Raw genomic sequence first — 72,089 nt, 5'->3', positions numbered from 1 at the left:
TGCCCGAAGAGCTTCCGGTCGAGCTTCCGGGACTAGGCTCAGTGACAAACAGGAAAGACACCGATCAAGTCATTAGTGACTTAATAAGTAAAGCATCGCTGTCGCCTGAGCAGAAAACCGAACTACACCAGCTCTTACAAGAGTTTCAAGGTCTGTTCTCTGAGAGGCCTGGTAGGACTTCTGTCCTTACTCATGACATAGAACTTACCTCCCCAGAGCCAGTACGATCCAAGGCGTACCGGGTGTCACCCCGCCAGAGCGATATTATGGAGGCTGAGGTAAAGAAAATGCTACAGCTCGGTGTTATTGAAGCGGGTGAGAGTGATTATACCTCCCCTTTGATTTTAGTTGAGGTACCGGGCAAGGAACCTCGTCCTTGCGTCGACTACCGCAGGCTTAATTCCATCACTAAGGATCAAATTTATCCGATCCCTAACATCGAGGAGCGCCTTGAGAGAGTGAGTAGCGCTCAGTTTATTTCCACCCTAGATCTTGTCAGGGGTTATTGGCAGGTTCCACTTACAGAAGAGGCTAGTGGGTATGCGGCGTTCATTTCACCAATAGGGACATTCCGTCCTAAAGTTTTGAGTTTTGGTTTGAAGAACGCGCCATACTGCTTTTCAAGCCTCATGGATAAAGTGTTGCGGGGACAGCAAGAATTCGCTTTACCGTATCTAGACGACGTAGCGATATTCTCCGCATCCTGGCCTGAGCATATGGCGCACTTGCGGGCAGTGCTAACCCGCCTGCGCGATGCGGGCTTGACAGTCAAGGCTCCCAAGTGCCAGTTAGCACAGGCCGAGGTTGTCTACCTCGGACACGTGATTGGTCGGGGTCGACGCCGCCCCTCTGAAATAAAGGTGGCCGCTGTGCGAGACTTCCCGCAACCGCGCACGAAGACCGATATTCGGTCGTTCTTAGGTGTCGCCGGCTACTATCAGAGGTACAGTCGCGGTCAAAAATACGCGGCCCACGGCTCCAGTCGGCGGAGCGGCCGCGAGCCGCACCGCGGCGCTCGCGTCGGCGCTGCGAGAGTTTGCGCTCTGACGACAGGTATCTCCCTCGCTCTCGGGCGGATACGTAACGGACGATACGTAACGGGCGGATACGTAACGGATACGGACGATACGTAGGGAGATACCTGTCGTCAGAGCGCAAACTCTCGCAGCGCCGACGCGAGCGCCGCGGTGCGGCTCGCGGCCGCTCCGCCGACTGGAGCCGTGGGCCGCGTATTTTTGACCGCGACTGTACATCCCCAGGTACTCTGATATCGCGGCTCCCTTGACGGATGCTCTAAGAAAGACAGAGCCGCAAACAGTCGTCTGGGATGAGACGAAGGAAAGAGCTTTTAGCGCCCTAAAGAGCGCCCTAACAAGCCAGCCTGTGCTACGATCGCCCGACTACACAAAAGGGTTCGTTGTTCAGTGTGATGCTAGTGAGCGAGGCATGGGCGTTGTACTGTGCCAACGGGAAAATGGAGAAGTAGAACACCCCGTCCTGTATGCTAGTCGTAAGCTGACCAGTCGTGAGCAGGCGTATAGCGCCACCGAGAAAGAGTGTGCGTGTATCGTGTGGGCCGTTCAGAAATTGTCATGTTACCTAGCCGGCTCGAGGTTTATCATTGAAACGGATCACTGCCCTCTCCAATGGCTGCAGACCATCTCTCCCAAAAATGGCCGCCTCCTGCGCTGGAGCCTCGCTTTGCAACAATATTCCTTTGAGGTGCGTTACAAAAAGGGGAGTCTCAACGGTAACGCCGATGGCTTAAGTCGAAGCCCCTAACGTGGGAATCAGCCTCAAAATTGCTTGTTACTGATGTTTTTCTTCCTGAGGCAGGATTTTTTTTAACTTATTGCTTTTGTGTAGTGTTTCAAAGTGATGATGTGCTTTCTAGTGCAATTTTCCGATTTGTGGACGCGTTCTGAGTGCTGCTAAACTACTGTAAGGAACTAGGCAGCAGTATAAAAGGGGAAAGAGCCTGGCAGGGCTTAGTGAGGGTTGTGCCGTGCTTGCTGACTGAGCGGTTGACTTTCGGCGTAGTTCTAACGCTTGCCGGAAACGAGAACAAAAATGTCAACTCTCCCGAAGTCACTTTGCAGTGTCCTGTGTGCACCTGAACGTGAGAACGAGGCCTTCTCTGTGCGCTGCGCTCAAGAAACGCCAAAGGACGCCCGACTTCGGTTATGAGCATCATCGAGCGACATCCCTCCGGACAGCGGATGCAGTCCCCTGACCATCGGGATCTCCTTCCCCCGGCGGGGCGGTCTGTTACGTTTCGCCTACAACGCGCGGTAATGCCGGCGCGGATGCAACGGACGCCGGGGCTTCGTTCAAAGCGGCGGACATTTTGGCCCGCGCGACGCCGCCGCAACGCTTCCCCGCCAAGCGTGTCCAGGCGTGTTTCAGTGCCACGTGTCTTCGTGTGTGCGTGTGTGTGTGTGTGCCCTCGCTTGTCAAAGCGCGGCAGCCGGGGAGCGGAGTTCCCCAAATTAGGAGCCAGGAGGTCTCTCGGCTCGACCGTGCGCGCCGTCGTGTGGGCGGGTTGGCGATGCGTCACTACACTCGGTTCACCATGTCTCTCGGCTCAACATGTCTCTCGGCTCGACCGTGCGCGCCGTCGCGTGGGCTCTTCCCGTGACCTTCCCTTTTGGACCGCGACGCCGAGAGTATAAGAGCAGCTGCCCCCGGACGCCAGGAGAGAGGCTCCGATTTGTACTGTTGAGTTACGTGCTCTCCCGTCTCTCCACTTCGGTCGACCTGACCGGCCGCTCTTTTGCTATGTTAGAATAAACAAGTTGTTCTGTTACCAGTCTTCTCTTGCTTTGCCGGGACCTTCGGATGCTTCCAGTGCCCCAGGCCGCCAGGCCAACGTTACCCTTGGGGCTTGCGACCCATTGGCAATAACGGGCGTCAGCACCGAGACCCCAACAACTCGTGCCAGCGGTGCGATTCTAACACCACCAACCAACATATCGTTAAATGAAAACACGTATAGGGCTCCGCTGGAATTTCGTATTAGGGAGTATCATAATTGTCGGTCAGTTTTTTTCTGTGGGTTTAGAGGTGGTGTCTGGCTGAGTTGACGTAGCGATGGGTTGGGGGCAGAAAGAGAAGGCATGATGTACAGCTGCGACGTTAACGTGGATGATCTGGAAAAGGAAGCGCTTGTGTGGTGGGCCTGATTTGCACGTCATAACATGTGTTCAACTAGTTCAATGCAACCACCTTGTGGATCAAGGGTTGCAATTGATCAGGGCAAGAAATCAAGGTGCGAAAATAAATGAGCGTGTAAATAAATAGGCAATTAAATGAATAAAAAAATTAACTGTGCCATTTTACTATATTTGCCCATGTAAAGCACGCACATCTAATTTCCGAGATTTTACTCGAGTTTTTACACGAGGCAGGCGCATAGCTACAGAATGAAGCCTCGAACGGTGGTCAGACCGCTATGTAAAATTACGCATCCACTAGCGGCGGAGTATCAGCAAATTTACAGTCGCGGATAAGTGTTACGTCACCGATGGCGGCACGGGCAGCGGCGGAGGCACCGCCGTAGAACAACGGGTGTCGCACTGCAGGTCGTCCGCCAATTACGTGGAAGGAAAGCCAACAGTCGAAGAACCCCCCGTACAATTCCCCTTTAATCATTGTGACACAAGTACAAACACGCACGGCGCCAGGTGACGCCAACGGTACTTGCGTAACTGCAGCCCTGGAGCATCCTTTTCGGTAGATATCGCATCATCTGCCCCTTGAAAAGAACACAACATGCATAAGCGTAAGCGGTAACTGCAGACAAGACTCACAGCAGTAATGTACACACTAGAAGAAAGTACGCACCACACAGAAGGTGCACACCGCCAAAAAAGACCCAAAAAACTGAGGTCATGTAACGTGGTGTCAAAACAAATTCCAAGCCTTCCAGCGACTGTTTGCCCTTTGATTCAAGTCGTCTGTACAAGCCGCAGGTGCATCACGCACTCGTAAGTTGGAGCCCCTACGCCCACTGGTTCTTCGACTTCTTCCTGATGCTCGAAGTAGTTAAGAGGTAGTAGTAACGCCCTGTTCACGTTGCAATTTGGACACTGTGGACCGATATCCATCGGCAGAAGCATGGGTATGATTTCATAGGCCCGTCGTCGCAGAAGGCTTCGTCGCACGCGACCGCATGGCGTCTGTAGAAGTCTGCCGCAGTAGAAGTCCACCGGAGCGACATCTCGCTCGGTTTATCTGTAGCCTGGCAAGTCCGGCCGCAAAGTGAACTGTGTAAGCTCTTGTCCCTCCCCCCCCCCCCCCCCCCCCCCCCGAGAGAACATGGTTGGGGTATTGGAGGAGTACGCATTAAAGAAGTATTCTTCGTAGAAGGAGGCGTCGAAGCAGTAGGCTTTATGGACGTAAGCATCGGGAACAAGGGCTAGGAGGAGTAAGCATTGGAGTAGGCCTCATAGATACAAGACTGAAGAGAAGGCATCGGAAGAGACGGTGTTGGAGGAGTAGACGTAGTCGAGTGGACTGCCGGCTGTAGGCGTCTCTCGAGCGTCGGTGCCTTGCTTTTAGACTGTGGTCTTTCTGATGACATTCCAGTGGAATTGCTCACTGATTCTATGCGCACCTATTTTCCACGTCTGAAACAAAGTGCATCTCGAGCTACACAGGATGAGGAATTTGCGAGGTGATACGTGGACCCGCAGCGGTAGCATGTTTTCTATGGTCGAGCCATGTGGGCGCCTTGTGGGCTTCTACCAGGTTCCAGCCGGGGATACCGCTCGTGCCGTTGACCACAGTCTTATTCTACTCGGCAGTGGTATCCGATCAAATTCGCCTTTCTGGTTGTGGATTGTCCCAAGTTCTAACAACTGTGCTTCTTCTTAATCGCTGATGATTCATTCAATTTAGTTACGAAGTGTTGCTCGAACATCTGCAGCTTTTCCTCGTACACGTCCGTTGACTCCCCGCTTGGGTCCGGGCCTCTTGGTGCTAGAAATATGTATGCAGGTCGTCAACCTCCAAGGCGGCCAGAAGAACACTCTTTTTGAAACCAGGAATGGTGACTCAGGCCAGTTACACACAGGCTAGAAAAACGCGATGCCACTTCGCCCACGGTATGGGCGACGGACCCGGTGTTTGCAAAAAAATTGGCAGCGGCTTAGCTCGGCTATGCCAGGATATACGTAGTGAAAGCTAAGGCATAGCATAGTTAGCCTTGGTTAATCTTGATTGCAAGTCCAGGTTAGTCTGGTTGTCTAGCTATGTTGCGGCGTTTAGCCAGTCGTTCGGCGCGCTGTTCGTCTGTTTCCTGGGCGATTCGCTTCCTCTTCATCTCGTTCCGATTACGATTCCAGGGGTGCTATGCAGGATGCGCCGAGTTTGGCGAAACTCGGGATCTTCACGAGCTCTGGCGACACCCCAAGATGAAAGCACAAATGGTACCGAGACACAGTTTATCTTTCGAGAAGTCTCCAGTTTCATTGGTTTATCTAGATTCACTCTGGGTGGCTATCATTCCTTGGGCGTTGCCTTCTGGGCGGTCGACAAACTGGGGCTCACGTGATCATACCGTCGGTGCATGGTCGCGCCTTCTTTCACTTGTTTGTCGTTCCACCGAGTGCATTACACGCACAAGCGAGTTATAAAACAAATGCATTTATTACAATATTATTAGTTAGTTTAACGTGGTCTAAAAGCATTTTAAAGCTTACAAGATGTACACTGAATGTGTATTCGACTAATTTGTAATTTAGTACGCTTCGCATTATACCACGAGGGAACGCTGTGGTGGCGTCATCACATACATTCATCGGGCGAGCATGGCGGCTAAACACCGAAGAGGCCCAGTGTAAACAAACTCGTACAACGAGCTTGCAGTGCGCGACGTAGTGATCAGGCTCGACGATGACCACTATTTCTTGGATAGTTCTGTTCCTCCGTGAGCAACCTTTCCGTGCACCCCGAAAGACTGCGAATAGCTTAGGCGATTTTACAGATCGCAACGCGTACTTACTGTTCACGGCACAATCCTGAACAAACAACTTATCCGGTGCTGCTTCTGTGAGTGCGCTGAGTTCCTCCACTCTGCGTGACTGCGAGCGTCACGAATATTGCATAGTGTGTGCAAAAGGAAGACAGCCGATATAGTTACGATGCGACAAGGAGGTGGTGCCGACGATGGATCTCGCAACCAACACAGTGACGGAGGCATCGACAAACTGCAGATAAGTATATTTCTACTGTTTCATATTTAGCATAATAATAGTGCACGGATTAAGTCGCTTTCGTAGTAACGAACTGAATGTCCTGCAGTCTAAAAAAGGCATTGAGAGCCAATGAGTGTTCGTGCTTTTACATGTACGTGGGCCCGCGAAAATATGGAAAAGATAAAGGTAACCTTCACTAACTTAGTGATATAACAGAAGTTAATCAGTGACATTCAGCCCGCAGAATCTATGGAAGAGTATCTTTATCCAGGTGAAATATCAATAGCAGGTACTGATATAAAGCAGGAAACTAATACAAAAATTTGATGGATTGAACAGCACATGGGAGGCATTACCGAATCGTGATCGCCACGTTACCGATATCCTTGAAAAATGTTTAGAATCGTTGCATTCTACCGGTTATGCAATATGGGACATAAACCTGGAGGTTAACAAAGAAACTTGAGAAGTCGAGGACTGTGCAGAAAGCGAAGTAACAAAAATTGTTGGAGATAGCATTAAGGCAGGAAGACAGTGGCGTAGTAAACCGTAGCAACTGATATGCTAGTTGAGATTAAGAAAAAAAAATGGAATCGGTGGGCAGGCCATGCACATCTTCAATTACTTGTTGCCAATTTATAACAGGTGATTACATAAGCGTGACAGAATGGATGTCAAGGAGAGAGAACTGCAGCCGAGGATTGTAGAAAATTGCGTAATGGGACAAAAATATGATGTTTGTAGGCATAGGATGCAATCAGCTCGCATAAGACGGCATTGTAGGGAGCACCATTGATTTTGCAGTGAAGAAAAATAGGTTTGTGGTGCTGACAGTAGAGACTCGTAAAGGTTCGAGGACACGTGAGCTGTTGGCACACTAATAAACATTACAATTGGCTCTGAAAAATACAACCCGTTATGAAAAATAAAGCAATGTTGTCCCGACAAATTGTTTTATTATGCATACACTAAAGGCTTCCACAGTCAAGGGCAGTTAGTACCAATAGTGCAATGAGCATTTTTATTTGTAAATAATGGTTTGTATGCGGTTGATTCATTCCAACAATCCACTTTTTTTGCAGCAACACATTCCGCTGCTGGAGGCACTCAACCGCCTGGTGGCAGTAGGCGAGCGCCAGGCACATGCTCTTGAGAGTGTGGCAAGGTCCAGAGGGCTGCTCTGCAACAGTAGGATCAGTGCACTCACTGCTTTCCAGTCGAGCCCCCAGAACACACCTTATAAAGGAGCTTTCAGTTTATTATTTTGTTTATTATTCAAGAGCATGAATAAAATTATAGCAGTAAACATTGTGCTGTGCATATTGGGACACTTGTAACATGCACTTGATGTCTCTTCAAAATGGGCAAACACATAAGACAACCTGGACCGTATAAATGAAAAAGACACTAATGCAGCATATACGTCATTGTGCTGTTTGTTCTATGTGCAAAAATACAGTGGGTGTTGATTAGCCACAAGATGAACGGTGTGTGTATTTCACAATGAAAAGACAGGAAACGGCATGACCTTAATAATGCTACCACCTATAGACTGTGCACATGAATGCAACACTCCCCGATTTAAACGTGCCATTACATGCATGTTCGATGCCACATATTCTTTAACAATGTCATATATTTGCATGTACTAATTTTCACACAGCTTAAGCGCATGCATAGCTCACTTGTGATGTATTCATTTCATAGGCCAAATAATTGTACACTTTGTCCTTTTGTGTTGTATGAAAAGCGGCATCCTCTAGTCGGATACAACTTCACAAGACAGGAGAGGCCCCGCCCAGATGACCAAAGCGCAGCAGCCGATTGCCTCCACGTCTAAAGAAATAGTCTCTCTCCACGAGCGGGTATTAGTGCGTCCAGCGGCACGACGTCAGTGTAGAGTGTGTGCCCATTGGTGCAGGCTTGTGTTCACCTGCCGTTGAAGTGCAGATTCTGCGGCCTCCTAAAGTTGTACCCGACTATAGAATCACGTAATGCCTTGCACTGGTTGCATAGACTTTAGCAACTTGATAGCACACAATGATCAGGAACAGAAATCTATAAAGGCACCCAAGCAAAGCTGGCTGGCCACACATCCATTATGAGGGGCTGTAAACAGTTCTCGCCAAATATTCCCATGACATCCTTGAAAAAGAGGTGGTGTTTGGCACTTTACAATCAAAAACAGATTACAGTGAATGTTGTGTACCACGTTAAAACAAACTGAGCTTGGTTATCTGCACAGTATGTAATCAAAGCTTGTGCTTCACATAGGAAACAAAGTGCTCTGTCCAGTACAACTATCGAGTTTGCTGTGGCACCTATTATGTCATTAGTGTCAACATACAAATTTTCAAAGGCCATTCATTTCACCATTATTTCTGTATGATGGTTCTTTCGATCAGTGCTTGTATTACATGAGCAGGTGGATTTGAAAGCAAAGCTTTGTTTGCAAACCTTCAGACTTCCATAATTGTGCGGCAAGGCACTGGCATGGTGTCGAATAGCTCACTTCCTCGGTCCTGCACCAAAGAGGCCCAATGCTCTATTGGAAGTTGGATCGCACAACAATTCGACGGCACACAAAGAAGAGTAACACACACAGCAGTGCGTTCTGCTGTGTGTATTTCTCTTCCTCAGTCCTGCACAAAAGAGGCCCAATGCTCTACTTGAAGTTGGACCGCGCAACAATTCGACGGCACACAAAGAAGAGTAACACACACAGCAGAGCATTCTGCTGTGTGTATTTCTCTTCTTTGTGTCCTGTCGAATTGTGGTGCAATTCAGCTTCAAGCTTCTATACCGATACAACGAGTCTTCAACCTCACCAATGATCTAGTTATTAAGCCACAATGGCGCACATCTTTGAAATGTCCCAACACGAATTAGCTCTCCAACAAATCACTGCAAGCATAAAATTTTGCTGCACAGGTGTATGCACGTGCATATTCTGTACCACTAAACTCGCAGGAATCAAAGGGGCAAGCATTAACCAGCCTTACTGCTGCCGTTACCATCATAATCATGACACCAATAGAGAGACAGTGCTGTGTTTCAGTAAAGGGAGTGCCGGAGGGAAAGGCGTGACAGCGAGGCTTGAGGCTTACAATAAAAATAGCATTTACAAGACATGTTCAATGCCAAAATATGCTGCATATCGCTCATCCTACTTTGGCACTGCAGCAAGCTTTTACACGTTTGAGCATGTCACAGTTTGTGTAATCATTGCTCTAAAGCTGTACAAAAGGTCTATTCGCTCTGCAATCTTTATTTTTATCATGGCGGGTTAAAGACCCACTTTTCATTGGCATCTGCACCACATTTCTCCCGATCTGTAATTTTGCCTTGGTGGTTCACGACATGTTCACGCACACCGAGTTCTGCAGAGCATTGGATCTGCAATGTTCTACTGCTGAAGAATTAGAGCCCTATTATGAGACGAAAATATACGATTTGTCCATACAGAATAATGCTGCCCCCCCCCCCCCCCCCCCAAAAGAAATACACTGAACCACTGGCACATGCACCAACAGTGAAAACAGCAAACACTCTGAAGTATTTTCTTCATGCAAGCCAGCACACTAAGATTCTCAATGCATTTTCATTTTGCCATAAATGCATAGGCACAACCGGCTTGGTGCGACATCCGCATCTCGCACTGCAACAAATTGTGTAATGCCTTGCTGTTTCATAGTGTGGCCGATAAATGACGCATGACCAAAATTCAGCATTATGCATACTAAGTAAGTTGTACTAAGTACTAAGTAATCTCATAAAAAAGAACAAGTTCTTTATGAGATTAGCATTCACAGGGTACTTCACACAATTTGTGATATCCATTTATCTATTTATACTTCATTAACCTCTTTCCCCCCAAAAGTGAGCCATTTGGAAGGCACCCTGAAAGACAAGTAGAACTATCGGTAAAAAGTCAGCAACCAGTGAAAAAGTCAGTATCATAGGCTGCCGCATGTGTGACGTCGGAAACACAAAATTTAAGTCGGCTACAGAGAAGTGACAAATTTGGCAATATGGTGCGTCTAGACATTGCTTCAATGCTAATCACAGTAACGCTGACACTGAAGGCACCTTAATTCCTACGTACGTTGCGTCGACACACCCGACTACGTTCGTAATGTTTCCGCGAAGTAAGAAGCGCTTTTTATAAATGCCCGCTCAGCCGCAGTCTTCGGGAAAGCCAGCCACCGCTTCCGCACTGCCGCATCAATAAGCGCATCAGACATCTCTGACACTGCGGCTCACAGTAGTTTGATGACATTCAATGTAACGCTCGGCGCCGACGCTTCCCTGAAAACTCCCAGTCCCGTAGAAACGGAGGGCGCAGAGGACTTGCTCTTCAACGGTGAGCGAATGAAGCCCGCCACGCTGTCTCCACAAACGAGAGTCTTCGCCTAGCTCGTCACACAGCCAGCGCACTGATGTCTTCGACAGGCCAAAATGACGCTGAAACTCCACGGCGGTCATGTACGCGAACGGGTCCAGACGGTCATACTGACGCTTGCTGCCGCTGGCTGCAATAACACAGGCTGCCGCCGCCATGTTCCCGAGTTGAACTCGGAGGGGGTTTCGCGATGTACGAGTTTAGTACGAGTTCGCCTGTCAATCAAAGCCAGAGGTCACGCCCCGCGCGAGGCATGTAACTGGTGTGCGCGCACCCACCACGGTTGGGCCACGCCCAACTTATCTTTCGGCAACAGCGACGCGGTGCCGAGCCGAGAAGCATCAACAATATTCACCACCGACATAAAACGCACAACACACTGTCATCGGTGATGTATACTGCGCACTACTATCAAAAACAAAGCGTTGACTGTCGCTGGCTTCTCGGGCTGAGATGGCTACACAGAACGGTTTCATTGCCTGCATTGTGGCGACGTAGCGCACAGTAAATAATTATCGGCACGTCACTGTAGCTGCTTGCAAGGCGTCGATGCGCCGAGGGTGACGACGATGCTGAGGAGTGCGTATCGCAGCAGTCGTTTGAGATGGCTGCTCTGTCATCGGTGATGTATCGGAGCCACAGCGTCGTAAACACGATCGGCGTCCGAGAATCGCTCGCTTTTCTAGACCCAGTGCAATGGCATTTCTTCATCACAAGCACTGCGCACTCGACAGGTCCAACACATTCCTCCGCTCGAAGACTCATTTCATAACTGCACACAAGAGCCCTCACCTGCCAAAATGCGATTGCTGCGGTGTCGTTACGATATCCATCTGTGATCGCTGCTGGCTCCAGCAGAGGTAATCCGCAAACACCTTGGAGTGCACAAAACACTCAAATACTGCGTACATGCGCTCAGAGGCACTTTCACTGGGCAAGCGATGATAAGCGATGAATTGTGTCGCTGGGAAGCACGCAATTCTTCGCAATGCATCGCAGAGGCTTCGCGCACAAAGATAAACAGTACACTTTCCCTGAACTGCGTCTCTACGGAGCCGACGGACTGCCATTTTGCACCGACAGCCGTTCCTCCCGTATCAGTGACTAGTGCATAGTGTTTAGTTGCTAAAGCGGAACCCTTAAAGCGCCTGCGATGAACAGTCGTACCGCGGCGCTGCGTTTCTATTCCCCTAATAGAGAAAGAGTGACTGACCTTATTGAATGACTGACTTTATTGAGAATAGCACTGTAGCGCCCCTAGGCGACTTCTCACCGCATGAACTGCCTCGTGCGTGCGACCCGCTTCAATGTATCCGCTTCTAAGCTTTCGCCTCACTGTTGCCACTCGCGGCAAGAAGTGCAAAATTTAATAATTTGCTCGATCTCCGTTTGTCATCCGAAATTTCTAGCATTCAAAACGAAAAACAGACACTTAAAGAAATAAAAATGTTCGTTATTTTATTTGTTGTATTTTAACGTATTCGTTTGAGCGAAAGCGTAGGTGCAAGGATGCGCGGCATGTACCCTGTTCGCATTCGATCGAGGATATAAAGATAGTTGCCGAAAGAGGAGGCACGCCCTTGACGCGCCCGGGAAAGGCGTGGCAAGCGGCTCACGGCAAGTCTGCAGACAGACAGCGGGACAGTCACGGTATTCCTAAGTTGCGATAATCCGTTGATAACAATACGCGGCGCTGGCGCGTTTCGTTGTGCAGCCGTCTGCGCTTGAAACGTGGAAACAGCGTGCCGCGCAGAGTGCGCTCATGTTGTCATACGCGGCTTTTTGTCTACATATTTTTTTGCCTGCAGCCTTTGCGCGTTTCACGCTATCTCCGTTCACTGACTGCCGTCAAGCAAACTCGGGTAAAACTCGGGTGAACGAGAAACTCGGCGCATCCTGCATAGCACCCCAGGCCTCCTCCTGCTTACCAGAATTGTCGCCGTCCAAACTGGTGCCTCAACTGTGGTTGCGGCGCACGCGAGCTCTCTTTTTCAATCCTCCGACATGTTATCACGCATGCGACGCAGCTGGCGAAACGAGCGGAGGCGAGCGCAACGACGAGGAACGCGGTTAACGTCATACCTAACGGCGGCGGCGGAGAGGCGCGGCGCTGCGCAGCGGCGGAGCAACTGTGGCTCGGTGCTACTAGTGGCGCATGCGCAGTAGTGGCTATGGAGCGAGAGAGAGAGAAATATCCGTGGCGAGGCGGGCGTTGTGACGTCATGTGCCTCCTCGGAGCACCGCCAGGACGAAATGGCGAGTTCGCGGCCAGTAAAGCTTTCGCTTTAAGATGGAGGTGGCGGAATTTCACAAAGCATGGTTGTAGGTCGAACACCATCGTCGTCTGAGTAGGAATGCTCTGGCCCGCAGTTAATATTGCAATGTCCTAGGCCTCCGTAGTTAGAGCGGTCTTTACCTTGGCAGCGTCTAAGTTCACGTCAGCATTGATGAAATGCGCTGTAGCTTTCAGCGTCCATGGTCCGAAGCAGTAGTCGAAGAAACAAAGCCGGGTGTTAGCGGTAGCACCGCAGCAGTGGGGCAATTCCGCGGTGCACCGACGTGGTGGACGCATCGCAGCAGCAGCTTTCGGAGTAGGGTTAGCTCCCAAATAGCGTCTGAGCCATTCTAAGTCGGAATGATTGGCCGCAGGAAGTAAAGATGCGTTGTCGTAGTAGCGCCTGAAGTCCATAGTTTAATTCGTCGCAGTCGTATATAGCAGGGGGTTCTCCATGGAGAGCACGGACAGCAACTTGGACGCGTCGTAGCAGCACTAGTAGACATACAACAGGAATGCGTCTCACGTGCAGCAAACAGCCTGGCGTCCGTCGCAGAAGCATAATCCGAAGCACCAGTATCGTAGCAGTGCTAAGGCTCGGAAGGAGGGCCCGCATAAGTAGAAGTCCTTGATACCACGTCGCCAATTGTTTTGTCGTCGACGGCGGCCCTGGTGATGGCGCCCCCATAGAGGAAGGGAGATCGCGCCGCAGGCTTTCGGCCGACGACACCGAAGGAATGACAAGTGAACAGTCGAAGAACCGAAGTCTAAGTGTACAATACCCTTTTATTCACGGTGACACAATTATAAATAGGCATGAAGCCAGGTGAAGCTATGGCACTTGGTCACTGCCGCTCTGGGCCGTCCCAGTCGCTGACGGCATGGACATCACAGATAGATTTTGTGGACGCGTACAACGCCACGAAATCAATGGTCGTACGTTGCGCAATCAGTGACTCTTCCAAACCGTGTTTATAATCTGTGGGGCCAAACCTAATGCAAGCTAGCACCTTATTTTTGTTTGTTACGCACCGTGTAACTGAGTGGCATGTTTAAGGACGTGTAGAAAGGCTTTGAAACACTGGATAACTGTATATACCTTTGACGTTTTAGCCGTAGTAACCGGGTCTCATGGACAACGGCAAATAACGTTCGTACCAATGTTTAAAGTGCGCGTAGCTTTATATGAACGTCTAAGTTCCATTTGTGCGCCGCTAATGGTGGTCTGGCATGACGCACGCTTTGCTTTCGTGTTGTTGGTGCCAGACGGGGGAACAGCAGATCAAGTAGAAGGAGATGGCGTTTTATCTAACATTATGATACGACTAACGCTCACATCTTCGATATTGATTGCCAGAAAACGAGCTCGCAAGCGCTGCTTTAGATCTGACCCATTGCAAGCCTTTGGCATGGGGACTCGCTTAACCATACTGCTTCTTTTCTTACGCTTTCGTGAAAAGTTGTAAAAATGCAAAACAAATGTTGGAAACTGTCGAAAAAGTTCACCGACGATTACAACACTCCGTAAAGCGAATTTTGAGCGCTGCTGTTTAGGTGTTTTCAATTCACGATATACTGTGGCAAATAATTTGATTGTGAACGTCAGGGTCCTCTCGGCTCTGACCCTCTAATTGGGCAACTCATTTAGCAGTAACGGCACACGAACCATTTCAACCCGTTTCGACGCTAGTTGTTCAGAAAGAAATTGTGAACACTGGAATGCGTGGCTCCTGAGCGGCTCATTCTCTAGCGACAGCGGAGCAGGCGAAATAGCGCATGCGAGTCCCAGTCCATCGCTTTCTTTTCATATACGGTATCGGTCATCGAGGAAGGAAAAAGTTAGGAGGGAGCATCGCGCAACGCGATTGAAGCCAAACCTGGTGGCCAAACATGTGATCGCACGTCAAAGTGCGCGATTAGTTTTAGTGTTCGCGCTCTGCAGACAGAACCACGGCAGGGCAGCTAAACAAGGGGGCACCGAATAAAAACTGCTGGCGTAGCTACTAGGAAGCAAACGTCTTAGGAAATATCGATTTCTGCTCCGTGATCCCGACGCAAGAGCTCACGTGTTGCGCCACCACTGAGCAAATGTATGCGCTTCACGGAGCGTTCGCTTGCCGAGGCTGGATGCGTGACGTAATGCTCTCTCTTTTGCTCCTCCATAGTATTGTGGACGCGCTGACCGCGTGACTGGTTACCGCCGTTTCGCACGGCTCGCGCGGCACTGCGCTTTCCTCTTCACCTTACCGCCATACTCTCCTCCGCTATCCTCCTCGCACTCTCATCGTTCTCGTCATCTTTCATCTGTCGCTGTTCTGCGCGTTCCCTCTTTCATCTTTGTCTGTGCTCATTTGCTCGGCTACTCCGAGGGACACCGATCACGCAGAAACTGAACGCAGGAACAGGTACCTAAGAGCTGCGCTCTAAAACGGTGATTCAAATTGTAGGAAATGAGCCTGAAAAATACGCGGTAAGTTTATAATGTCAACAAAGTGGTTAGAGTAACAACGTAATGGTTAGTTTATTAAAACAATAAAATGTCATCTACAAATCTAAAGATCGTCACAATGGGTGCTTTTGGAAGGCTGGTCAGGAGCCACGGAGGGATAAACAATACATTGGACAGACGCAAAACATCGCAAACCAACAACGGAAGTAGGCAGCACATCAAATAAGGAATAAAAAAAAGAAATCCTTCATAGTAATTATAAGCGCTTTGTACCAAGAATTATCATGCAATTTCCTCGTCTGATGGTGTATCTTCACGCCGTTTGATACTCTTATGCCGCAGGCTCTCCTAGCAGAGCACTGATGCATTACATTCGTACTAAAATAAAAGCAGACAGTAAACGGAGATTATTAGAAGCTACACCAGTACATGTGTTTGACGACAAGGGCGGGCTTACCCGCACGGAAGAGGTTTTCTTGAATAAGGTTATGGCCAACGCTGCATACACACCACACATACTTGAGAAATAGCACCAACCTAGACAAGCTATGATTGCGAAGACTTACACCCGATGTACACATTGCCAGGAGTCATGCAGAGCAGACTTGCAACACCTCATTTGGAGCTGTGCAGCATTTTCACAAGGGAGATCCAACATTCAGCATCTACTACACGGAGACATTAGAACACTAGGAATTGCAATACAAACTAACCCGGAAACACAGAAAGCCATTGCGACATATGGCAGACAAAGTGGCCTGTTTCGAGTAGTGTAGAAGGGGTCGATCAGCCCATGTGAGAGCGGCGGTCCTGAACACGCACCTGAGCCTGCATAAAGCGGAAGATCCCAGACTGAGATGAAGTGTTTCAGCCAACAGTCTGAGTACCCACATTCCCTTCCCTCCTAATCCCCATCAGCGGCCTAGAGCCGTCCCCTTCCTTAAAATAAAGGCTTTATTCATTCATTATCCGCCGCCATTAAAAGCTACCGTTGGCCGTACTCAACTTGAGAGCCGCTGCGTCCGTATTCAGTGGTCCAATACCATCCGCCTTGCCATTTACTTTATTAACTCGGAGTGCTTGGACCGGACCGAGCCACTTGCCTCGCTAATAGCAATGATAGACATGTTCGACAACACTTACTATACTGCCCTACGCCTCGCCGCCTTCGATGCAACGCCACATCCGCCATTGTTGCGTCTGCTTAAACTTTCTATTGCCCTTTTCTATTGCACCGACGCAGCGGGGGCAGCATCTTTCATTCATTCATTCATTCTTTATTTACAACATATTTTAGAAAATACGGAAGCATTACTGGACCCATAGCCATTGGCTAGTCCCGGGTCCATGGTGAACTTAAGATATAAAACGCAGCACGCGAGCACACAAAAGCTGCGGACATAATACATAATAGTAATATTAACATAGATAATTCAGACACGAAGGTGAATATAACTTAGTGTTCTTTTATCCTTAACGTGCGCGAGCAACAAAAGAGACATAATACTTAACAATGACATTGACATGCACTACTTGAGCAATTGACATGTACAACTTAGACAGGAATGTAAATATAAAGAAGTGGTCCTTTTACCGACAGTATTTTTCAAAAAAAGTATTTTCTCAGAGCAGACCTAAAGTTACGGGCTTCTTTTATATGGATTGGCAGAGAATTCCAAATAAGTACACCGTTAAATTCAACGAGCCTTTTCCCGTACAGATTATGACATGGGGGCAAATTATAGCACAGATTACTTGCAGCTCTTGTATTTCGTAATGGGATTTTAAACAAGGTAATTGAAAGTGGAATATTGTTTTCGATAATACTATGAATTACCTCAGCAATTTTCAATTTTTTTGTATAGCTCATTGCATGTGTTGCCCACTACACAAGTACGTACTGGATTGTGTACACCTAGAAGAGTTGATAATTCCTAATGCGCGTTTTTGCAGGCGGAATACAGGCTCAAGGTAAGTTATAAAAGTGTTTCTCCATGAGTCAATACAATAGGATATGTGACTCTGAATGAAGGAGAAGTACAGAATACGTAGGACAGGATATCCGAAACATTCACGAGCCTTAAGAAGAATATGACATCCGTAAGCAAGCTTGGAACAAAGGTGTTTAATGTGAGTTTTCCAGTGCATGCCAGAATCTAAGAAAATGCCTAAATATGTGTAGGAGACAACTTGTTGTAGTTTTATGCCTCGTAATGATATGTCCAGTATTTCAGTATTGAGCTTTTTCTTCCTGGAATGAAAAACTGTATTCTTAGTCTTACTAAGATTACGGGTCAGTTCATTGGACGTGAACCACTTAAAAACATTATCTAACTCTGCATTTATATTATTCTGTATATCGAGCTGACTGTCTCCAGTAAATAGAACAGCGGTGTCGTCAGCATACATCAAAGCCTGTGAATGCCTAAGCGTTGCAGGGAAATCATTTATGTAAAGTGAGAAAAGCATCGGCCTAAGAACGGAACCCTGTGGCACACCAGTTAGTACAGTCTGTAAAGTAGACATAATTTTTAAGTATTACTTGCTGCTTGCGGTTACTGAGGTAGCTTCGAAGCAGGTTCCGAATTTTGCCCCAAAACCCTAGATTGTTAATCTTGTTCAGTAATATTTGATGGTCAACTGTATCGAAGGCCTTTTTTATGTCGAGATAGACAACGACCGCAATTTTATTCTGCTGGAGAGCCGTATTAAGTAGGTGCGTCAGGGTGAAAACAGTGAAAGAAGTAGATTTCTGAGGTCTGAAACCATGTTGGTGGGGCTCAGTATATTGTATTTGGATATGAATTTGTTTATATGCACAGAGAGTATCTTTTCAAACACTGTGTTGATAACGCTATTAATTGAAATCGGCCGATAACTTGAAGGATTAGGGCGATCTCCGTCCTTATAAATCGGAATTACTTTTGCTATTTTTAATTATGAAGGATACTTTTCGGAATCAAGGGAATGATTAAATAGGTGAAGAAGGGGACCCGCTAATATGTCAATGTTGTCCTTAATTAGCTTAATAGGTATTTGGTCAAGCCCAGCTGCCTTATTTCGTAGCCCATTAACAACTGCTATTATTTCATCCACTGCGATATCCTCAATTACCATAATATTCACCACTGATTGGATAGACTGCGTACATTTGGTGACTTGAGGAAGTTGGTTTGCTAGTTGCGGTTCTGTATTTACAAAATACTCGTTAAATTCTTCAACTGTTTCCTGGTTAAGTACATCAGGCAATATACGCTGCTCTGAACGAAGCCCTACTGCACCTGTTACAACATTCCAAATTCCAAATGTTACAATATTCCAAGTCAGGCAACGTATTTTTTGTGATAGCAGTTAGGTGGACACTTCAGGCGTAGTTCTACCGTCGTTGGCGTCGCTGTTAGGTGCTGTATAAAGTCCAAGGGCGATAAAACGGCCGCTGCTCGCCGTATGCTGTATGTGTGAGTGAAAGCGTGTGAGGGTGAGCCGGCGAACGCGTTTCAATCTCGCGTGCGCGAGCGAGGAACGCGGTCCGGAAGCGTGCCCTCTCCTATCGAGCACGAGGAGGGGGGTCTGGCGAGGGAGGAGCGGCGTTCTTCTCCGGCGGCTGCTACGGTGTCTAGATGTCCTCCTCACCCACTGCTTCGTCAAGAATGAAGACAACCGCGGCAACTGCTACGTACTACTACGGCGTTGGGCACGCGATTGGCAGACGTCGTAATAAACGGCTCTGGTGGACGCCATAGGGACGCGTTGCCGGCGCTCGTGTGTCTTGAAAGTGATCTGTGACGTGGGCAAGGTGCACGCCCGCGCGGGCCTCGTCTTCAACGTCATCTGCTATGTTTGCAGAGCGGACGTAGTTCTGGTAGCTTCGCATGCGCTGTACGTTAGACGTTTTGTTAGCGTTGAAGCGAGATATGCACGAAGGTAAATTCGCTTGCTGCTGCCACGATTCCTCGCCCCGGCATATTGACAGCGAGTCTCCGCGCTCAACGAGCGAGATGTGTTCATGTTCACCTGTACGTGCTTGGCACCGTGCTTGTCAATTTAGTTAAAACACGTTCGCGGGCTAGTTTGAATCCATGATAGAATCTGTAAGCGCTATTGAACAAGGACGTAGAAAGAAGCAGACACACAAAGACAGCGCTGCCTCTGCATGTTTGCTTCTTAACACGACCTCGTTCAGTGACGCTTACAGAATCTATCATTGAAAATGGAGTTAGTAAGCGAATGTTTACCAGTTTATCATACGGCTGCTAAATCTACTATCTTTACACAGCTATCCACTAATTTGTTATCGCAAACGGTGCTTCGCCTTTCGGGCGGAACCGCAACTTTTTTTTTTTTTTTTTGCTTGACCGGTGTTTGCATTCTCTGGTTCAGCAATGATGAAGCGGATATTACTAGAGCTGTAGCAGAGCATTTACGGTCCGCTTCGCTCAGACCGGCCTATCATAACAATTTGCACACAGCCGCTCGGCAGAATGCTACCGCGAACACTGATGCGCGTGCACACAACCAACGCCTCCTCTTTTTTTCAATGCTACGGCAATCGCTCCCTTCCCAATAGGAGCCGTTGGTGCGCCTTAGTTCAGTGAGTTTCTGCGATACCACGCTACCCACTTGGTACGACTAGGCTGCCTCGATGTAGCGCGCCGCCGTAGAGGGTCGTGACACCTTTTGGCCTGCGCCGCGCTGCCGTTTTTCTCCGTGGTCGCCATATTGGGACGAGTCGCTTGTGGCGCCCGTTCCTTCCAGCGTTAGCAAAGCAGCATTGCTGGAGAGTTTGCGAAGCTGCTGTGTTCTGCGCCAGCTGCTGGGCAATTGAACTGTGTTCAGTCGCAAAAACCAGCATGCCAGGGTGTTGTGTACCGCTGTGTGCCGGCTCGACAACGAAAGGCTTGCGCTGTTTTCGCTTCCCACGGGATAAGGAACGGAGAAAAGTATGGGAGGCGAAAGTGAGGCGTCAAGACTGGAATGCGAATGATAACTCTAGGATCTGCGAGGTAAGCCATAATGCCTTTGCTGCTTCTTATAAGAGTATTTCACCTGTCCGCTTTTAGGTACCAGCATTGTGTGGTTAGAATAATGCCGCGAAGCTTGCTTTTGTTTGTTCGATCACTCAAAGTGGACGGCACGCCGCATTATCAGTTTTTCTGTGACGCGATATGCGACAAGATTTATCTCGATTGACCCGAGCCACGCGCGACTGCGTCGGGTTCCAAAATTTTGTCATTGTCTTTAGCATGTTATTTCGAAGTTTCCTTACCGGTTTTAAATTGAGCTCAGCCGATAGCGGCCGGCATCCTTTTCATCGATGACAGCAGAGCACTTTTGCTGCTCTCGCCACCACGAAGTTATGCGGTTATTGGTAGGCGCAAGTCAGCCTAATAAAGTGTTTCTTTTCAATGATGCTTCAATAATATTTTTCTTATCTTATTTTTTTTTGCGTACGCGCGACATTAGGTGCAACGTGACACTTTTCTTGCCTCTCATATTAGCGACACTTCGAAGAAGATCAGTTCGAGGGAAAAAGGAAGGATGAACGGCGGCTGCTCAAGTCAACGGCTGTCCCGACATTGTTTGATTTTGGGCGTAAGTGTGTGCCAACCTTTGATTGTACAGCCTGATATCCGCACGAGACAGTCTGTGACGCATGAAGGTCTCCCTTTGGTTGAAGATACTAACGAATTTACTTCTTCTTTGCACGGACAGCCCAGCCGAAGCGAAGAGAGCCGCTTGCACCGAGACCTTTTCCTTCCAGTACTGCACATGGTGCCGCAGTAGACTCATCGCCAGCCCCTAAGGCACCACCTGACCTAGAACAGACTCCACCACTGCCGGAGAACACTCATGAGGGTACGGGAGAACAAGTGGACATTTTCTGGCTCTCTGTGAACGAACTGCGGAAAGAGCTGCAAGATGCAAGAAGAAAACGCAACGAGTTAGAAGAAAGCTTATCGCAGGCAAAGAGAAAGGTAAAAAAACACTTAAAGTAGAAAACAGTTTGAAAAAAACATTCAACATTGACTGCAAATTTGACATCCGTAAAACAGGACCAAAAGACTCCTTTGGGAAAGAAAACACAGGAAAGGTTGCTTGTAGGGTGCTAGCAAAATCAAGAAGGCACTACAGCTGAGTGCGCATGTGGCTCTGCCGGATGCGACCTTTTACTGGAGCAAGGACAGGCGCTTTCTTCAAGGAGGACACTATGCCGGAGACTGCAACACTAAGCTTTCTTGCCTGGTGTGCTAACAGAAATTTTCGTCTTAATGGAAGCCAAAGCGGCTGCAATGTCAAACACCGAAAAGTATCCTCTTCTTGGACGAACTAGAAATTCGCAGAGGTATGGAGCTGAACGGCAGCAGTCACTTTTCTTGGCAGGTTAACGCTGCCCGAGGATGACCAGCCTGCCAACCATGCCCTTGTTTCATGGTAGGTGGTTTGAATTCCAGGTGGAAGCAAGTAATTGCATACCACTACATAGGTGCCTTTGTCAATGGAGGCAAGCTCAGAGATATTGTCTTTCATTTAACACATTTATGCACCCAGATATTACTGCGCGTGATTTGCGTCACATGCGACATGGGCAGCTCAAATCGTGCCATGTGGAGGTCATTGAACTTATCAAGTTCCCGTTGCTCTGCAAGTATGTGTTGTGTGCCGCATCCATCCGACGGTAGAAAGGGCGTGTTTTTTATGCCAGACCCCGCGCATTTCTTAAAAACTTTGATAAGGCCCTTAGTGCGAAAAGACGTAATGGGAATTATTGGTGACAGTGTTGCAAAAGTTCAATTTACCCAGCAGTGAAGTGTCAATCGAGCATGTGGAAGCTGTTTTAAAACTCAACACAGATCAGTTGCGGGTCGCATCGAGCTTGAGCGGCATCCATACATCCAATCGTCATTTCACAAAAATGAAGGTTAGGATAGCGGTCCAGTTGTTCCGCGAATCCCCAGCAGCAATTATATATTATATACAAATTGAGAAGCTGCCCATTGAGGCCGAAACAACAGCGTGGTCTTTTGAACTCATTTTCAAATGCTTAACAGTAATGACTGCTCTCCATGCCACGGTTGCACTGAGTTTGAGGAATAAGAGCAAGTATGAGGAGGCTATTGCAAACATCAACCTGACAATGGAAGTAATCGAAGGCTTGGGAACAGGAGTAAAAAAAAAGCGTGGAATCTGTCAGGCACGGGCACTCATCTCGACAACTGTAGTCTTGCAGCTGCATATAATCTTGCTGAAAGAACGCGACTACAGTTTTGTGTTTATTGGAAGGATGGTGCAAGATTGGCTGGAAAAATTTTTTTCGGTCATCAGAATGGTTTCGCCTGCACCAAGCTCTTATGACCTCAAAATGCTCTCAAGATTGCATTTGTCAGCCAGTTTCTCAAGGTTCCTAAGAATTCAGGCTACGACACTGACAACAGCACTTATCTGGTTGATTTCTTTTCCGCAGAAATCAAGGAAGTTCTGATCAATATAGAAGAGCATGAAGAGCCGTCAGTAAGTGACGAAATTGTATAAATAGAGTCACTGACAAGAGCTGAAGCTGACATCGTCGCTTACTTGGCTGGATTTTTAGTAACACCTCTTCTACTTGCTGGAAGGTCACGCACTCTGTGTACACGAAGGCTTCTTTCCGAAAAGGCACGAGAGAAGCATATCCTAGTGCAGTTGAAAGAATGTAACTCTGGAGCCCGCAACCTTGCTTATGCGAGCGAAGAAGTTCTAAGCTTTCTTTCTTCTTGCGAAAGCGTCTTCAAAGATGTCTCGGAAGAAGAGGACATTTGCCGCTTGGGGATTCCAATGAAAGTTGTAAAGCGCTTCATCGAACTAGCCGTTCCCAATCCAGCGGTTGATTGCTCGGTGCACATAATTAAGTGTACTGACAAGATTGCTAGAGGGATTCGTGACGATGCGCCTGCGCATTTACTTGAGGTGGCCAAGTGAGTCAGAAGAACTGGATGAAAGATACGGCAGCGAAACTGTGGCTGACACCAATCTTGAGTGAAATGTCTTCTCCTAAACGTGCAGCCAAAGTCGTCTTCAAGAGGTTCCTAACAAGTATTATTTTTAAATAAAGGGCTGTGTGCATTAGTGTGCGACACATATGAAAGTTTGGCCTAATCATTGTGACTCATCTTTTTCTGCTATATATAATTTATGGTTTACAGTAGACTACAGCAAGGCAAATATTGTTTGACATACGCGGATAACTCAACGTCAGCTGGTTGCTGATTTGTTGCAAGACACACAATTGAAGCCTGGTGCCTGTTATGCGCCTTATAAACTCTCATGCCGACAGCACCGAAACTCGTTCCTTTATAAAGCAGTGAATCTAGTCAATTAATTCATCGGTTTGGGCATATAAATTGGCCAATGCGGACCTATAGCTGCACAGTAGTCCCTCCGAGAACTATGCACGCAAGCATATGCTATTTTATTAGTGTGTGCAATACGCGCTTAGGATTGCGGGTAAATGTGCAAGACTTATATACACCTGGATTTGCAGGCGCAAGCGCATGCTAAACAAGAATATCGGCCGACGCTCCATTGTCCGCCGTATCTGCGCTCGCCCGAATAAAGCGTTCACGAAGGCAGTGCCTCCACCCTGTACGGCGGCGCACTACATCGAAGCACCCTAGGTACAGGTCGTGTCCCTGTTGTCCCTGTATATATTCCCGCAGGGAGCAGAGTTGCGCATAGGTCTCCCAGTTTGTTTCAGCATCGCAGTGAAGCCACTCCTCGCGCGCGCAGGAGGCAAATGCCGCGCGGTATTTCATTTCCGTTTTTGTGTTTGCTGGGTCGCAAACTAAGTGCTCTAAAAGTTCTTAAGCACTGAGCAAGGTGGCACTTTTTAATGCAGGCTACGCTCGAACCATTGGCGTAGCCGGAGGGGCGTATGGTTCCAACCCCACAAAATGTTTATTTTATATGTACATATATACACGCACATATACAAAGACACGCACGAACGTAAATATAGGGCGTAGGACCTTTCTTGATGCCCCGAAATAAGATCCTGACTGGGACCGTGGCCCAAACAGCTCAAAAGTTCGCGTGCAAACGTGCTGTACCTTGCGACAAAAAGCGGTGGAAGGTTTTCCAGCATGCATGTGAAGTTTTCTCACCGAGGCCAGATGGCAAGAAATATGTGTTGAAATAAAGCATCCCACAGATAAGGTGGACAATTATGTGAGCCCATTTTGGCTGCAGAGACCAGCCGATTATTGATCGTTGGCAAGAGAACTATCGTGCCTGCAGGTATGTCAGGGACCGTTAACAGAGGGTCATTTATCACTGACCGTCGTTCATAGCAGGTACACGTTTTCGATGTATGCGGTGCCGACACGTAGATTTAAACGCATCTGAAATGTTCACTTGTGCACACTCTATGCAAGGCCTATTTTTACGACTAATTTATACCGCATATTAACCAGATGATTCATAGGAGCAAATCTTAAAGCGGAAAAAAGATTCAAGATGGACGAGCGTCTACATCAAATTCATTTCGTACAAGGGAATGAATGAGCAATGGTTGCTGGCAGCAGGGCAATAGTGCTAGTTTTCGGAGCCTTGGGGGCAGAAATTGAAGCAAGTGCGAAAGCAACGAGCTATTAAGAATAACAACAGGTTATTTTTATTGCACTAATCACGTCAAGATGGCAAACTTGCAAAGTAATTATTCCCACATTGATGATTGTAATATGGCAACACATGTTTCGGGATCTTTATATGTCACTCAGGTCAATTTACTTAAAACAGAGCTCATTAAACATAGAAGCAGAGGTTTACATTCCTCATGTGGACTAAGGCTGATCGAACAAGCAAGGTATTGCGGGCGGTAAATGCTGAAGCCATTAGAGCTGTCTCGTAAGCGGGAGCGCGCGACGTTTTCGCTTACTACAAAACAATGAACACTAGCACATCAATTAACATTACACAAAAAAAATCAATGCCGTCAAAAAAGAAAAAAAAAAGAAAACAGGAGAGAAAAATCGGTTCAGCGGGCAAAATGTATCCACTAGTATTTAACTCTGTTTTGAAACTGTTCTAGAGCCGCATAGTCAGAACAATCGTACAAGCAACGCAGCGAATCGGGCGAGTTGGCTAAGTTAATATTCTTAGCGTATATGCGCAGTGCGACACAGACGCGTCGTTGATTGTTTGTCTCGTGTCTGAGTCGCGCTTCACATATACGGCAAATATCGTGCAAGTGAACAACCTCTCATGCCACCTGTACGCATATCAGCGTTAACAGGGGTGTTACTCGATATAAATGCTGCTTTAGTGTAAACAAGGCAAACTCACCTCTGTAAACAAGGCGAACGCATCTCACATATCCTGGTCCCTTTCGGAGCCGGTCGGTCTTGGCTGATGGCCAGTAGCCATACCAGTCGCCAGCGCACGTCTGTCCGTCCGCGTGGCATCGCGCAAAACGCTTTGCCACCTTCCGTGTGGTTTGTGGAGTTTGGCGCGCTGTGCTCCGTCATATGGGAATACAAGCGTCAATATGATCTACTTCGTATCATTTCACCACGGTCCTTGAATTATTATTGTCGAATATCGTACCCACAGCCCGGAGCCGACAAATGCAAAGCTCGCTCGACCGTCCGCTGATTGCAATGTCGATGGCACTGACGGAAACGACGAGTCGGGATCGCGCTCGTAAAGCCGGCTTCGCAGAGGCGTAGTTGAACTTTGACGTCATTTTGCGCCACGTGATAACGCTCAGCGAAAAGCTGTGCTAGCGGCGCCGGAACATGTATGCGCAACTCTGCGGGTGCATATACAGGAACCCTAGGTACGACTGCTTGCGTCATGAGTGTCTGAGCTCGCGCATAGCCGTTCCGTTGGAGGAGGGGTAGACGCTCTGTCCCTGCGTCTTTCAGTATTTCACGCGTCAGGCAGTCTTCAACTACCGTCGTGAGGCGCCACTCAGATGGCACTCTACCCCACAATCGCAAAACAGGTGCAAACGCCCGCCGACGGAGGAATTAAGACGATAGGAGAGGGTGGTGAACGTTCGGATCGGCCGCATCTGGCTGGCATTGAAAAAAACGTAGGAGTCGGTGACACAACACCTATAGCGGCGGCGGAGCGTAGAACGCTGCCCACGTTCCGCTTGGAAACCGATTTAACGGGCGCTCAGGGTGCGTCTGGTTGCTATCTTTGTCGTTTTATAGCCATGCGCAGAGTCTCGCAACCCTGGGATACGCGCTTGTTAGATAACCAAAATCAATGCATTCTATTCAACCAATGGTGCACGTGAGACGTGTGCGGAGCGAAGCGTAAGTATGGTGTACTGGAATAGGACAGTATGTCATCCGGCGGCGAAACATAACTCCTTGTGGGATGACAGGCGGGGGTGCTGGAGCACGCCGGTCTACTGCAGCGCAATCTGTCGCTGCAGCGAAGAGTCATTGCTGGCAAGACGAAGTTAAAGGTGCTATACAGGGCCTCCGTGATTAGCAGTTATGGTTGTCATGGAGGTCATGCACGTACGTGTAGATTTTACCTGATTGCTTGCTTGCTCTCGTTTTTCTTTCCGCGTTGACACATTATTTATGTGCATGGCAAGCGGTGGATTCGTGGATGTCTACTGTGTGTGTCTGTGCGCTGAGGTTCCTGCGTAACGATCAGAACAACTCCAGACTGCTTCAGATCGGGCACATTGAGAACACTGGCTCAATGTGCCCTTCTTGCCCTTCGGCAAGAAGGGCAAGAAGGGCACCTCACGATGGAAGCTGCAATCGTCACAGAGCAGTTATTTTAAAGGGAAAGGTTTACTGGCTGCGAACTTGCGATTTTGTCGTGGAGGTGCTCCGAGGAGGCACATGACGTCACAACTCACGCCTCGCCGCGGATATTTCTCTCTCTATCCCGCTCCCTAGTCACTACAGCAGATGTGTCTTTCGTAGCACCGAGCCACAGGTGTCCCGCCGCTGCGCAGCACCGCGCCTTTCCGCCGCCGCCATTTGGTAGGACGTCAGACGCGTTCCTCGTCGTTGCGCTCGCCTCCGCTCGCTTCACTAGCTGCGTCGCATGTCTGATAACATGTCGGAGGATTGAAAAGGAGAGCTCGCGTGCGCCGCAACCACAGTTGAGTTGGCAGTATGGACGGTGACCATTCTGATAAGCAGGAGGAGGCCTGGAATCGACATCGGAACGAGATGAAGAGGAAACGAATCGCCCAGGAAACAGACGAACAGCGCGCCGAACCACTGGCTAAACGCCGCAACATAGTTAGACAACCAGACTAGCCTGGACTTGCAATAAACATTAACCAAGGCTAACCATGCTATGCATTAGCTTTCGCTGCGTATATCCTGGCATAGCCGAGCTAAGCCACTGGCAATTTTTTTTTCTTCAATGAAACCTGGCGACCGCTTTTCTGGCTGATGCAACATTGAAGGAATCCCATACAACCCACCAGGCGCAGCGCAGGTGCTCCTTCCAGGCTTCTCATCTTTGTGTGTGTCAATATACTACAAACATGCGTGCTTACTGAACGGAAGGAGAAGGCAAGCGTTTGTTTGCCTTCTGCAATCGAAACACTGAGCCGACGATCTCCAGTGGAACACTGCACGATCGGTGGTTGGAAATGCGCAAGCTTAGAGGGCGTTATTGATGTATACTAACAGTTCGTATTTTTTATTTCTTTTGCAAATTGATTATTTCAATTGTGTTTTGAGAGCGTTTTAGTTTATAAATGCAGAAAGTTTTGCACAACATCTTTAAATTTTGCGCGCTAAGCATGCCGGTCGATCGCAGCGCCTGTCTGGTGGTGTCATCGCGGAAGCGTACCCGATTGTCCCATTGTTTATCTGTATGAACGACAGACTGCCCCATTCCAGTGCACCATAGCGTAAGCAACGCTCTGCTAAAACTGTCAACTAACTGCTCTGCATTCCAAACGAGATTTGTCGAAACCTTCGGCTCCCCTATAGTGCGAAAACTCTGTGTAGAAGAGTGACTGTATGGACGCGCTCAACAACCAGGCGAGAACTTAACTAGTTGTGTTGAAGACGTTGTCGACTATACTCGCCGACAAATGTTTCGCCCACCGCCGAGTGTAACAGCGCCGACAACTCTGCTAGGGCCCCGTGGTACATTCCCTCACCATAGCCACGAGGGCACCGCCCTCGTTCACCGCAAGCACGCCGCCCATCTCCAGGTTCGCCGCAACCACGTCGCCTTTCATTCCTTGCGGCTTTTGGCCACACCCTTTCGGAAAACTAAGAAATGCAGCCCTCGGAGGTGGTGCTGCATTGCGCAGAACTGCAACAAATCCTCTGTCTGTGTCCACAAATAGTAGTGTAATTGCCGGTAATATAGACAGCGTACCTGTTCAATTACTCGTCGAGACTGGAGCCCACGTATCTGTGATAAGTGCTTGCTTACGTAGACGTTTAAAGAAGGTCCTCACCCCACCACCTGCCCGAGTGCTTCGTCTGGCCGACGGCGGCGTGCTGGTTGTACTTGGAATGTGTACTGGGCATTTAAGTATAGCCGGCCACCCTACTTCTGCTCTCTTTACTGTGATCGACAACTGTCCTCACGACGTTATCCTTGGATTGGACATTCATCCAATTATTGTGCTCTCATCGACTGCGCAACCGGCGTTCTTCAGTTGGAACTGCCTTAACTCGATGATGCTCTGAGTACCGCGCCATCGCACTTGTGTTCGCTTCACGATGCGCGTCTGTCACCCTAGGCAGTCACTTGCGTCACTTTGACCGCGCAGCCACAGGTTCCTGACTGTGAATATGGGCTTTGCCCCATCGTCGACGTGCTTTTGAACCGGAACATTGCTGTTCCGCTTACACTGGTCCCAGTTACTAATAACAACGTCGTCCTACCGCTTCTGAATTTCAGCCTGTGCCCTCAAGTGATTCCGGCCGGCATGTTCTTGGCCAGTGTTTCTAGTGGTTCCGAATTTGACATTGAGGGTCTGAGTGCCGAGAGTGGTTTATTAGCGCCAATTGCAGCTCACAGCTCTGGTTCCTTAACGGTTGACTTCGCGAAAATGATTGCACCTGACCTCACCTCTGCACTGGCCACGGGCATACGTCTCCTGCTTGAATCGTACAGTGACATCTTTGATTTCGACGACAGGCCTGTAGGCGAAACATCTGTTGTATCACGCCTGACGGTTTATATCAGTTCAAAGTCATACCTTTTGGCCTATGCAACGCTCCTGTGACATTTGAACGTATGAGGAACTCTCTTGCGCGAGGTTACAAATCGACGGTCTGTTTTTGCTACTTTGACGACGTTATCGTTTTTTATCCCACGTTCGGGAGCCCCTTTACCTGCCTCGCTGCAATTCTTGCGGTCTTCCGAAAAGCCGACCTCCAACTGAACTCCAGGAAATGTAATTTCGGGCGCCGTCAGATTACCGTGTTGGGAATACTCGTTCGCGCATCCGGTTTACAAACAGATCCGGAAAAAATTCGCGCCGTTCGCAGTTTCCGTGTGCCACGTCCGGCTTCTGACGTATGCCGCTTCGTCGGCCTGTGTTCTTACTTTCGCCGTTTCGTCAAAACTTCGGCGACGTTGCTGTGCCTTTGACATATCTTCTAAAGAAGAACACGCCATTCTCATAGGGCCTGGAGCAGGCTCACGCGTTCACCACTCTCATCGAGTTTCTGACCACTCTTCCCATAGTTGCCCACTTTGATCCATCTGCACCGACCGAAGTCCACACTGATGCAAGCGGTCACGGCATCGGCACTGTTCTCGCCCAACAGCAGAATGCTATCGAGTGCGTCATAGCTTACGCCAACCGCCTGCTGTCATCTCCAGAGAGAAATTATTCCATCACCCAGCGGGCGTGCTTGGCTTTAGTTTGGGCTGTCGCCATGTTCCGGACATATTTGTGCAGCCGCACATTTTTGGTCATTACAGACCACCACGCCCTCCTGTGGCTGTCTTCCCTGCGGGACCCGACAGGACGGCTGGGTCACTGGGCTTTGCGGCTCCAGGAATGTTCATTTATCCTCAACTACAAGTCTGGACGACTGCACAAAGACGCTGACTGCCTCTCTCGTCACCCCGTGGATCCCCCTGATACTGCTATGCATTATTCGGTGCGCGGTGGCTTTTACTGACATGTCCGATACGCTCGCTAAACAACAACGCGACGAATCCTTACGGTCCATCATCGCAGGAGTGCAATCTGGCAGCACCAACTGCACGTGCCGCATGTCCATGCTGCTCGACGGCATCCTCTACCGCCGTAATGTCAACCCTGACGGCCCTGGGATCCGTCCTTCTCGAACTTCAAGATGCAATTCAGGCGGGACACGTTTGCGTTTTGCGTACATACGACCGCGTACAACGCCGGTTCTTCTGGCCGGCTCTCTACCGCTCTGTGCGTCATTATGTCGCAACTTTCGAAGTGTGTCCGCGCCGGAAGAAACCCTGCCCCTGCCACCTGTCGGACGGCTGGAACCATTTGAAATTCCCTCTGAATCTTCCTATCGCGTAGGCCTTGGCCTGCTTGGCCTTTTTCTGACGATGACTGGAGGGAATAAGTGGATCGCCTATGCTACTGATTACGCGAGATTCTACACGATAACAAAGGCGTTGTCAACTAGTTGCGCAACTGACGTCACCGATTTTCTCCTCCACGAGACGTCATTCTCCCCCCACGGCGCACCTCGACAGTTACTCACAGACCACGGCCGCTCGTTCGTGTCTCGAGTTGTCGACGACCTCCTCCGCTGTTTTGCCACTGAGCACAAGCTGTCCACCGCCTTCCACCCACAAACGAACGGTCTTACGAAATGTGTAAACCAAAGGCTGACAGAGATGCTGTCGATGTACATCTCCAACGATCAACAATCACTGCGACTGGGACGCCACGCTGGCCTACGTGACATAAGCGTATAACTCGTCCCCACATGACACCGCAGGATATTCACCCTCTTATCTTTTGTACGGTCGCGACCCCACATTGCCGTTTGAGACCATCCTCCTTTTTGTGCCACGTGTTACGACTGAGTACGCTCGTGAACTCATCGATCCCGCTCATATGGCGCGTCAAGTCACCCCATCGTGTTTATTAGCCTCGCAGCATATAGAAAAAGAGCGTTATGATTGGTGCCATTGCGATGTTAAGTTCACCCAAGGTGCTTGGATGCTCCTTTTGCCATCATGTCATCGGGTCGGCCTCTCCCAGATGCTTCTCTCTCGCTGCGCAGGGCCTTATGAAGTCCTACGTCAAGTTAGCGACGTCAGTTACGATATCTCGCAGTTACAGTTTGATCCTAACGCAAGTCCGTCGCCTCTTGACATTGTGAACGTTTCGCGGCTGAAGCTAACTTCGGTCCCAGTTCTTCGCCTAACATTCGCCGAGACGGCACTACAGCACCCGGGGGTCCTGTTACAGAAGGATAAAAGAAGAGAAAGGAAGAAGATCGCAAGACGCTAGCTGCTGCGTGTTGTTACGGGTCAGCCATCTTAACTACATTGACTCTGCTTGTATATATATCGTAAATACAGTAGGTCTATAATACTAACGTCCCCGTGACAGTATTATAGCGAAGCTGTTAGACTCTAGTTGGCAGGGATTTTTCGCAGCCATCGTCCTCCCGAAAAAAAAAAAAAACCTTCAACAATTCAACCAAAAAGTGCATACATTCTTTGGTATCACGCATGCCACAAGCAGCACAGCATTGGTTTCAATAAGCAACAAGCACAAAGCAAGTATCCAAACCACATAATTGATGATAACGTGCTCCCGCTACCAATGTAAAACACGCAGCGATCGCCGCAGGCGCTTCCGGATAAAGATTACAGTTGCACAAGCTGCCGCGGCGACGGCAGATTGCGACGTTGGGAGTGACGTCACGAGCCTTTCATATATAAAAGAACCAGTAGCAACTGATTTTATTCTTGTTGGAGCACCGCTATGCGCAAGCAGCGCATAGTTAGGACTGCCAAGGGACAGCGTGAATACGAGGAGCGGCAAAGGGAAAAGAAACTGCAAAGCCACCAGCGGCGGCGTGCTGCCACAATTGATTAACTTATTTCTTAACAGGCTCAGCGCAAGCGCCTAGCTAGAGAAGACCAGAATGTTATTACTCGTCGGCGACTTTATTAGCGACATTGCGAAACCCGAGAATGACTGGTTTCTGTCATTTGTCAGTAACAACTTTGGACTGGCCTGCTACAACAACCGCAATAAACCAACCACTCGGCACATGTCCAGCTTGGATTTGTTCTTGGCCTCGAATGTAGCGAGAGTGGTACCGGAACCAACCGCGGTGTACCATAGCTGCCACAAAGCGATTGACACTACCATGAAATTTTAAAGCATTGCATAACTACTTCAACGGTTGTGCTGGTTTTCAGCGGCGTCGCTGGACAACCACTTTTGCAAAACTGGAATAGCGAGACAATATAGGCAGCATACTTTCGATGACTTTTATGGCCAACAACCATAGCTACAGAGTTGCTTGAGCGAAATATTCTTGTGACTTTAAAACCCGGAAGTAATAATTTACTTACATAGTGTAGTCATCTGTTGCCTGATCGCATCTTACGCCATTAATATTTTTTTTCTTTTCAGAGAGAATCCCATACCGGGCTCCGAGTGGTAGGTACAAGACACTGGAAGCGTTCACTTAATCTGCGCTGTTCGAATATAAAACTGAGAATAATAATTGTTCCGCGTTCCTATAGCCGTTCACTCGGTCCGTCATTTGTAGTATTTGTTCGAGACTAGAGGTTTGCGAGTCAGTCTGTGAGCAATAAGACAGCCTGCTTTACTGTAATATCAAGAACGAAAAATACTTAAGCAATGCGAAAGCTGTGCAACAGAAAGTGAATTGTGTGGCGCCATGCGAACGTGCTTCTACAGGGGCATTTACCTGGTTTTTCATAATGCGCCATTTTTAACTATTACGACAACAGAAATTACGGAGCGCTGACGGTAGAAAAATAAAACGCACCTTGTATGCCATCACCTCCCTTCATTCTATTTTTCAGTTTACAAGATTACTTCAAGTGCCACATGCACAATGCGACCCGCATTTCTACTTCCACCACATTTAGGCACCGATACTTAAAAGAAGTGTCGAAACCAAGAAACGCGACCGATGTAGTAGGACGGACGAAGGATTTTTTTGTACGCGAATCACATGATTTTTCTCTGTAACAGATACTCACATCCAAGTGACTCACTCGAATATGCAGTGCGAGAAGGTGATAATGATTTCTTCAAGTGTAGAACATTGTCCGATCTGTGCACTTGTTTCTTTCTTCAGGTCCGTTCTTGGTTGCGCAACCCAGCGGCACCCGTAAGTTGGAGCTCCGTGGCGGTGCATGTGCACATTTGAATGTGCCATTAGGGAATAGATGATTTCAACAGGAACTAAAGGGCACCGCGTCTACAGGGCGATAAAACGCAGACAACGCGGCTATGACCACGACGTGTAGCCTTCAGGGTCATTGTAGTACAAATAAAAGTTTAACACTGCAATGATGTAGGCGCTGCATCAGGACACTAGGCACAGCACCATGGTCAAGGAATACTGGATTCTATATTCTTTATTCAAGAGCAACACAGCAAGAGTAGCAGAAGTTCAGCCTAGACTTAGTCTATCGTGTAGATTTGATGAAGCATTTGCGTACATGCAACGATTTCCTGTTATCAAACAAGGAACTGCTGCTGAAACAATGAAGTTGGTGTTCGGCTTGATAGCTTATGCGAATAGGCGATATATCTTGGAAACCTGCACCTCAGACAGATGTGCATTGTTATGAGTTTTAAATGGAGTAAACTAGGTGATCAGCATCACGTAACACTCATACAAGCCTTTATCTGAGAACATACTAAAGACATCGCCTAAGATTTCTTTACTGCTGTATTCATTCTACATATTGCGCAAGTATATGCCAAATGAAATATGAAAATGTTTCTCCAGAGAACTAATTAGGCCAGACACAAATATCAAGAAACATTCTTGGGCGGGATGGTAATTGCAAGTGTAGCGTACAGTAATGGTGTTTGGTACATTAATCTCTTCTTGCGGTTCACTTCCATTGGTATCAAAGTATGGGCTTACTTAAACAAAGGAAACAATTTTCGTGGTAGCGAGAATCTGAGCACCCCGTGCGCTTAGGAGAGAACCACTAATCCGGTTGGTTTTGTTACGATAAGATTTGCTGTGTAATCGAAGAGTATATCAGGCATACATGAATATTTTGGAAAATATCTAGATTCTACATCTATCTTGATCGTCGACAGGAAATATAGAAAGGAGCATTGAAACAAGAGAGGCAGGCAAAGAGACACAATCTCTACAAAGCTATTGACTGCATGCTTGGAAGAAGCATTGAATCTATTAAGCTGGGGAGGCTTAGGAGTGAGGATCAATGGTGAATATCTCAGTCAACCTTCGGTTTGCAGATGACATTGTCCTGTTGAGCAACACAGGGTACAAATTGCGATAAATGATAGAGAACCTTAAGAGAGCAAGTGTAAGGTTGAAGTGTATAAAGTTGAAGATTAATATGCAGAAAGCAAACATAATGCTCAATAACCTGGCAAGGGAACAATAGTTCAGTATCGCCAATCGGCCTTTAGCGTCTACGAAGCGTACGTTTATACCTAGGTCAATTACTCGCGGGGAACCACGATCATGAGAAGGAACAGAGGAATCATGTCCAGAAATTGTGCACATTCTTGTTCACAACTTCGCGGCAATGCACAAGTGCAACTCAATGAAAAAAAGTTAAAGAAAAGTTATGTTTCGGAATATGCTCTGAATATGGAAATGTTTCAACTGACTACAGCGATAGGGTAGCCCATTGTAACAACATATACAATAATGGCACTTACAGGCGGAACATTGGTAGTGCGTTCAAGCAATAGTTTGGCGAGGGATGAGCGGCGCAGCCTACACGACAGGAGCATATCGTTTTGCACCCTCCGGCAGAGGACACAGACATAAAAAAGCGCCAAATTTAAAACGTAACGCGATTTATTACAGCTGGCGTTGGAAGGGTAATGGTAGAGGGAGTGTTATGCAGTCTATTTGCACGCACAGGTTTATGAGAGGCAGCCGAGGCGGTAGGGAGCGGTTATGAGCGTGCACGTCTTGGGAGCGTGCCTACGTCTGGCTGTATGCGCGTCAGGTATATGAGTGCGCGTGCGTATGCTTCCATATTTGCGTTTGCATTCTGGACGTGTGCGCAATGCTATAGTTGCATGGGCGTGTAAGTGCGTGCTAGTGTATGTATGCGTGCGCTTCCGCGCTTGCGGTGCATGTACGAGCGCATGTGCATGTGTACGCATGCGAACATCTGTGTTCGTGTTTCAGAGTGCACGCGTGCGAACAAGTGTGCGAGCGTTTTGTGCGCATGGATGTATGTGCCCGCGTAATGTGTGTGTATGCATGAGAAGGAGAGAGTGTTTGTGTGCGTCTGAGGGCGTGTGTGTGTATAGCGGGTGTGAGCAAAATTTTCCTGCTTACGCCTATTCTTGGAAACAAACAGAATCTGAAGATCATTTAAACGCATATTTCAATCTACGGGACAAGAATGAATAAAGCTGAATTGATAGCACTCTCTTTTTCTGAAAGCGAAAAAATTAAAATAAAGCGCCTGTGACGTTAGTATTCCCGTCCTTGATCGGCACGGCCCCGTGAGAGGCTCCTATGTGGTTCAGCGTTGTTATTTTGCTTCCGTCTGCGGCAGCACACTGTATTGAGGGCAATGACCTGCTAAATGTGCACTATCATTGAATCGAGCATCGTTTCTGTGAACAAGCAAGTTTCCGGTAGCGCACATTCGCTGCTACGTTGACATGTCAACTTTAAACGGCTTGCCTTCGGAAAAATTGCCTTTGGTTTAGCTCTGCTTAACCCTAGTTGAATTGCGAAAGCAAAAGCTGCATAGCTACGATTGTGGTGTTAGCTTGTGGTTAAGCGTTTGGTTTAGCTCTATTGTATAGACACGACAAGACAAACTGTTCAGGTAATGACTAGGTTAGGTAACGACTAGGTAACGTCTACACCCCGCGAGGCGACACCTCCTCTCCCTCTACCCCAGCGGAGCACATCTGGTGGAGCTAAAACCTCTGCATCCACGCGCCACCGCCGCTTTCTTAAGTAGCGACAACCTTTGTTGTGCGCCGCCTTTCCCCTCACACCAAATTCGGTTCCGGTATTTTCGGTTCCGGCATTTCCGGTTTAAAAATTTCCGGTTGCGGCGTTTCCGCTTCCTGGAGTTGCGATGCGGGAATTTCCGCTTTGACTGCTGTTAGACGATGGTGAGACGCCCGCGCGTGCTTAGCAGAGCTGTGGCAGTCACCATAAGAAGAATGCAAAGGTGACAAGCTGTTGTATTCCGCTGAAGTAGTAGTTTGCGGTCGCTGTTTTCCACATGTACGAAAAACGGCAGTGGTCTCCAAGCGCCCAGGCACTACATTCCACTTTACGTTGTCGCTCGTGCCACAATCCGTCGCAGGTTGACGCGAAGCAGCGAACACGAGCAGATCGCTGGTTACAGTGGGCAGTGGTTCTTGGATGGAATCGCATTCATAGTTTCAACCGCAGCTCGTGCAAAGCCTCTCCAGTGACGCGAAAGTAAACAACGCTAAAAGACAAAGCGTCACTCCCACTCGGAACAGGAAGCTGCAGCTACGTAAGTTCCGCTTGACGCCGGAAGCTAAGGGGGTGAGTGGGAGAGGAGCGTGGAGGAGGAGGGCAGGTTGGCGGTACTTAACCTGGTCGGCGGAAACGTGTATGTAGGGGCTTTAGGTGGAGCTAGCGGCGACGGCAGTGGCGTCGGCGGCGGCGTCATCTGTTGGAGCGCGGCTGCGGCGTTGCTAGGCAACAGCGGCTCAAGGTCGTTCGTCACCCACGCCATATGGTATACGGCATACGGCTGCTTGCATACGGCATACGGCGCGACGAGCGGATAGGCTCGCTGGCTTGAGTAGTGAAGCTTTCGCTTTAACACAACTTGAAGATGCAAAGTCGTCTGGCCGCAAGGAACATGTTCACGGAGTCGTATCATTGATGGCAATATCATAAGAGGCTGGAAGCGTTCAGGGAGGCGATGTTCTTCCGCGTCAGTTACGCTTTCTGAGAAAGCCTAATTGGAAAATATTTGTTCTTACCTCTTACAGGAGCTTGTTTAATAACCATATATTCGGTTAGCAACACAACCTCGAAGACGGGATGCAAACTACTCATATGCTTTAGCCACTCAAGATCAATTATTTTTAATTAATGTAGTTTGGTGGACTGCGCACACAACTGCTCAACTTGCTCTGTATCCGGAGGTTACCATTGGGTCTCTCAAATGATAACAATAATGTCAGGAAGGTTCACATTGGTTTATTTCTTAAAATTTGGTGCCATTAAAAATGCCGCCGGTATATTCATGGTGAAGTAGGCTTCAGATAAAGCAGGTACGAATGCTTGAAGAGGCTTTCATGACGCAATTTATGTTGATGAACTTAGAATGCATGTGCGCAACCATGCACCTCTCTATTTTACAATGTACTCCCTTACGTTATACAAGAAACACCTCAGTGCTACGGTACATCACGCAAGGTGTGCGAGAACACTGTGCGCGCTACCGATTAGATATCTGAGCGTTGGTGACCTCAGGCTTGGTTTCCTGGCATCATTAGGAATGAAAGGAGCACATACCTAGTGGCCCAAGCAGGTAGACTACTTCGGTCACTGGCTCGACCGACTGACCGACCGACCGAAGGACCGACCGACCGACCCAGACGGACGGACGGATGAACGGGCATTCTCGAAATGGCTGAAGTGTAGGCGAATAATGCTATACGCCTTAATAACAGCTGCCTGGGAGAAAGCATTTGATATTTTTTTCAGTATTTCGTAACAGATGGGGCAGTGCGCACCCCATTAGGTTTGGGTTGGGACGGAAAATACCGAAAATTTAGGGTTACGTATTTCTTAGCGGCAGTCACTGTGAATTAGAACTTCGCTGTCGTAACAGCATACAAGTTAGAGAACAAGTCTACTTTTGACACTTGCCATTGTGGGAATACTGGGAACCTGGGTTAACCGAAACGCTCTTGTAAACGGGCAGTTTGGAATAGCGTTTCTTGCCTTACATACGTTAAACGCTAGCAACTGTGCAGTATGGTACGGTGCGCGTCCCTTCACTCTCTACAATCGCCTTGACGCGGCGTGCCGCCGTCGTGCCAGGCAGCGGAGCAAGCAGACCTGGGGCAGTCTGTGTGTGTCGCTCGACGATACCAGCAACAGGTCGCGCCCGTGGCGCATTCTCGGCGCTCTCCTTCGACCAAAGATCCCTCGCTTTCCTGCGCTTTGCATCGCGGTCGCACAGGGCTTGAGCGCAGAGCAACTCGCCGACGCGTTCGCCGCCGTCTTTGCACCGCCAACGCCGTCGCTTCCACCGGATGGCCTAGTTTTCGAGCTTCCCGAGCTTCCTGCGCACCACAAAGCCGCTCTCCTCGCGCCGCTGCGCTACGTCCCGACGAAGGTAATTTTCCAGCAGGTGAAGGCGCTGTGCACGGGGGACTTCAGCTTGAGCGAGCTTCGCATCGTGCTCGACGCTCGGAGGCGACGTTCTGCGCCGGCCGCGGATGGAATCACCTACCAGACGCTGCAAAACATCCACGACGAGCAGCTCCCATCGCTGTTGGAGGCGTACAACCGCGTCTGGCGCACCGGCGCCGTCCGTCCCGAGTGGAAAGAAGCAACCGTGGTGCCTCTCCTCAAGAGTGGCAAACCCCGAAGCAGCACCAGCTCCCACCGCCAGGTTTCACTCACGTCTGTTGCCGGTAATACGCTCGAGGCCATGGCACTTCATCGTCTGGAGTGGATTGCTACGGCGCTCGACGTATTCGCTCCCGAGGGCTTCCGCTGGTTGCGCGCAACGGCTGACGCCCTGGCCGATGTCGCTACGCTCGAGCACGCGGTGGGCCGTCACGAGGCCGGCTTCCTCGTCCTGCTTGATGTACAGGGTGGCTTCGATGGGTTGCCGCATCCTACGATCGTCAGGGCGCTGCACGAGCTCGGCATCACCGACTGGCTACTCGACTACATCCGAGCCTTCTTGTCTGACCGCACGCTTCGGGTGTGGGTTGGAGGTGCGCTCAGCCAGCCGCGCAGTGTGTTTTCTGGTGTTCCGCAGGGCAGTGTTATAAGGCCCTTTATATTTAATCTTGCCCTCGCGCGACTTCCGGACTACATCCCAAACGCGACGTTGCACGAAGTACGGGTGGCCATCTACGCTGACGACATCGCCCTCTTTGCGTCTGGCCCTACTAAAGTCACCTACCAGGTGCGCGCGTCTGTTCGAACTGCAATCGACGCTGTGAACCAGTACATGGGAAGCCTTCAGATGTCGGCGACCAAAACAGAGGCACTGCTGGTACACCCACGAGGCAGGCGAGCGCGTCTCAAAATGCCACCGCTGACTCTGTGCCGTTGTCCTCTCCTGTGGCACAAGAGCGTCCGTTACCTCGGCCTGCAGATCGACTGCCGCGTCAAGTTCAATGCGGCCGTCTCCCACATCCTCAGGCAATCGAGGAAAGTCGCCAGCGCCGCGCGCTCTCTTCTCGCGCGTGGACACGGATGCACGCCGCAACTCGCCATGCGAGTGTACAACTCGCCCTCCCCATCAACAAAGCTCGGGCTGTGAACTGGAACGCTATTGACATGGCGCAAAATACTGCTGTGCGAGAACTATATGGCCTGCCTCGCTCCTCCCAAATCGGGGCGACACTCGAGGAAGTGGGCAAACTGGCCACCATCACTTCGTGCACGAAAACAGGCGCTTCACTGCAAGGCGAACGGCTCGTCTGCAGACTTCACTCCCTGCCGAACTCGGGCATGGGCAAGCGTGCCACCGAGTTCTCAGAGCTCATCGGGTCGTCGCCGCAGCTCGTCTCCCTCCCTACTCTAGTCTGCTCGACGTGAACACCGCGGTGCCTGGCATCGCATCAAAGCGCCAAACGGCTGTGTGCGCCATGAGACAGGAGACCGACTCGTACTGCACGAGCGACTGGCAGGCCGCCTGCTCGTGTACACCGACGGCTGGGTGGCGCCGGATGGGTCCGACGCTGCAGCTCGCACGGCACCGGACATCTCGGAGACGCGCCAGTGCCGACTCCGCTTTGCCGCGTCGTCAACGGTGGCCGAGCTCGCCGCCGTCGACCTCGCTGCTGACCTTCTTCTAGAACATCGGGACATTGTGTCAGCGGCTATCCTCACTGACTCTCGTGAGGCGCTCTGCAAGCTGGCCAGGGACTACGTCGGGGTGCCCCTTGTTGTTCGAGTGAGCTACAAGCTGCGACACATCGTCAATCAGAGCTGCGACCTGGCGCTCCAGTGGGTACCCGCACACATCGGATTGCCAGGCAATGAGGAGGCAGACTCCCTCGCCAAGGCAGCGCACGGTGAGCGTTTCACCCTCACCCACTAGTTGACGAGACGCGGCGAAAATGGAAGTCCTGCGCAGCCTCTCAGCGCACAAGCCCGACCAGCGCGTTGCGACGGCAACGCCCCCGCGCCTACTCCCGCGTGCGGGTCTCTCTCGGGCTGACTGCGCCTTCCGTCTCCGCCTGCGCATCGGCTGCTACACAACAGCGGCGCGCACACACAGGCTCACGGTAACCGGCAGCCCCCATGTGTGGTAGCTGCGACGGGGTGGAGACACTGGAGCATCTTCTGCTTCATTGCCCAGCTTTCGGCACCGATATGGAGGCTCTGTACGGCTCCTACCACCGATGCGGCCTGCCATCCAACGCCCTGCAGTGCCTACTCTTCCCTTATGCTCACAGTTCGGCAGTGATTGAATTCTGTGACACAACAAATCTCTGCAGAGTGCGGCTATAGCCGCAACCGCTTCGCTACATGTCTTTTTTTTTTTACTTTTACTTGCCACCTTCTTCCTTCCTCTCCGCTCAGCTATCTATTTCTCTCCCTTCTTCTGCGCCCCACTTCCCGTTCCTCGTGCAGTGCTGTTGAGGTGACCTCGCCTGAGTCAGTTACGGCGCTGCACTTATCTCTTCACCCTTCCTAAAAATCACTCGCACGCACACAACACGTCCCTTCGAGACTGAGGTTGCTGTACAGGAACGCCAACATAATAAGACGTTAGAAGACAGGGTGCTGCCTTTTGTCTCGTGACAACGATAGCCGAGCCTACATAACACATTAGCAACAACCCCGTCTTTTCTAAGCCGACGCGTCTCGTTAGACCTATGGAGGCCGGAATCTCAACGCCGGACGCTCGACGCTCTGCTCCGGGAGCTTAGTATTAGGCGCTTGGATGGCGGTCTGCACTCGCACGAAAATGTCCTGCGAACTTGTCCTAAGTACTAACAGATGGTAGGCCATGCACAAAGACCAACAGCGCTCCTCGAAAAGGACGGTACACTGTATACGAACGCTTGCCACTGTTATTGGTCATTTCTCTTAAGCCTGTTTCACATGCATGCGAGAATGCTCGCGATTCCTGCCGCCGCGACGCAGAAACCTGCTTCAAGCGGCGGCGGTGGCGGCACTAGCGGCGGGAGCGGCGAGGTTTGGGCAATATGGAATTTCATCGCAGCGGCAGCGCGCCAGCACCGCTTCCGAACCAATGACGGCCCTACTCGCCACGTGACCAGTGTAGCACTAGTGCAGAAAAGCCTGCGCATAGGACGATGTTTATTTACTTGCTACTTGCTGATATCAGCTGTGGGGATTCCCACTATGAATGCCAGGGCGACATCCTGAATTTGCATCCCCGATGCCATGTACCTGGAAGGCAGCCCACAAGTGAAGCTAGCGTACTCGGATCAGCGATTTATCAATGGAAGGCGGCGAACTACCTCATACCTCAGTCATTGCAAGTCTTGCGCGTGACGGTATGGGTTCCCGCACAAGGAAGGGCTTCGTGGGCGGCCCTTCAACGAGGGCATGGAGCTCGTCAAACTTTTGTGCCAACATCTTATAATACTCCTGAAAACACTCGGTGTCGGCGTTCATGAGCAGCGGCATCTGTACAAAAATATTGCAGAATAAAGCACTCTTTCTGTGCAAACACAGCCCACCGTGGTGTGGAATGCATATTCCTCCTTCTGATTCTCCCAGATAGGTCTCACCCACCAGCGCCGAGGAACCCGGAGTTCGAGCAAAGCCTTCTTTTTATTTAAAAGGCGAGCAAAATGAGATGCGTGTAAGAATCACCATGTGGCGCATATCAGTCCATCTCCCTTGACACGCTAGCGTCCGTTATTACAGAGTACCGAGCCGCTCGCGAGTTCCTGCGCCGCATATCCACATGTTCTTTTACAAATTCAACACAAAAGCTAAAAAGTAAGCATGATTTAGATACTTAGAACGCAGGATATGTATCTATAAAATAAAATTTGAGAAGCAGGGACTAAACAATGCTTGTCTTGGTAGTCTCAAACTACCGAAAGTGGCAGAAATTCCCGTGTTTTTTGCCAGCAACATTGATATTCGCGGCAGCAGAAAACGCGCCGCGGCAATGCATGTGAAATGAAACCTCGCGAAAAGCTTCGCAGCGCCGCGTCGCTGTTCGCTCCATTCGCTCAATCGCTTCCATGCGAAACAGGCTTTAGATTGCGTCCAATCTGATTATTCCTTCACTATTTGTCTTTTAAGAGCGTTAGCTCTTACTCATCAGGTTTCTCGATTTCTTGGGGTCTGCTACCGCCTCCCTCTGGCGTGAAATTTTCAAAGTCCAAGGAATTCAAGATGGCGGCTAATAAAGTAAATCAATATAGGAACCCAATTGGTGATTGATTCGTGACGTCATTGGTATATTGAATTGGTGACGGCAGTGATATATCCAAGATGGCCGCCAATTCATGACGATGACGATGGCGGCCCCATAGCAAATCAATAGCAACCCAATTGGTGATTGGTGACGTCACGTGAATGTGACCTCATTGTAACGAGCCACTTTAGGCTTTCGCCTTAATAAGCAAATATTTTGTGTGCTAATGTAGCCATGCGGTTTTCGGCTGCTTCCACCATTGGCAGTACGTCAGAGCTCATGTTTCACTTGGCTGCATACACATTGCCACAAAATCACTGTATATTCTTTATGTTTCAACAACAGACAGCCAAAATTTATGTCGCAAAGCACTCGTCCCAATACTTCAGTACTTTCTTTTTTTTTCAGACGCACACTTCCGCGCTCCTCCATTCGTTACAAATACTGAAAAAAATATCCCCTGCTTTTCCCGAGGCAGCTGTTTTTATTCCTGATAACGACAGGAAACCTACCCTGATGCCACCAGCACTCAGATATCTAATCGGGAGCACGAACAATGTTCTCGCACACCTTGTGTGATGTGCCGTAGTGCTGAAGTGCTACTTGTATAACGTAGGAGAGTACATCGTAAAGGCAGAAGTGCACTGTTGAGCACGTGTGCTTACGTTCACGAACCTGAATTGCGTCAAGAAAATCTGTCCAAGCATTCGTACCTGCTTTAACAGAAGCGTACTGCACCACGAATATCCTGGCAGCTGTTTTTTTTAACTTCACCAAATTTTAAGAAATAAACCAATGTTACCAAATAAACCAAAGCCGACCTCCAACTGAACTCCAGGAAATGTAATTTCGGGCGCCGTCAGATTACCGTGTTGGGACTACTCGTTCACACATCCGGTTTACAACGAGATCCGGAAAATATTTGCGCCGTTCGCAGTTTCCCTGTGCCACGTTCGGCTTCTGACGTATGCCGCATCGTCGGCCTGTGTTCTTACTTTCGCCGTTTCGTCAAAACTTCGCCGACGTTGTTGTGCCTTTGACATATCTTCTAAAGAAGAACACGCCATTCTCATAGGGCCTGGAGCAGGCTCAAGCGTTCACCACTCTCATCGAGTTTCTGACCACTCTTCTCATACTTGCCCACTTCGATCCATCTGCGCCGACCGAAGTCCACACTGATGCAAGCGGTCACGGCATCGGCACTGTTCTCGCCCAACAGCAGAATGCTATCCAGTGCGTCACAGCTGGCGCCAACCGCCTGCTGTCATCTCCAGAGAGAAATTACTCCATCACCCAGCGGGCGTGCTTGGCTTTAGTTTGGGCTGTCGCCATGTTCCGGACATATTTGTGCAGCCGCACATTTTTGGTCATTACAGGCCACTACATCCTCCGGTAGCTGTCTTCCCTCCGGGACCCGAAAGGACGGCTGGGTCGCTGGGCTTCGCGGCTCCAGGAATGTTCATTTATTCTAAACTACAAGTCTGAACGACTGCACAAGGACGCTGACTGCCTCTCTCGTCACCCCGTGGATCGCCCTGATACTGCTACGCATTATTCGGTGCACGATGGCTTTTACTGACATGTCCGATACGCTCACTAAACAACGCGACGAATTTTTAGTCCATCATCGCAGGAGTGCAATCTGGCAGCACCAACTGCACGTGCCGCATGTTCGTGCTGCTCGACGGCATCCTCTACCGCCGTAATGTCAACCCTGAAGGCCCTGAGTTGCTCCTTGTCCTTCCTCGTCATCTGCGATCCGTCCTTCTCCAACTTCAAGATGCACTGACGGCGGGACACTTTGCTGTTTTGCGTACATACGACCGCGTACAACGCCGGTTCTTCTGGTCGGTTCTCTACCGCACTGTGCGTCATTATGTCGCAACTTTCGAAGTGTGTCAGCTCCGGAATAAGCCCTGTCCCTGCCCCTGCCACCTGTCGAACCACTCGAACCGCTTGAAGTTCCCTCTGAACCTTCCTATCCCGTAGGCCTTGACCTGCTTGGCCCTTTTCTGACGACGACTGGAGGGAATAAGTGGATCACCTACGCTACTGATTACGCGAGATTCTACGCGATAATAAAGGCGTTGTCCACTAGTTGCGCAACCGCCGTCGCCGATTTTCTCCTCCACGACGTCATTCTCCACCACGGCGCACCTCGACAGTTACTCACAGACCACGGCCGCTCGTTCTTGTTTCGAGTTGTCGACTACCTCCTCCGCTCTTGTGCCACTGAGCACAAGCTGTCCACCGCCTTTAACCCACAAACGAACTGTCTTACAGAATGTCTCAGCCGAAGTTCACAGAGATGCTGTCGATGTACGTCTCCAACGATCACTGCGACTGGGAAACCACGCTGGCCTACGTGACATAAGTGCATAACTCGTCCCGACATGACGCCGCAGGATATTCAGCCTTTTATCTTTTGTATGGTCGCGACCCCACATTGCCGTTTGAAACCATCCTGCTTTTTGTTCCACGTGTTACGACTGAGTACGCTCGTGAAGTAATCGATCCCGCTCATATGGCGCGTCAAGTCGCCCGATCTTGTTTATTAGCGTCGCAGCATATAGAAAAAGAGCGTTACGATTGGTGCCATTGCGATGTTAAGTTCGCCCCAGGTGCTTGGAAGCTCCTTTGGTCATCATGTCATCGGGACGGCCTCTCCCAGATGCTTCTCTCTCGCTGCACAGAGCCTTATGAAGTCCTACGTCAAGTTAACGACGTCAGTTACGAGATCTCGCAGTTACAGTTTGATCCTAACTCAAGTCCGTCGCCTGTTGACATTGTGAACGTTTCGCGGCTGAAGCTATACTTCGGCCGCAGGTCTTCGCCGAACATTCGCCGAGACGGGACTTCAGCACCCGCTGGTCTTGTTACAGAAGGATAAAAGAATAGAAAGGAAGAAGATTGCAAGACGCTGGCTTCTGCGTGTTGTTACCGGTCAGCCATCTTTACTACATTGACTCTGCTTGCATATATATATCGTAAATACAATAGGTCTATAATCCTAACGTCTCCTTGACAATATTCTAGCGAAGCTGTTAGCCTCTAGATGGCAGGGATTTTTCGCAGCCATCGTCCTCGTGAAAAAAAATACCTTCGACAATTCAACCTAAAATTGCATGTATTCTTTCGTATCCCGCATGCCACAAGCAGCACAGCATTGATTTCATTAAGCAACAAGCACAAAAGTATCCAAACCACATAATTGATGATAACGTGCTCCCGCTACCAATATGAAACACGCAGCGATCGCCGCAGGCGCTTCCGGATAAAGATTACAGTTGCGCAAGCTGCCGCGGTGACGACAGATTGCGACGTTAGGAGTGACGTCACGAGCCTTTCATATATAAAAGAACCAGCCTAGCAACTAATTTTATTCTTGTTGGAGCACAGCTATGAGCAAGCAACGCGTAGTTAGGACTGCCAAGGGACAGCGTGAGTACGAGGAGCGGCAAAGGGAAAAGAAACTGCAAAGCCACCAGCGGCGGCGTGCTGCCAAAATTGATTAACTTCTTTATTAACAGGCTCAGCGCAAGCGCCAAGCCAGAGAGGACCAGAATGTTATTACTCGTAGGCGACTTTATTAGCGACATTGCGAAACCCGAGAATGACTGGTTTCTGTCATTTGTCAGTAACAACTTTGGACTGGCCTGCTACACCAACCCCAATAAACCAACCACGAGGCACATGTCGAGCTTGGATTTGTTCTTGGCCTGGAATGTACCGAGAGTGGTAGCGGAACCAACCGCGGTGTACCATAGCTGCCACAAAGCGACTGTCATTACCAAGAAATTTTACAGTATTCCATAACCCTTTCACCAGTTGTGCTGGTTTTCAACAGCGTCTCTGGACAACCACTTTTGCAAGGCCGGAATAGCGAGACAATATAGGCAGCATACTTTCTATAACTTTTATGGGCAACAACCATAGCTACAGAGTTACTTGAGCGAAATATTCTTGTGACTTTAAAACCCGGAAGTAATAATCTACTTACATAGTGTAGTTATCTGTCACCTGATCGCATCTTACGCCAATAATACTCTTTTTTTTTCTTTTCAGAGAGAATCCCTAAACGGACTCCGAGTGGTAGGCACAAGACACTGGAAGTGTTCACTTAATCTGTGCTGTTCGTATATAAAACTGAGAATAATAATTGTTGCGCTTTCCTTTAGCCGTTCACTCGGTCTGTCATTCGTAGTATTTGTTCGAGACTAGAGGATTGAGAATCAGTCTGTGAGCAATAAGATAGCCTGCTTTACTGTAATATCGAGAACGGAAAATACTTAAGCAATGTGAAAGCTGTGCAAAAAAAAAAGTGAATTGTGTGGCGCCATGCGAACGAGCTTCTACAGGGGCATTTACCTGGTTTTTCATAATGCGCCATTTTTAACTATTACAACAGAACTTACGGAGCGCTGACGGTAGAAAAATAAAACGCACCTTGTATGCCATCACCTCCCTTCATTCTATTTTTCAGTTTACAAGATTACTTTAAGTGCCACATGCACAATGCGACCCGAATTTCTACTTCCACCACATTTAGGCACCGATACTTAAAGGAAGTGTCGAAACCAAGAAACGCGACTGATGTAGTAGGACGGACGAAGGATTTTTTTTACGCGGATCACATGATTTTTCTCTGTAACAGATACTCCCGTCCAAGTGACTCACTCCAATATGCAGTGCGAGAAGGTGATAATGATTTCTTCATGTGTAGAACATTGTCCGATCTGTGCACTTGTTTCTTTCTTCAGGTCCGTTCTTGGTTGCGCAACCCAGCGGCACCCGTAAGTTGGAGCTCCGTGGCGGTGCATGTGCACATTTGAATGTGCCATTAGGGAATAGATGATTTCAACAGGAACTAAAGGGCACCGCGTCTACAGGGCGATAAAACGTAGACAATGCGGCTATGACCACGACGTGTAGCCTTCGGGGTCATTGTAGTACAAATAAAAGTTTAACACTGCAATGATGTAGGCGCTGCATCAGGACACTAGGTACAGCACCATGGTCAAGGAATACTGGATTCTATATTCTTTATTCAAGAGCAGCACAGTAAGGGTAGCAGAAGTTCCGCGTAGACTTAGTCTATCGTGTAGATGTGATGAAGCATTTGCGTACATGCAACGATTTTCTGTTATCAAACAAGGAACTGATGCTGAAACAATGAACTTGGTGTTCGGCTTGATAGCTTATGCGAATAGACGATATATTTTGAAAACCTGCACCCCAAACAGATGTGCATTGTTTTGAGTTTTAAATGAAGTAAACTAGGTGATCAGCATCACGTAACACTCATACAAGCCTTTAACTGAGAACATACTAAAGACATCGCCTAAGATTTCTTTACTGCTGTATTTATTCTACATAATGCGCAAGGATATGCCAAATGAAATATGAAAATGTTTCTCCAAAGAACTAATTAGGCCAGACACAAATATCAAAAAACATTTTTGAGCGGGATGGTAATTGCAAATGTAGTGTACAGTAACGGTGTTTGGTACTTTAATCTCGTCTTGCGGTTTACTTCTATTGGTATGAAAGTATGGGCTTACTTAAATAAAGGAAACAATTTTCGTGGTAGCGAGAATATGATCACCCCGTGCGCTTAGGAGAGAACCACTAATCCGATTGGTCTTGTCACTATAAGTTTTGCTGTGTAATCGAAGAGTATATCAGGCATAAATGAATATTTTGGAAAATATCTAGATTCTACAACTATCTTGATTTTCGACGGGAAATGTAGAAAGAAACCTTGAAACAAGAGAGGCAGGCAAAAAGACACAATCTCTACAAAGCTATTGACTGCATGCTTGGAAGAAGCATTGAATCTATTAAGCTGGGAAGGCTTAGGAGTGAGGATCAATGGCGAATATCTCAGCCAATTGATGACGATGACGATGGCGGCCCCACAGTAATTCAATAGCAACCCAATCGGTGATGGGTGACGTCACGTGAATGTGATGTCATTGTATCGAGCCACTTTAGGCTTTCGCCTTAATAAGCAAATATCTTGTGTGCTAATGTAGCCATGTGGTTTTCGGCTGCTTCCACCATTGGCAGTACGTCAGAGCTCATGTTTCACTTGGCTGCATACACATTGCCACAAAATCACTGTATATTCTTTATGTTTCAACAACAGACAGCCAAAATTTATGGCGCAAAGCACTCGTCCCAATACTTCAGTACTTTTTTTTTTCAGACGCACACTTCCGCGCTCCTCCATTCGTTACAAATACTGAAAAAAATATCCCCTGCTTTTCCCGAGGCAGCTGTTTTTATTCCTGATAACGACAGGAAACCTACCCTGATGCCACCAGCACTCAGATATCTAATCGGGAGCACGAACAATGTTCTCGCACACCTTGTGTGATGTGCCGTAGTGCTGAAGTGCTACTTGTATAACGTAGGAGAGTACATCGTAAAGGCAGAAGTGCACTGTTGAACACGTGTGCTTACGTTCACGGACCTGAATTGCGTCAAGAAAATCTGTCCAAGCATTCGTACCTGCTTTAACAGAACCGTACTGCACCACGAATATCCTGGCAGCTGTTTTTTTAACTTCACCAAATTTTAAGAAATAAACCAATCTAAATCTTCGTGACATCATTGTTATCATTTGAGTGTTCAAACTGGTAACCTTTATATACGGAGTAAGTTGAGTAGTTCTTTTCGTAATAAACGAAGCTACGATAATTAACTTTTCAATAATTGATATGACGGGTCTAACGGAAATAAGTAGCCTGGAACCAAGCCTCGAGATTGTCTAGCTGACCGAATATTTATTTATTAAACATGCTTTTGCAAGAACAACGCGAAAAAATGATTTGTAGATAAACTCTTCGACAGCATAACTGACGCAGAAGAAGAACGTCTGTAAGGGTGGCGACCTGACCGCGCCCAACCTTTTGTGATATTGTCAACAATGGCACCGATCCGTGAACATGTTCCTTGCGGCAAGGCCACTTTCGATAATTCAAGTCGCTTTTTCGAAGGCAAGCAGTACAAACTTTTAATATCAACAAGGCAGCGAGCGTGCGCCGACGAATGCTTGCTTGGTCGCACAAAGAATGCCCGACCCAATTACAGTGCATATTTAGCGCATCATTGCCGTGAAGGGAATGCGCTACCGCGGAGGCAAGGAGGAAAACAAAGGTGAACCGCCTAGCAGCTCGTCGCGGGCCCACGCCGATGGGGATGGTGACATCGAGACAAAATACCAGAGGGCAATATTGACTGCACAAGCGCTTTTCCAGCGAAGTTGCATACCTCTTCCCCGCAATGCATTTGTCGCGTCCGTGGGAAAAAAAATTTGGCCTATCCCGGACGAAGCGGAATATCGGGCCGTCACGTGGCGGAGGCAAAGAAGGCTTGAAGTGCTCTGCCCCTAGTAACAACAACAACGACAATAATAATAATAATCATAAATTAATAAAATAAATCAATCAAGATGCATTGCTTCAAGTGGAATTGTTCGTGAACAGCACGTGGACTTACGAGCAGGAGGCATCGCCATATATCCAGGGGAGAAAATGTATGCACAGCCATACATCTTGGACACGGAAGAAGACAGGGCCACCGGCTGCGGAGATCTCTGTCCCATAAAAACGAAAGACGGAATTAGGAATTATAATAGCCATTGTCTATATATACCTAGGCACACGCAAGTGTGATATGTGGTATATGTGATATAGTTCATGACCACCCACTTTGCATGGGCTAGCCACGATGACATGCGCCTGTCATCACCATTGGAGACTTCAATGTGGGCATTGCAAAACCAGGCAAGAAATGGTTCACTGAGTTTGTGCAAGAAGAATTTGGTTTTAAGTGCCACACAATTCAAGTCACTCAAATAAGCAAGAACTACCATGCATAGAGTCAACTGTGGCCAAGATGCGGACTAAGGTTGTAACCGAACCAATACGTGTATGCCGCTGTAACGACAAAGTTATCGTCACTATCATTAGCAAATGATGAAAATAAATGCATGTCTCTTTGTCTAATCGTGTGTCATATGCTTAGCTGGTTACCTACCTTCAAAGAGTGGAATGACTACTAAATTTCTTTATTGCATAGGTTTAGCTTTCAGAAAGCGATAATGTGATAAAGACAGTGCTATTCTTTCTGGTCTCTGTGGATATAAATATGGGTCCAAATTAACTGTATTTCCGTGCCGTGGCTGCTTAGTGGTTATGATGTTGGGCTGTTAAGCACGAGGTTGCGGGATCAAACCCCGAAGACAGAGGGCGCATTTCGATGTAGGCGGAATGCGAAAACACGCGTATACTTAGATTGAGGTGCACGTTAAAGACCTCCAGGTGGTCCAAACTATTCTGGAGTCCCCCACTACGGGGTGACATAATCACATTGTGGTTTTGACATGTAAACATCCCGTAACTTTAATGTGTATATAGCATTTGTCTTCGAGAGTAGGTGCAAGCAACAAAATGCTCGCTCGCTCACGGCCACAAATACACACAAACAGAGATACACCATTCTCTCTCTCACACACACACACATGAGCATGCACAGATAGCACACATGTTCACCCCCATACACATTTACACGCGCCCACGCATGTACGCATGAAGAAAAATATACTCAAGCACGCAGACGGAAATGCACGCATACACAAACACGCGTATGCTCACAGATATAATTACGGAGACACAAGCACATGCGCACAGACAACCTCAAGTACGCAGGCACGCAGAGTTAAGACGTGCACAAGCAAATACGTTCCCGATCCCTCCCTGCTGCCTCTCATATCCTGCGCGTGCAAACAGGGTGAAATCACACTCGCTCTGCAATTACCGTTCCAGCGCCAGCTGCAATAAATCACTTTACGGTATAAATTTGGCGTTTCTTCAAGTCAATAGAGCTATTTTTTACCTACACTGGCTACACAAGTGTAGTTATTGTAGGAAGTCGGCATTTTTTTTACTTGGTGCAGAAGAGTGTTGCACCAACTACCTACACGGAGCCATTTTTATAGCTGTAGCAGAGCATGAAAACTACACTTTTTACGCTGTGGTTTCGATAAGTGCAGGCAGCGGACATCAAACAAGTAGGCTGGCATCGCAGACGCGTTGGGCCATGTCGTCTTATACGGTGCGCGCTGATAGAGCGACGGTAGTGAATATTCGCTGCGAATTAAGACGGTAGCAAGGTTCTTGGGTGGCCATGTGTCACAGAGGGAGGTGAGCTAATCTTCGAAGATGGTAAAATTATCTTACTCACGGATGGTGCAGTCTGTTTCAGACTGCGCGCTGTCTTCGTGCACTGCGCATTCGCGATGATTTTTTTACTGCAGTTTATCTCGCTTTGCAGTGTCCAACTATAAAAATAAGATAGGATTCGCGGAACTGTCAAACCTGATCAATAAGGCGAAAATAAGGAATATTCGAAACTATAACGTTAGAAAGACTGAGAAAACCGTAAAAAATTTACGCAACCTGAAATCAGCGAGAAGAAAACTTGGCATAGGACAAATCAAGATGTATGCACTGAAAAATAAGCAGGGCAATATCATCAGCAATCTCGAAGGCATTATAAAAGCAGCGGAAGAATTCTATACTAACCTGTTAAGCAGCCAGAAGACTCGGGAGAACTCCATTCGAAACGATAATGAACAGGACACAGAAATTCCTCCTATAACTAGAGATGGGGTCAGAAGGGCCTTGCAAGACATGAAACGGGGAAAAGCGGCACGAGAAGATGGAATAACGGTCTGTTCAATCAAAGCTGGAGGAGACATAATTCTTAAAAAATTGGCGGTTCTCTATACGAAATGTCTATCAACTACAAGGGTCCCAGAAAACTGGCAGAGTGCAAACATTATACTAATCTACAAAAAGGGAGACATTAACGAACTGAAAAATTATAGGCATATTAGCCTACTACAAGTATTATATAAAACATTTACCAAATTAATATCCAATAGGATAAGGACAACACTGGACTTTAGTCAACCAAGGACACAAGTGGGCTTCAGGAATGGATTCTCTACAATGGATCACATCCATGTCATTATTCAGCTAATCGAGAAATCCGCAGAGTACAATAAGCCTATCTATATGGCTTTCATAGATTACGAAAAAGCATTTGATTCAGTAGCGATACCAGCAGTCATAGAGGCATAGCGCAATCAAGCAGTACAGACCGCTTACATAAATACCTCGGAAAATATCTACAGAGATTCCACAGCCACTTTAATTCCACACAAGAAAAGTAGGCAGATACCTATAAAGAAAGGAGTTAGACAAGGAGACGCGATCTCTCCAATGCTCTTCACTGCGTGCTGGAACTGGGAAAGTGTAGGAATAAGGATCGACGGCGAATACATCAGCAGCCTTTGGTTTACCTATGACATTGTTCTATTCAGCAACACTGCAGACGTGTTACAACAAATGATGGAGGACCTTAACAGAGAGATTGTAAGAGTGGGGCTGAAGATTAATATGCAGAAGGCAAAGATAATGATGAATAACAGGGCAAGGGAACAAGAGTTCAGGATCGCCAGTCCGCCTCTAGAGTCTGTGAATGAGAGCGTTTACCTAGGTCAACTAATCACAGGGAACCCTGACCATGAGAAGGAAATTCACAGAAGAATAAAAATCGGCACACATCGTGAGCTCCTGACTGGAAGGTTACCGTAATCATTCAAAAGGAAGGTATGCAATCAGTGCATTTTACCGACGCTGACATATGGGGCAGAGACTTGGAGACCGACAAAGAAGCTTGAGAACATCTTAAGGACTGCGTAAAGAGCGATGGGACGAAGAATGCTATGCATAACTTTAAGGTACAAAAATAGAGCGGTTTGGACCACAGAGCAAACGGGTATAGACGACATTCGAATTGACATGAAGATAAAAAAAGGCGCTGGGCAGGTCATGTAATGCCTAGAGTAGATAACCGGTGGACCATTGGGGTGACAGAATGGATACCAAGAGAAGGGAGGCGCAGCAGAGGACGAGAGAAGACTAGGTGATGCGACGAAATTAGGAAATTTTCAGGTGCTAATTGGAATCGGTTTGCGTAGGACAGGGGTAATTGGAGATCGCAGGGAAAGGCATTCGTCCTGCAGTGGATATAAAATAGGGTGATGATGATGATGAAGATGACATGCGCGTGCGCTATAAAAATTGGCTTACAGCTAACGCTTCGTCCGTTTCTTCCTACCCGTCCTGTCTCTTGCGCTGTTATTTGATTTGACTTCAGCGAGCTATGATTAGAAACGCCTGTCTCGCTGCCGTTATTGGCAGAATGGTCACAATATTCTGGCTACAATAAGGGCCTCTTGTCTAGAGAGATAGTGTAATGACAGTAAAGATTTGGCGAAAGGGATCACCAGTAAACTGAAAAATAGATAGCAATGCTTGTGTGGAATATTAATAGTTTACAGTCAAGCTGTTAGCCTCTTTTTCGCAGCATCGTCCTCACGAAAAGCAAAAATACCTTCAGCCACTGAAGCAAAATTTGCCTACATTCTTTGGTATCACCCATACATGTTCAGCAGAGCACTCGTTTGAATAAAGAACAGCCGCAAAACAAGCATCAGAGCCACATAAATGATGATAGAGCCCTCCTCTTATCAATGCAAAGCACACAGCACTCGCGGCATACGTTTTCCGGTATATATCGCTGCTGTGCAAGCTGCCGCGTCTATGGAGTGACATCACTAACCTTTCATAGAAAAATAAACACAAAACCAAGCCCGTGTTTTTGTTGATGTTACAGCACTGCTATGGGTAGACAAAGGATAGTTAGGAATCCCAAAGGCCAGCGAGAATACAAGGAGCGGTAAAGGGAAAAGAAAAAGCAATGTGTATAGCAGCGGAGTGCTGCCAAAATTAATGAACTTCGTTCCCAGGAGGCTCAGCGCAAACGCCAAGCCAGGTAGTACCCGAATGTTCCTGATTGTTGGGGAATTTAATGCTGAAATTCCCAAACCCCAGAAGGACTGGCTCCTGTCGTTCGTCATGACAACGTTTGACTCGCATGCTTCAACAACCAAAATCAACCAACCACGTGGTACAGATTGCCCTTGATCTTATTCTTGTCCCACCACGGTGTATCATAGCGACCACAAAGGGATTCTCGCCACCATTACATTATAAGGCATTGCGTACCTCCTTCAACAGCTAACGTGGTGCTTTTCAACACCTTCGCTAGACATCGACTTTCGCAAGGCCAGAATAGCGAGATAATATAGGCAGCATACTTTTGATAAATTTTATGGGCAACGACCATAGCTATAGAGTTCCTTGAGCTAAACATTCTTGCGACTTTAAAACGCGGAAATAATAATCTATTTACACGGTGTAGTTATGTGTTGTTTGAACGCATCTTGCGTCATTAATATATTTTTTTCTTCTTTTCAGAGAGAATCCCTTACCAGGCTCCGAATGGTAGGTACACGACACTGGAAGTGCTCACTTATTTGTGGTGTTCGTATATAAGAGTGAGAATAATCGATGCTCAACGTTCCTTCAGCCCTTCGCTAGTTCTGTCATTTGTAGTGTTTGTTCGAGACCAGAGGATACGGAATGAGTCACTGAGCAATGAGCTGGCGCGCTCTACTGCAATATAGAGAGGGAAAAATATTTGAGTAATGTGAATACTGTGCAGAAAAAAGTTAATTGCGTGGCGCCATGCGAAACAGCTTCGACAGTGGCATACACGTTGTTTTTCAAACTGTGAAACAAACGCGCCTTCTTTCTCATCACCTCCTTTCATTTTAGTTCTCATTTTCTAAAATTACTTCAAGTGCCGCATACAGAATACGCCCCGGATTTCTGCTTGTGCCCCATTTAGGCACCGATACTTAAAACAAGTGTCTAAAGCAAGAAACGCTCACCGATGTAGTAAGACGGACGAAGGAACTTTTTAAACGCAAATCACACGATTTTCCTTTGTAACACAAACTCATATGCGGGTCACTTGTTCACGTCTCTTATTCCCTACAATATGCAATGCGAGAAGGTGATTATGAGTCCACCAGGCGTAGAATATTGTTCGATCTGTGCACATGCTGTTTCTCTTTTCAGCTCCGCCCTTGGTTGTGCCACCCAGCGCCAGCAGTAAGTCGGTGCTCCGTGGCGGCGCATGTACGCATGTCAGTGTGCCATCAGCCAATGGATGATTCGAACAGGAGCCAAAGAGCGCCGCGTCAGCTATGGACACGACGTGTAGCCTTCGCGGCCATTGTATAACAAATGAAGGTTTATCCCTGCATTGACGTAGGCGCTGCAGCAGAGCATGTGTACAGCACCGTTGTATTGCAGCACCGGATTTGCTGTTTCTTATTCAATATCATCACAATAAGTTTGCCAGAAGTTCTGCGTACACTGAGTCTATTGTGTACATTTGAGAAAACGCTTGCGTACATGCAATTATTTTCTGTCACCAAACCAGGTACTATTGCGGATCATATGAATAGCTTTGTGTTCGGCTTGATAGCTTATCCGAGTAGAAGTTATTTTTTCAAAAGCTACACCTGACACACATCCGTATTGTTTTGAGTTTCTAAATTGAGTCAACTAGGTGACCAGCACCTAATTGAGTTCTACTACAAACCTGTAACTGTGAAGATACTGAAGGCATTGCCTATAATCTCTTTACAGGTGTGTTTATTCGTGATATTGCACTAGTATGTGCCAAATGAAATATCAAAACGTTTCTGTAAAAAAAAAACTAAGCGGGATACAACATGTCAAAAAATATTCTTGAGCGGCAAGTGAAGGCAAATGAACGGTAAAATAATGGTGTTCGGTAAGTTTATATCCGTAGTTGAGACTTACCTCTATGCATATAAAAAATGTGTGTTTGCGTAAACAAAGGAAACAATTTTCGCAGTAGAGAGAAAATGACCACCACGTGCACTTGGGAGAGCACCACGCAGCCGGTTGGTTTTGCCACGAGAGGATTTGCTGCGTAATCAAGGAGTACAGGAGGAATACGTGACTATTTAAAAATATACATGCAGGTTCCACAAGTACCTTGATTCTCCACAACAAACGTAGAAAGATAACTACAAAGAAAGGGGTCACGCAAGAAGACACAACCTCTCCAGCGCATTTCACTGCTTGCTGTGGAAGTATTCAAGCTATCAAACTGGGAAGGCTTAGGAGTGAGGATCAAAGGCGAATATCTAAGCAACCTTCTGTTTACAGCTGATGTTGTCCTTTCAGCAACGCCGGGTACATGTCGGAACAAATGGTTGATGACCTTAACAGAGAAAGTGTAACGGTGGGGTTGAAGATTAATATGCAGATGTCAAAGATAATGCTCAAGAGCCTAGTAAAGGAGCAAGAGTTCAGGATCGCGAATCAGCCTTTAGATTCTGTGAAGGCTTATGTTTACCTAGGTCAATTAGTCACACTGGACCCTGGTTATGAGAAGAAAATTTACAGAACAGCAAAGATGGATTTTTGTGCATACGGCAGACATCGCCAGATCCTGAGTGGAAGCTTACCACTATCCTTGAAAATAAAGGTGAGTAGACGATGGATTCTACCAGTGCTAGCATATGGGGTAGAAACTTGGAGGTTGACAAAGAAGCTCGAGAACAAGTAAGGGACCACGCAAAGAGCGATGGAAAGAAGTATGCTTGGCGTAACGTTAACGGGCTGGAAGTGAGCGGTGTGGATCAGACAGCAAAACGATATAGCCCATATTCTAATTGACATTAGGAGAAAGATGGAGCTGACCAGGCCGGATAATGCCCAGGAACAATAACTGTTGGACCATTAGGGTTAAAGAATGGCTGCGAAGAGAAGGGAAGTACAGCCGAGGACGGCAGAAAATTAGGAGGGGGCGGTGATGAAAGTGGGAAATTCGCAGGCGCAATATGGAATCGGTTGGCACAGGACAGGGGTATTTGGAGGTCGCAGGGAGAGACGTTCGTCCCGCTCTGGACATAAATTATGTTGATCATGATGATGATGACTAATATTCGAATTTACCTAGCTTTTGCAGATCTTTTGTGAAACCAGCAATATTTTTACCCAGCCAGTAAATGGTTTAAGTAGAATTTTGTTTGCCCGCATTGTGCTATGTAGGCGGATTTTAGTTTGGGATCTGAGTCATATACCTTAGCGAAACGAAGCTTCTTGCTAGACAATGAGACCTTGCCGTAATTAATATACACATAATCTACATAAGACTCAGCTATACAGCCGCGCCCATCCAAGCATCTTGCTGGCACTTTTTCTACTTCAGGCATCTACATCATGCCTACACCTGTGTTCAAAGACCACATACTACCATAAACCGCGACTCACATGCTGAATGTTTGAAGTTTCAAATGGGTTTCATCTCACGTAGCTGCAGAGGCCGACTTAGGTACATGTGGCTTAGCTCCTATGATTATCTCGCAAGACGAAGGTACAGTCTCTATAATCAGTATTTACAATACGGTAGCAAAAGATATCCTTAAATCAGACATACCTTTACCACAAGTCGCAGCCTTCTTGGAAGGAAGCAAAGGTGGCAGGAAGACAGCATTTTCCAATGAGCCTTCGTCTTTACGAAGCAATTCAATTTCAACTCGGTGTACCGTCAGTAATGTCGCCTTTCATTTTCATAAAAACAACCTACATAAGCTTTGAGAATTGTCTACTAATGCGTAGGCATTTCTTGGCTCGGCCATTACTATGATTTCGCTTGGTATAGCTTGCTTGCTTTTCCTGCCTTAGGCGCGTCTACCCATGTCTGTTCGGTGACAAGGAATGCTTGTACTTTCGTAGACAATCGTCAGATTTCCTCGCCGCATCCCACCTCTTCATTGCAGTTCGCATGGTCGCAACGCCGGGCACGACCGCGCCTCGATGGAGCAGAGCTGTCGAGAATTAGTACCAGCTGCAGATTATTAAAACATTAAAATGTCATGAGGCATCTGCCATACCGCGCTAGAAGCAGGTCGCTAAGAATTGAAGCCCGATACGATCGACTGCATACAACTTATTTCTAAAGAAAATGAACATTTTCTTTATTTAATTAATATGTGACAATATCTGAGCTCCAAATTTTTAAGAATTTGCTAATGTTCATACCACATGGGTTTTGCAAGCTAATGGAAAAATAGTTGTCTCTGAATCTAAGAAAATAGCCTTCCGTTCACGTAGACGATGGTTTTTTTGTGGTTTTGGTATTTATGCATAGTTTTTGCCTTGCGATTCAGTTATTATCTGTCCCTCTCACTCTGCTTTTCTTCCCGCAACGATAGGCAGAGAAATTTCGTTTGTGCGGGAGGAGGGTGGCTCTCCGAAGCCTACACCCCACCATATATATATATATATCAGTGCAACTGTTGTAAAGATCATATTGTGAGCGCAATATTCGCGCGCCACCTTCCTCCTTTGTAAATATAATCATCGCTTCATATCAACATCATGTATCTGTACATATCGTCATCAGCGCCCCTACTTATTAGTCACCGTGGCGCGGAATCTTCGAGAATGAAATGCTCCGCTCGCAAACGAACATAGCATTTAGCCGGGTTTGCTAAATGTTCGTTTGTGCCAGAAATGCTTCGAAGCGCTGCGATCACGACGCGCAAGCGGGCATGTCACGTGGTATTTTTTTCTATTTCTCGGGCATCTGCTGTAAGCGGGAAAACACTAATACCTGCATAATACTCTGCATCTTTCTAATTGGAACCTTTTCCTAGCTTCCTCGCTTCGAACGTGGGTAATTATTCTTGAATAATTATCTAAGTAAGCAAAATACAAAAAATATCGTGACACGTTACCTACAAAAGTTAGCAACATGCATTTGGTCGCGTCTTAGAGTGCATCGGCATATTCTTAAGCTCTGGCTAAAGTTAACTGAAGCACCCTGTATATAGCCGTTATTACAGTTGCACTTGAAGAAAAATTCCAGTGACCTCGAAGAATTGTTCACTGAAGTGACGGCCTTATATGAGTATTTACAAGACCTCACAGTAGGAGACAGTTCAATCTCACAGCCTGAATATCCTCGCAACACCATAAGACTGGCGTCTCTCGGTTGTGTAATCTTCCTTCTTGTAATTGTCTTACATTTTGAGATCATCAATAGTGCTTCGTCTTGCCGCTGAAGCAGCAACCTCCTATTTTTTAAACTGCGAGTCCGAGTATAAGCGCTGCTTAGGATGACTGCTATTCATTATCATTTCCAGTGACTTCGGCTTGGCCATGTTTGGGTTACCGAGTGGATTATACTATATTTATGACTTCTGCGTGCAAGTGCCAATGTTTCCGTTCCAAATAAATGGTGTAGATTATTAGAAGCTTTTTTTTTTTCATGAGTCGTTAGCCTTGCCTATTGGAAAGAGAAGCATTACTGAGAAACATATCATGAACATGCATTTCACAAGCCGTTGATAAAAGAACGTCGAAGAGGTCACTGATGCCTGCAGGTTTATTTTAGGATCAGCAAAGCACGCAGACCAGTTTAAAGGGAGATGAACACACAGCAACATATTAATTCCCTCGGCATAGGCTATCGACTCCATTAGAAGTTATTGTTAGTTGGCTAGCTCATTCTTTTTAATGATATATTTAACATAACCCTTCGTATATACTTGCCTACAACATGCTTGTGCATGATGTTCACACTGGAAACTTAACAAAAATGTTGAAGTGAAAAAATACAGATAAGCCAGTCACCGCTGATGTTTCAACGCATTTCTCCTCCTACTGGCAGGATTTAGAGAAATAAATCGAAAAATTGAATTAAACGCCGGGCACGTCCACGCCAACAATGCTGTTGTAGATTTCTTAGCCACGATAAAAAAATTGGTAGAAAGGTTGAGGCAACCCAAAGAAATCTCAAATTGTCCCATAACAGAACTGTGATAATGATGCTTAAGGAGTGCGAGGGCCTCTGCCATTCCAGGATATCCCCGGAGGGGGCTCGGGCTCCCCTATAGGCCGGCGCCTGGGCGCCCAACTGTATATGCATATATTTAGGCGTGCGCAATATAAAGTGGTTCAAAGCCAACGCTTCGGCCGCTTCTTTCTATCTGTCCTGTCTCTTGCGCAGTCATTCGATTTAACCTCATCGAGCTATATACTACAACCGCCGGTTTGGAAATCATAATGACAGACTGCTCACAATATTCTGGATACATTAAAGGCCTCTTGCATGTAGAGGTGTTGTAATAACAGTAATACTTTGGTTAAATAGATCACTGGTAAAATAGAAAATATATAGCAACGCCTGTATGCCAATAATATTAATTTACAGCGATGCTGTTAGCCTTCAGTCGGTCGACATTTTTGTAGCATCGTGGTCACGAAAGAAGCTTTCAGCAATTAAAACGAAAAGCGCATACATTCGTGGGTATCCCGCATACAACATACAGCACAGCATTCGTTTCAATAAAGAAAAAGAACAAAACAAGCATCCAAATGACAAAATAGATGATAGGCGCTGCTGCTACCAATGCAAAGGACGTAGATCTCCCTGCATACGTTTCGTTTCCCGATGATGATTATTGTTGCGCAAGATGCCGCGGCCACGGCGTCACGTCACTAGCCTTTCATATATAAACAAACCAGCCAAGCCACTTATTTCAGCCTTGTTGCAGCACCGCCATGAATAGGCAGCCTATAGTTAAGTATCCCCAGGGGCCGCGTGAATACGGCGAGTGTCAAAAAGAAGAGAAGCGATAGTTCGACTACAAGCGTCGTGCAGCCAAAATTGTTGAGCTTCGTTCCCAAGAGGCTCAGCGCAAGCGCCAAGCCAGGGAGGACGCGAATGTTCTAGCTCGTCGGGAAATTTCATGCTGACATTGTGAAATTCAAGCAGGACTGCTTCCTTGCGTTTCTCAGAGACAACTTTGAACTCGCATTCTACAACGACCCCACTCAACCAACTACGCGCTACAGATCCTGCACGGATTTGATCTTGGCCACGAATGCACCGAAAGTGCTCGAACAACCCATTATAGTGTAACATAGCGACCACAAAGCGATTGTCAATACCATTATATTATAAAGCATTGCATACCCCCTTAAGCAGTTGTAGTGGTCGTCTTCAACAGCTTCGCTGGATATTCACTTTCGCAAGGCCGATATAGCGAGTCAATTTTTTTGTTTCAATATAAGCAGCATACTTTCGATAACATTTATGGCTAACTGCCACAGCCATGGTGTTCTTTGAGGGGAGCATTCTTGCGACTTTAAAACATTCAATGATAATCTACTTACATGGTATAGTTATGTGTTGCCTGAACGCTTCTCGCACTATTGATATATTTCTTTCTTTTCAGAGAGAATACCTGACCATGCTCCCAGAGGTAAGCTCACGACACTGAAAGTGTGACTTAATTTGTAATGCTCGTATATAAAACTGACAATGTACATTTTTCAGCGTTCTCTTCGCCCTTCACTCATTTTGTCAGTCGTAGTATACTTAAAATCAGTGTAAAATAAGTCTAAATTTAATTTACAAATAAGTGTAAATTTTAAGTGCAAAAATACTGAAACAATGTGCATGCTGTGAAAAGAAAATGGAATTGATGGGCGCCACGTTATGAAGGTTATAAAGGGAGAGACTTCAGAGATAGTTAGCGCTGTCGCCTGACGTCTGTGAGCGTGGTTCCCAAGACGAGGGGATAAGAGCGGGAGCGGGAGAGTGGGGAGGCGGGGAGAAAAGAAAGAAAAGGATAGGAAAAAAAGGGGGGGGAGACAGGAGACAAAAAAGAACACGAAAAAAAAAGAAGGGGGTCATCAGAGGCCAGTGGGGAAGCGAGAGGTCAAGGAGCATTCAGGGGTGTCGTTGGCGGCATGTTATTGTGGCTTTAAAAGAGCCCGTCAGGCGGTCAGTGTTCGAGTAACGCAAAAGACCCCCCCCCCCCCCCCAAAAAAATAAAAAAGAACATGAGTTGAAAGAGTAACTCTAGTAGCATAGCAGCAATGCGTCCAGTAATATTAAATAGTTAAGATGGCGACAAGGAGTCTGGGGTGCAATGTGTGGGGTAACTGGAAGGCAGCGGCATGGTCTTTCAAGGGACGTTAGCCCCAGAAACTCAACGAAGGTTTCGTTACGGCGGTATACAGAAATAGCGATCCCCTGAGTGGATGAGGCACCGAAAAAGGTATACTGACATCTGGGACTTTGGAATGTGTTGGTGAGGGTGTTGCAAAAAACATATAATAAAAAAACAGACAAAAAAGGGATAAGAGAGGGGGGAACCGAAACCGCAATAACAAATAGGAGGGTGACGTGCGCAGAAGCGGGCGGGGGCAGGTGTACATGGAAAAAGGGGGTCATACAGTTCATATAAACGTAAATACGTGAAATAGTATAATAAATTGAGTAGTAGGCAGGAAAAAATTTTCAATATGAAAGAATAGGTGAGGTTAAGAATTAAGTTAGCCGGTTACATAATGTGTTTTGTGCCTTGGTTGATGATATGAGAGTCTGAGATTTAAGTTACCACTTTTAAAGATTCTAAGTTGCCACGTGCCAAATTAATTTCCGTCGGGTGTAAGCAATTAAGCTCGTGTATGAGGTATGGTTCCGTATATTTCATTTCGCGAAGTGAACGGAAATTTGTAGTATATAGAGCCTTAATTTTTGCTTTGTCGAATATATGTCCATGTTCATTAAAGTGGCTGGCTACTGCTTTAGTAAATTGTGTTTTGTGTCCGCGTGGTGACCGTTGAGTCTTGTATGAATTTGTTGTCCGATCAAACCTATATATTGTTTGCTACAAGCGGCACATTCTAGACAGTAGACTATGGTCCTTGATGTGCAGGTGAAAGCCGAAGTTATCTTGTGTGCGTAATTCGACGCTGTACTTTTTACTGTAGTAGTAAATTGAATATGTTTGCATGTAGAGCATCTGGGGCGGCCACAGGGACCGGTTCCCAACTTCGTCTTTGTCCTTAGTTTGGCATGCACAAGAATATCTTAAAAGTTAGTGTTGCGTCTTTAGGCTACTTTGGGCAGGTCGGGAAAAATCTTAAGTTTCTGGTTGCTGGAGAGAACTTGGTAGTATTTACTGAGGATGTTATTCACGTTTGGGAATGCATGTGAAAATTTAGTAGTAAGACTACGCGTTGTTGTTCTTGTGATCCTCGGGCGGGGCTTGAGGACCTCAGCTCGATCAAGTTTGGTTGCAGCGGTGTAGGCTTTTTGAAGGTGAATGTTTGGGTGGTTCATCTTTGATACGGTTTCCTTAAGGTGATCAAGTCTATCTATGTAGTCTTCGTTCTCAGCGCAAATGCGGCGTAGTCGTGTTACTTGGCCTTTAAAGATGCCTTGTTTGCAATGTCTGGGATGGTGGCTCGTATATTCTAGGTACCGTTGTTTGTCGAAAGGTTTCCTATACATCGTTGTCTTTAGCGCCCCGTTGTCAATGTATATTGTTGTGTACAGAAAGTTTATGCGCTCAGTTGAGGATTCTGATGCTAATTTTATTGTTGGATGAAAAGAGTTTAGAAATGCTACATATTTATCTAGACTGTCGTGACCATGTCCCCATAGTATGAATATGTCGTCTATGTATCGTAGGTATGTGTGCGGCTTGTTAGTGCAGTGCGATAAAAAATCTGTTTCTAGAATCGCCACAAATATGTTCGCAAAAGGTGGCAAATATGGTGCAAAAGGAGTAACCATGCTTGTACCGTGTATCTGTGGATAGTAACTGTACGACCCCCTTTTCCCATGTACAGCAGCCCCCGCCCGCTTCTGCTCACGTCGACCTCCTATTTGTTATTTCGGTTTCGGTGCCCCCCCCCCTCTTTTCCTTTTTTTTCTGTTTCTTATTATATGTTTTTTGAAACAACCTCACCAACACATTCCAAAGTCCCAGACGTCAGCATACCTTTTTCGGCGCCTCATCCACACAGGGTATATCGCCATTTCTGTATACCGCCGTAACGACACCTACGTTGAGCTACTGGGGCTAACGTCCCTTGAAAGACCATGCCACTGCCTTCCAGTTACCCCATACATTGCGCCCTAGACTCCTTGTCGCCATCTTAACTATTTAAAAACTACTCGACGCATTGCTGCTATGCTACTAACGTCGCTCTTTTAAGTCATGTTTTGTTTTTCTTTGGGCGAGGGGGGGGGGGGGGTCTCTTGCGTTACTCGCACACTGACCGCCTGACCGGCTCTTTTAAAGCCACAAAAACGTGCCGCCAACGACACCCCTGAATGCTCCCTAACCTCTCGCTTCCCCAACGGCCTGTCATGCCGCTTCTTTTTTTTTTTTCTTGTTCTTTTTTGCTGCTGTCCCCCTGTCGTTTTTTCTCTCCTTTTTTTTCTTTTCTCTCTGCCTTCCCACTCTCCCGCTCTTGTCCCCTCGTCTTGGGAACCACGCTCACGGACGTCAGGCGACCGCGCTCATTATCTCTGAAGTTTCTGCCTCTATAACCAATCGCCATGGACAACAGCACGTGACGTCACTGCACTAACCCTTTAAAACTAACATGCCGAGGATGACGAGGCCGCCTTTGACAAAGATAGGTCCTCCTATTGAAATGTTGACCAGCCTTTCTGCGGCACCTTATCCCTCTTTACAAACATTATACCACATGATTTTCCTCTGTAACACTTGCTCATATGGAGGTCACTCGTTCACGTTTTTTATTCAGTCCAATATGCAATGCGTCAAGCTGACAAAAAGTCCATCAGTCGTAGAACATTGTTCGATCTGTGCACACGCTGTTTCTCTTTTCAGCTCCGCCCTTGGTTGTGCCACCCAGCGCCAGCAGTAAGTCGGTGCTCCGTGGCGGTGCATGTCCACATCTCGATGGGCCATTAGCCAATAGATGATTCGAGCAAGATCTGAAGGGCACTGCGTCAGTGGGGCGATAAAATGCAGGCATTGTGGCTATGACCACGATGTGTAGCCTTCGCGGCCATTGCAGCGTAAATAAATGTTTAGCAGTGCAATGATGTAGGCACTGCATCAGGGTATTGGTACAGTACCGTTGTCAAGGAATACTGGATTTGCTATTCTTTATTCAAGAGCAGCACAGTAAGGGTGCCAGAAGTTCTATGTACACTGAGTCTATTGTGTACATTTGACGAAACATTTGCGTACATACAACAATTTTCTTTTACCGAACAAGGCACTGGTGCTGCTCATATCTATAACTCTGTGGTAGGCTTGATAGCTTGTGGGAATAGTGGTCATTTCTTGAGAAGTTACACCTCAGACAGATGTTAATTGTTACGAGTTTCTAAATAGAGTGAATTCTGGGTGACTAGCACCAGATAACTTTACTAAAAACCTTTAACTAGCAAGATGTTATTAGCATTGCCTAGAATTTATTTCTTGCTGTGGTTATTCTTTAGTAGGACTTTCTTGAGGGCTAGTTGGCTCATACTTCAAGGTAGGCTAAAACTGCGCAAAAAACGAGGGCAGCGAAAGAAACACACACCACAAACGCATACTGCCAACTGTTCATTCATGTAATCAGAGTATACGCTATTTGAAGGAGGATCCCAGACACATGACCACATTGTCACTCACACTTGTGCAGATAACATAACAGAATTCTGCAGACTAACTCTAACACAGTTTGTACTGAATAAACACGAGAGAAAAAACAAAACCAATCTGTTGTGCGCCCAAACATTGAGCGATCAAAAATGATGACGGCAAATGTGATAACAATAACCGAATTGTAGGCAATTAGAGAGGGAATGAAAAAGTGCGATAGCACCTGTAAAGCGTGGTTACAACAAGGTCAACATTAGTGACGTGAAAAGAACGAAAGATAACGAAGATGACAGAATGAAAAGACGAAGAAGTAAAGACAAAGAATGACAAGAAGCAAAAGCGAAGGTGAGTTACCATTTGTTGGGCGTGTTGGTAAACTGAAAGCATATTTAGCGCCAGCAAACAAGGACGGAACTGCGCAAAGGGGTGTCGTCTCCCTTCCGTCCTTGTTTGCTGGCACTAAATATGCTTTCAAGGTGACTTAGTCTGCAGAATTCTCTTATGTTATCTGCTCAAGTGTGAGCGACGATGTGGTCATGTGCCTGGGATCCTGTTTCAAATAGCCTATACTCTGATTTCATGAATAAACAGTTGGCAGTCCGCGCTCGTTGTGTGTTGTGTATTTCTTTCGCTGCTCTCGTTTTTCGCGCAGTTTTAACCTACCTTCAATGTAGATATTTTACATGTTGCACAATTATATGCCAAATGAAATATGAAAACGTTTCTCTAAACCTATGCGAGACACAATGTGTCAAAAATATCCTTGAGGGGCAAGTTAGAGGCAAATGTGCGGTACAATACTCGTGTTTGGTACTTTATACTATGTTCGTTACATTTGCCTTTATTGATACAAAAAATATGGGCTTGCTGCAATAAGTAAAAAAAGTTTTCGTTGTAGAGAGAATATGATAACCACGTTTGCTTAGGAAAGAACCTTGAATTCGTTTGGTTTTGCCACACACAAAGCATTTGCTGCGTCATCAAGGGGTACAGGAGGCAAACGTGAATATTTTGGAAAATACTTACAGATTCTGCAGCAACATTCATTCTCCCCATGAAATATAGAAAGACGCCTATAAGGAAAGGAGCCAGGAAATGAGACCCAATCTCTGCAGTGTTATTAACTGCATGCTTGGAAGAAGAATCCAAGCTATTAAACTGGGAAGGCTTAGGAGTGGGGATCAGCGACAAATATTTCAGAAACCTTCTATTTACAAACTACATTTTCCATTTCAGCAGCAGAGGGTACAAATTGCAAGAAATGATTGAGGACCTTAACAGAGAAAGAGTAAGAGTGAGGTTGAAGATTATTATGCAGAAGGCAAAGATTATGCTCCATAGCCTGTCAAGGGAACCAGATTCAGGACCACCAATCAGCCTTTAGGCTCTGAAGCGGTACGTTTACGTAGGTCAACTCTTCACAGGTGACCCTGATTTTGAGAAGGAACAGGAAAATAAAAATTGGTTGGTGTGCATAAGGCAGACATCGCCAGGTCCTGACTGGAAGCTTACCACTATCATTGAAAAGGAAGGTGTACAATCAGTGCATTCTCCCTGAGCTAACATATGGTACAGAAACTTTCAGGTTGACAAGGAGCTCGAGAACAAATTATGAGCCGCGCTAAGAGCGATGAAACAAAGGATGTTGGGCCTAACGTTCAGAGACAGGAACAGAGCGGTGTGGATCAGAGTGCACACGGCAATAGCCGATATCCTAATTGTCAGTAAGAGAAAAAAATTGAGCTGGGCAGCCCATGTAATGTGTAGGATAGATAACCGGTGTGAAATTAGAGTTACACAATGAGTGCCAAGAAAAGGGAAGCACAGTCGAGGACGGCAGAAGACAAGGTGGGGTCGATGAAATTAGGAAATTCGCACGCGCAAGTTTGAGTTGGTTGGCGTAGTACAGAGATATTTGGAGATCGCAGGGAGAAGCCTTCGTCCGGCAGTGTACATAAAATAGGCTCATTATGATGATGATGACTGATATCTTTATTTATCTAGCTTTTGCAAATCTTTTGTAAAGCCAGCAATTTGTTAAATTTCCCGTAAATGGTTTAGTACACTTTTATTTACCTGGAGTTTTCTGTATCGCTAATTTTAGTTTGGGATCACGAGTCAGGTACCTTTGCAAAACGAAGCTTGTTGACAGATGGAGCAACCAGCTACACAGCAACCCCCATCCAATGATCTCATGGGGACTTTTTATTCCACAAATATTTACAACATTCTGACAGCTGCGTTCAAAGACCACATACTGCCATCAATGCCAACCCACATCCTAGCTGTTTCAAGATTCATAATGGGACTTGCTTCACGAAGTTTTCGAGGCCGACATAGCTACATACGGCTTAGCTTGTATGATCATCTCACAAGCCGGTGGGGTAGTCTCTACATCCTGCAATTAATATTCACTGGCAAAAACCTATTATAGTCACATAATAATTTAGCACGTGTCGCAGCCTTTATTGAGAGGAAGCATAGATGGAATGAAGTTCATTTCTGCATTCTCCAGTGAGAATTCATCATTACGGAGAAATTAAATCTCTACGACACCATGCAATGGACCTCCAACTACCATCCGTGACAAGCTTTCGCTCGATCCCTCCTCACATGCTTTCTTGTTGGCCACTATCGACGAGATGCCTCCACACGACAACAAATCCTTCCAATTTCATCAACTTGCCGACTCTTACTGTCGGCGCATCATAGACCACCTTCAAGGAGCTTCGCGCCCGCCTAACGCCCGCCTTCGTCGGCAGCTGACGCAATTTAAGATTGATAACCGCGTCCTGTACCGTCATTTCTATCACCCTGACGGTCAACGCTGGGTTCCTGTCCTGCCACGCTCTCTACGTGCTCATGTCCTGCAGGCTTCTCACGACGACATGAATGCTGGTCACCTTTGTTTCCAGAAAACCTATGACCGCATCAAAGGTCGCTTCTACTGGCCTGGATTGTCCGCCAGTGTAGCGAGGTATGTCGCTTCCTGCACCCTATTTCAGCGTCGAAAGCTCCCTACATCAGCTCCAAGCGGACAACTGCAACTGGTTCCTTGTCCGTCGCAACCATTTGAAGTCGTTGGCGTCGACCTGTATGATCCTCTTTCTGTGACTCTCACCGGTAAACGATGGATTGTGACAGCCGTTGATCACTTGACACGCTACGCCGAAACAACTTGTGCGAGTTCTGCCTCAGGCTCTGAAGTTGCTGAAGTTCAATCCTTAATACTGCGTCACGGTGCTCCTCGCGTCCTCCTGAGCGACCGTGGAAAACCATTCGTCTCGCAACTACTAGACGAAGTACTCAGAGCCCCCGGAACCACCTACAAGACTACCTCCAGTTACCATCCGCAAACCAACGGCCTCACAGAGCGATTTCATCGCACGCTATCAGGCATGCTAGCCATACATCGAACCGGATCACAGAAACTGGGACGCAATTTTGCCATTCGGGACTTTTGCGTATAATACCGCCGTTCAACGCACGACCGGTTACTCGCCATTCTACCTTGTCTATGGTCGTTCGCCCTCTTCCTGTCTTGGTGTCTCTTTCTTCGCACCAACTGTCCATCAATGTCCATCCTCCTGTGAAGAATATGTGTCCCGCATTCTGCGTTGTCGCCAGCTCACCCGCATCAACACCGAAGCACTGCAACAGGACCACAAGCAGCATTACGACGCCTCTCATCACGTCGTGTGCTTCCGCCCTGGCGAGGAAGTTCTACTCCGGACACCAGTTCGTACTCCTGGCTTGTGTGACAAGTTTCAGCTTCGGTTCATCGGCCCCTACAAAGTCTTGGAGCAGACTTCTCCGGTTAACTATCGCATGGTACCAGTTATTTTTTCAAATGACCGCCGCTGCCGCGCCGCTGAGGTTGTCCACGTTTCCCGTATGAAGCCTTTCACAATGCGTTCACCGCCCCTTGAATTGCGGCCAGGATGGCCGCTTTCGCGCGAGGGGACATTAGTGTGGGAATTTAGAAGCTATTCTTTGTCATCTGTACATGATCATCATCATGTGGGGTTCTTCATCATCGCTTGTGGGGCTGGCTCTCGAGTGTGATCCGTGCTGTGGGCGTGGTCGCCGGTTCGCCGCATCTTTGACGCGGATTAAACGTCGTGATAACTGCTGCGTCACGATATATATATATATATATATATATATATATATATATATATGCGTGCGCAATGCACGTTGGTTCAAAGCGAACGCTTCGTCCGTGTTTCCTTGTATCTGTCCTGTCTCTCGCGCTGTTCCTGGGTTTTGTTTTAGCCAGCTATATATTAGAAACGCCCATCTCGCTATCGCAGTAGCAGAATGTTCACGATATTCTGGCTTGAGTGAATGCTTCTTGCATGGAGAGATAGCACAATGACAATATTCCTTTGCTGAACGCGATCACCGGTAAAATTAAAAAGATGTAGCAGTAGTTGTATGGCAATATTTTTTTTAGCAAAGCAGTTAGCCTCTTGTTGGTGGGGAGTTTTCGCAGCATCGTCGTCAACGAAAAAAAAATCCTTCAGCAATTGAAGCGAAAAGTGCATACGTTCTTTGCTGTCACGCATACAACATAGAGCACAACATTCGAATAATTAAAGAACAAGCACAAAACAAGCATCCAAAGCACATAACGGATGATAAGGCGCACCTGTTAACAATACGAAGCGCGTAGCGCTCCCTGCATTCGTTTCCCGGTAAAGATTACTGTTGCGCAAGCTACCGCGGCGACGGAGTGATGTCACTAGCCTTTCATATATTAAAGAAAAGACAGCGTAACCACTGATTTCCTTGTTGTTGCAGCAGCGCTGTAGGTAGGCAACGTATAGTTAGGTATCCCAAGGGGCAGCGTGAATACATGAAGCGGTAAATGGCAAAGAAACAGCAATACATCGAGCAGCGTCGTACTGCCAAATTTGATGAACTTTGTTGCCATGAGGTTCAGTCACCAAGCAAAGGAGGACCCGAATGTTCTCTCTCGTTGGTGAATTTATTGTTGACATTGGGAAAGCCCAAAAGGACTGGTTTCTGTCATTTTTCCAGGACAACTTTTGACTCACATGCTGACGTGACGCCTATCAACCAAACATGTGGTACAGGTTGTGCTTGGAGTTGTTCTTGGCCGAGAACGTAGCGAAAGTGCTCGCCCAAGCCACTACGGTGTACCATAGCAGCGACAACGCGATTGACGCTACCATTCTATTATAAAACATTCCATACTCTCTTCAGCCATTGTAGTGGTAGCTTTGAGCAGCTTCGCTAAATATCAACTTTAGCACGACCGGGATAGTGAGTCCATTTCTTGTTTTGTTTTGCACTATAAGCAGCATACTTTCAATACCTCTTTTTGGGGCAACAGCCTTATCTATAGAGTTCCTTAAGCGAAACATTCTTGCGACTTTAAAGCCTGGAAATGGTAATCTACTTAGGTGGTATAGTTAGATGTTGTCTCAACGCTTCTTACGCCATTGACACATTTCTTTCTTTTCAGAGCGAATCCCTGACCAGGCTCCGAGCGGTAGGTGCACGACCCTGAAATTGGT

General features: G+C 47.3%; 2 long non-coding RNA genes across 2 annotated transcripts; both read left to right on the top strand.

Annotated features, from left to right (window-relative positions):
- The first annotated feature begins 19,036 nt into the window (after positions 1 to 19,036).
- LOC129384746 (uncharacterized) lies at positions 19,037 to 23,438 on the top strand. Its single transcript, XR_011893690.1, has 3 exons — positions 19,037 to 20,326; positions 20,822 to 20,915; positions 21,036 to 23,438. It is a non-coding gene; the product is annotated as an uncharacterized lncRNA (long non-coding RNA).
- Positions 23,439 to 47,148: 23,710 nt separating this feature from the next.
- LOC140217174 (uncharacterized) lies at positions 47,149 to 56,325 on the top strand. Its single transcript, XR_011893689.1, has 4 exons — positions 47,149 to 47,177; positions 47,846 to 47,878; positions 55,481 to 55,507; positions 56,147 to 56,325. It is a non-coding gene; the product is annotated as an uncharacterized lncRNA (long non-coding RNA).
- Positions 56,326 to 72,089: the final 15,764 nt, after the last annotated feature.

This window comes from Dermacentor andersoni, chromosome 4 (assembly GCF_023375885.2).
Source record: "Dermacentor andersoni chromosome 4, qqDerAnde1_hic_scaffold, whole genome shotgun sequence".
In the NCBI taxonomy this organism is placed as follows: domain Eukaryota; kingdom Metazoa; phylum Arthropoda; class Arachnida; order Ixodida; family Ixodidae; genus Dermacentor; species Dermacentor andersoni.
This window is presented reverse-complemented; position numbering and strand designations above follow the sequence as displayed.